This window comes from Cavia porcellus, unplaced genomic scaffold (assembly GCF_034190915.1).
Source record: "Cavia porcellus strain 051 isolate PalLab524CR breed Dunkin Hartley unplaced genomic scaffold, mCavPor4.1 scaffold_21, whole genome shotgun sequence".
Lineage (NCBI taxonomy): Eukaryota > Metazoa > Chordata > Mammalia > Rodentia > Caviidae > Cavia > Cavia porcellus.
Genome location: NW_026947504.1, coordinates 27065992 through 27138080, shown reverse-complemented (window position 1 = coordinate 27138080; position 72089 = coordinate 27065992). Strand labels below are relative to the sequence as shown.

At 39.4% G+C, this 72089-nt stretch overlaps 1 pseudogene; it reads left to right on the top strand.

Moving 5' to 3' along the window:
* Positions 1-21540: 21540 nt before the first annotated feature.
* LOC100721278 (fatty acid desaturase 2-like protein FADS2B) lies at positions 21541-47068 on the top strand (annotated as a pseudogene).
* The last annotated feature ends 25021 nt before the right edge of the window (positions 47069-72089 follow it).

The window sequence follows — 72089 nt, the reverse complement described above, 5'->3', positions numbered from 1 at the left end:
TCTACTGGGCCACAGAAGAAGAGTGAATTTGGGTTCCTGGTCTGCACTCCTGAAACAGAGTGTCACATGGTGTGAATTCTAAAACACAAGCTTGCAGCATCCCTAGAGGAAGTAATATGCTAAGGAAGAAATGAATGAGGAGGACAATGGAGGTGTAAGCTCTGATAGATGAGAAACAAAAGCTGGAAACACATTTGTGTCTCAGGGATCCATCCATGCTAGAACACAAACACTCCTAAAGTTTTCTATTTGTGCAGCTGGCAGATTCTGTTTTTAATCTTAAATTTGTGGGCAATCAATTTCATTTTCTTTCAACCGTTCAGATGGTGTATCACCATCCAATTCAAGGAGTCATTCTTGATAACATACAGCAGCTTTCAAAGACAGAGGTTGAATTGTGAAAATGTCCATACTCCCAAAACTGTTATACAGATTTAATTCAATCCCAAACAAAATACCATTAACATACCTCACAGATCTAGAGGAAAACACTGCTAAAATTCATTTGGAAACAGAAGAAACCTAGAATAGCAAAGACAATTCTGAACAACAAAGGCAAGGCAGGAGGCATCTCAATTCCTGACTTGAAACTATACTACCAAGCCACAGTGATAAAATCAGCCTGGTACTGGAAAAGAAATAGACCTGAGGATCAATGGAACAGATTGCGAGATGCAAGCACAACTACAAAGACACTCAGCCACCTGATATTTGACAAAGGTGCTAAACATGTTCACTGGAAGAAGGATAGCCTGTTTAATAAATGGTGTTGGAAAAATTTCCACATGCTAAAGACTGAAACTAGACCCATGCATATCACCATGCACAAAACTAAAGTCTAAATGGAACAATGACCTACATATTAAAACAGAAATAGTGGAGTTCTGGTAAAGATGGCAGATAGATAACAGCAGGCTACAGAAGCTCCTTGAGATAGTTAGCTTAGATTTTAAAATAACACAGTGTAGGGAGTCCCAAATAGAGGGAGATGAATTCTTTTGACCAAAGGTGAGAAGAACCAATCAAACATACAGTCCCAGTGCTACTATTGGAACAGCTAAAGGCTCAGTGCTTCCACTGCAGCATCCATACTTGCGTGGCCATGACTTACCAAGCAGCCTGAAATCCCACTGATTTGACTCACTGGAAACACAGTCACACTGAGGTTGTGGGTCGGCAAGCCACACAGAGGTGAGTTGGTGGGGAATCTGCATTGACTTGCGGTGAGTGCTGGGAATAAAACCATTCCACAGGAAAAGGGGCTCCAACAGACAACATTCTGGAACTGAGCAGGACTGGCAAATACAAGGAGCAGCAGTGACTTCAGTCAGCTGCTCCCTTCCCAAACAGGATTGGTGGGGTGTGCTTGACCTGGGTCATGCCCCTGGCTGAGACCCAATAGGTTATTCCAAAACAATTCCCTATACCCAGCAGTGCACACTAATGCAGTGAAGGCCTCAGTAGGTTGACTAACCCGGAGGGGAGGGGCCAACATACGCTGCCCCTGTTTGCACCTTAATAGCACACTGCAGTGGGCAGGACCACCTAGCCAGCATGCTTCAGAAGAAATATAACCAACAAAGAAGGAAACTGAAGCATTCTATATATACACCTGTATGGAAAAAATAAAAAATATGAAAAGAGGAAGCAACAAGAAAAAGTCCCCAGCCCCCAACCCTGAAATCATTGATCCAGGAAAGGTAAATACAAAGGAGATTGAGGACAGCAAACATACAATATCAGACATGGCACCAGGGGATATAAAGAGATACCTTCAGGACCTCATAGACAAGTTCAGAAGTGAAATATTTAAGCAAGTAAAGCAAGATATAAATAGATTAATAAAAGAAATGTTAAGTATCTCTCAAGAAGACACAGATGAAAGAATAGAGGAACTCAAAAAAAGGGGAGAATTGTTTGATGAAGAATATAAAGAAAACATAGAATACATGAAGCAGATTCAAAGAGATTACCAGGAAATTAAAAACTCCATCGAAAGCTGGCAAAACTGCTTGAAAGAAACTAAGGATACATTATCCAAACTGGAGGACAAGTTTGCAGTGTGGGATCATGAAAGGAAAAATTTCTTAAAAATAACAAAGAAACAAGCAGTAACAATACAAAGGCTAGAAGACAACAAGAGGATCGATAACTTAAGAATAAAGAATGTGAATGAAGAAGCAGGGGTACAAACAAAGGAACTACAAAGGCTATTCACAGAAATAATTAAGGAAAACTTCTCAAATGTAGGAAAAGGAAATGATATTCAGATGTATAAGTCATACAGAACTTCAGCCACCTACAAACAAAACAGAACTATACCCAGGCATATAATAATCGAGATCCCAGAAATCCAATATAAGAACAGAATATTAAAAGCTATCAGAGACAAGAAACAGATTTCTCACAAGAGAAAGCCCATCAGAATTATGGCAGACTTCTCAACACAACCATCAAATTGAGAAGAGCCTGGAGCGAAGTACTCCAAGCCCTGAAAGAAAATAACCTCCAGCCCAGATTGATGTACCCTGAAAAACTGTCTCTAGAAATTAATGGAGAAACAAGATGCTTCCAAGACAAAGAGGAACTGGGGGAATTCATGATGACTAATCCAACTCTACAGACTATACTTCCCGACATTCTAAAGAAAGAGAAAAGTACCAGCATTCCAGGAATGGTGGCAGAGAGGCCTCAATAAATGGAGCAGAAAGCAAAATGAAGAAGACAGACAACTAATGATGGAAAAAGAGCACAACAGAAATAAGGCAGAGAAGGTTAACTATAAACTCTAATATAGATGGCCTTGATACACTAAATTTTAAAGAAAGAGAGAATCACAGGCAGAGTATATCAGGAGGTAGGGTCCACTGAGATGGTCTATATAGGAAATATAACTAACCTGAAAAAGGATATATGGACCAAAAATCAAATGTGTGAAAACAATTCTCTATAGGACAGGGAACCAGAGAGTAATAGGGGCAACCAGACCAGTATTTGAGGATAGGTGGGAAAGACAGGCTTTAATAGGTAAAGGAATACAATCAGAGATCAAGTCCAGTAGGGAGAAGGTTTGGAACCACTTAGGTAAATAGCAGGTTGCTCCCCACCAACAATTTAAAACCCAGGGTATTTGTGAGACCCAAAAATGCACAGTATACCCTGGGGGAGTGAAAGGGGAGGGATGGTCTTAAAAAAGACAGCAGAAGATATTGTTAATAGTGCATCAGGAATTAAAATCCATATTTCTCACACTGCTCTGCTTAATAGAACTTATTCTGTCCCAGTTTATCTACATCTGAGGGCACAGACAGCTATCCCAAAAATATCAACATATAGTACAGTAATCATCTTTAATTTCTTATTAACTTAATCTGGAGCTCTGTATAACTTATAATGTTATATCTTGATTGATCTTAGTTAAATCTGGTTTGATTGCTATCAACTGTTTTGTTTTGTTGTTATCAACAGATTTTATTCAAAACTGTTATAATTGATAGTATCAAGTGTGAGAGTATAGACAACTACACTGAAAATGACAAGATTCACTATGATACCCATTCTGGTTTAATTATTACCTGTTTTTATAGTTTTACACTATCTATAAAGTTGTGTTTCTATAAATACTGTTATATACTGATACATTCAATTACATTATATCTGATGATATAGCCAATTCCATTGAAGATAACAAGAGACAACACAGTAGTCATGGTAGAACTCTTTGTAGAGCTGTTTTATATATCTTTCTCATTTTATGTGTTTATAGGAATATGTTTTGTTCTGTCCTGCTTTGTTTTGTTTCTCCTTCTAATATAGAAAGGATAGAAATACATGTTAAGATTCATGCATATGTAGAACCTATAAACACTTTATGAGAACTGATCTTGACACATGACAAAATGAACAAATACTTTCAAGGATAAAAGACACTACAAGTACCCAGTGCTGATCCTGGAGTGTCATGATGTGAAATCCAGCAATACTATTATTCTTTGTCCAAAGTGATTTTAGTCAGCTTTTGTTTGTTTAATCTCAACATAAATGAAGATATGGATAACTGCATGTATGTTTAAGTATATAGGATTGATAACCATATTACTAAGTTTTTGTTGGATCATTGAACAGAACTTTTTGCAATCTCAATGTTTGAATGTCTACTTTGTATGCTTTACTTTTGTAACTTGAACAACTATTTCTAAAATGACAGTATCTATCAACTAGTGATTTCTTGCTTTTTTAAAATTATGTATTATTTCTACCCTTTTTCCTATTTTGTTTTTTTTTCTCTTTAAATAAAATTAAAACAAAAAAGACAGAAGTTGAGACATTTGAGTCAAGAAGGAAAGAGATCACTTCCAGCTCAGTGCTGCATCCCAGTACAGGAGGCAGGTGAGTTAGTTAGAAATATCATAGGCAGTCAGACAGGGATGGGCCCTGGAGGGAGCCAGTGCAGAGGAGCAGATACCTTGCAACCTTGGAGGAGACAGACACCTCTACTGAGGGCATGATCTCAAGACAAAAGGCAAAATAAATGCAACTACACTCTGAGTATAAACATCAGGGATTGATATTCTACATAGGTATGGATCACCCTGAATAAACCCCCTACATGACTCATTTGCCCATTTGTCCCCAATTTGATCAGTTTTACCTGAACAATTAATCTTATTGGTTAATCATAGTTATGTCCCACTGCATGCCCACCTGCCCTTCAGGTACCCATCTTTTTCTCATCTGGACCCATTTCACCTCATGGTTTTGCTCTATAAAATTCCTTAGAAAAGATAGGGTCTTTGGCAACCCATTCAGGACCCTTCTATCTCTCTCTTGCTTAGACAGAAGCTTTCTTTTTTTCAATTGATATATTCTGCTCTTAATCTCTGTTGTTCCTAAAATTCATTCTTTGATTTCAGAGAACACAAACTTCTACCACACATCTAGTAGGTTGGGAGTTTCATTCCCCTATATCAGGACCTGGGCCTTAGAGCCTTGAGAAGCAGGAGTAAGCCCTCAAGTAAGGAAAGGGGACTATTTTGGTTTTCAAGCAAGACCTGCTGCAGTCAGCTGAAAGTTTTATTGCCAGATTAATAGGTTATAAATTAGCCCATATGCAGTGAAACATCTCTTAAAGTTTTTAATAAAGTTACCCCACTGAAAATCATCCTGCTGGGAAAATAAATGAGTATGAAAGTCACATCTGATGAAGTTTCCTCTTTGATACCCTCTTTTACACTTCTCTTCCTCTTGCATTGTCTTGTAGGGAAATTCCCTGGCAAATCCTCTGGCCTGCAGTTTTCTATATTGATTTACCTTTCACACATTTTTTTTAGGTTGTAAATTTTAAAAAATATGTTTCACTGCAGCATGCAAAGACAGGCCATTTCTTTTTGTCCCCATCACAACACTAATGAGTCTCAAAACAAACACGTTAAGTGAAAGACATTAGATCAAAAAAGTCTGGTTTCACATATATAAGATTGTAGAAAATTAACCAAAAGCACATTGCCAGTTGCCTGGGGGAAGGGGACAGGGCCACAAGGAGTTTGATTAGAATGGAGACATATGGGACACTGAAGGCAAGAGGACATTCACTGTCCGAATGGAGCTGACAGCTTCCAGGGTGTATTCAAAACCCAGCAAACTGCACATTTAAACTCTGTCTGTCATTGCATTGTGCATCACATTGTGATACATGTATAACCCAAAAATCATGAGGGTTTTTTTCCAAGGGAAAGAAAGCATAAATTAAGCATATGGCTCAGCCTTAAAACATTAACAAATAAACAAACAAAAGACTGCACAATTAAAAATATCAACATAGCTTGTTTTGTTTGTTCATTTTGGTTTTTTTAGTTATTTGAAGTCTACAGCAATATTTGTTTCCTTGCCCAGGGAATTGAACCCAGGGCCTTTACACTGAACTGCATTTCCAACCTTTTTCAAAAAATGCTTGAAACAGGGCTTCCCTAAGTCGCTAAATTGCCAAGGCTGGGCTTAAATTTATGATTTCCTGCTTCAGCCTTGCAGGGCACCAGATCAGAAGCTCTTTAAAACACCTTTGTGGTTTCTTAGCCCCGCCCCTTCCAGCTTCCTCGACTACCCCAACTCCCCTTATTTCTAAATTCCCCAACAGCTCCGCTGTACACCTTGTGTTATTCTAGTCCAGTGAGATCCAGAGCCGAACCTGAACACTGGTGAGAATGCCACAAATCAGACATTTCTCATGCACCCCTGGCCCTTGTGTGGGTTCGGAAGCCCCTCAGGTGCCAGGAAGGAAGGACAGAAAGTGCTTTGTCTTCATTCTGTGCAGGGCACCTGATTCCTGTGGGTCGCTCTGCAGTACGAAACTATTTTTAGCAGTTTGTCTTCATTGTTTACTCAATGTTTCAGCCATTTGACTAAATGCACTTTTTTCTCTTTATAAGATTGTGAATATCCCTATTTCCCATTTATCTGATATGTGACATAGGATACTCACTCCCATCCTTTCTTGTCACCAGCTTTCTTTGGTGAGGCAAGGTGACAAACCCAGAGGCTCTTCCTACTCTTATATTTGTTTGTTTTCTTTACCTTATGTAAAAATGCCAAACATGGGGCTATAAACAGGAAAAAAGAAGACTTATATTCTATAAACTGGGCCCATTTTTACGGCCCAGCTCTTCAACAAGCCTAAAGGAGCTTGATCACTAACTCAATGTGGTCAGAACAGACTTGGAGTGAAAGAAATTGTTTTTACCCAGAAATGCCTCCAAAGTCCCCACAGACCTGCTAGCCCCTGGAGGAGACATAGTTTGTTGCATGTGCTAGGCACTCACTCTGTCAAGACATGAGGTATCCTGGGCAAGGGCGCAGCTGGGGCTGCACACAGGATGCTGTCACACTGGGGCAAATGATGATTTATGGCATGGGCCTGGGTGATATTAGTCTTAGGCAACAGACTTCAACCACGGTGTCACAGCCTTCACCCACTTGCACCTGACTGCTGACTCGTAACTTTCCCCAGATGCCCAGCGACAGCCCCAGTGCACCAGAGCCCATAGTGATAGTGTTGAGTCCTCCCTCATGGGATGTCTTCCTGTGTCATCTGAACTTCCTATGACTGGGAAAGGATTTTGATATGATTAAGTATATAGTGCACAACATGTATGTTAACCCCACTGAAAACAAGGTTTTAAAATGTGCTAAATTTCCAAATAGCCAGTAAGTAGACTTTAATATATATTACGAAAAAGATTTAAATATCTCTCTACTCTCAAGGCATATGAATCAGCACAGTAGATTCCACTCATCACAGTGAATAGCTGCCTAGATTTCACCAAAGCAGCAGCTTACTGCATCCAGTTTTGTGGCCCTTGGTTCCCTAGGTTATGCATCTATTTTTCTGCAATATTAAGGGACTTTTGGAAGAAAAGCTTGCAAAGCTCCTCCCACATTCACGGCTTTTCAGCTGCCTGACTCCTGGCACCATATCTTTGAATCTGCTCTATCCCCTAGAAGAAATAGTACTAACACTTCTCGCAACACATTTGTGAAAACTAAGTAAAATGATATACATAAACAGGAGAGATGAAAGGCAAATGTCTCTCTGTTCTTCCTTTCTATAAATGGCATGTCCAAAACAAAAGTTAAAGTTCACTCCCTAACTTGAAATTAGATCCCCTGTCCCTGGTCATTCATTCCCTCATCCACTCACTTAATGAATATTTGTCAAAGACTGGATCTGGAGGTCAGACTTGACAGAGTAGAGAACAACACGGGCAAAGGGCCCTGGCCTCCAGATGTCTGGAGCTCCCAACACTTTATAAACAGGCAGGCAGGTAGGCAGCGAGTCAACACCAAATCTGAGCTCCCTTTATACTCCAGCCAGTATTCTCCATGGTGCTGTAGATTAGAAGAATGGTGATACTCCTCTCTCTGTGACACAGGCTAAGCAGTTAAAATAGCTCCCATAGAGAACCTGGGAAATCTTGCACCCATGATAAAATCAGAATCATCACCACAAGAATAGATTTCAATGTTAAAACCCTATTTCCACCACTTTTACCTCACAGTAACTTTTAGAGGTAGGAGAAATTGGTTCCCAGACCCACTGACAGAAAAATAAATGAAGATTAGGGACCATGCATTCCATAGGAAGGCAGCATGCTTTTCAGAACAGAGGCTGGAAGGTTTCTTCAGACACTACGGCCAGAGCATTCTTACTCCCAAAGATCTTTCTTCACTGGTTAGAGTCTGACCTTGAAGATCTAAAAGCTGCAAAGACTAGCAACTGAGCTTGCTTTAATACAAGCTTTCAGATAATGACTTTGATTTTAACCCAAAGGAGCAATGCATTGGTTTGAATGCGCACTGTGAGATTAAGTATGACCTTCAGGATTCGTTCCTGACATCGCAGAGCTAGAGACCAGTCCCTTAGCAGACAGGAAACCTGGAAACAAGGAGCAAAAGTGCTTACCCTGAGGTGCTAAAAACCAATCCTTGTTAATGGGAGGAAAAGGAACAACGAATCTACTTCTACTGTCTGTGCTTCCACTGGATAATTTTTCTCTGCTTCATTCACTGAGACATGTTTGCCCCATTTTCTTGTCACTTGAATTGCCTATCTTCCACTTGCTTTAGAAAAACCTGATTTCTGTAAAAGTTCTCTACCTGAGAGCTGGTACTGCTCAGTCCATAGTTGGTGGCATCAAACACTGCGCTGGCTCAGAAGTACACTCTGGGGAGGTAGTGGAGGAGGAGAGTCAACCTATGCTGCTGGTGGTCATGGTGGAAAGCAGAGGTCTCTTCACTGTATGCATGTAAGGAAATGAACACTGTTCAAAGGACATCTGTACTCCTGTGCTCATTGCAGCAATATTGCCGAAAGACCAGAAATGGAGCCAACCCGGGTGTGAACAAAGACAATGTTTAAATATACACAATGTCAGTGTGATTCAGCCATTGTAAAGAACCGATTAGTGTTCTATGTGCTATTTGTGGCTGCACAGACCAGCCCAGAGGAACCTCGCTAGTCAAACATGCATGACAGAGAAAGATAAACACTGCAAGTTCTCGCTGAGAAACAGATGCCAAAAGAGTTGATCTCACAGAAATCAAGAGTTGAATGATGGAAAGGGAGGGTGAGTGAGGATGGTGCCAGAGTGCAGTTGGAATGGAGAAATAATTTCTAATGTTCTGTCACACAGCAGGAAGAACACAGTTGACAAAAATTAATGTATATTTTAATACAGCCAACAGAAAGAATATTGAGTGCTTTCAAGACAAAAGAACAAGTAGAGGGTATGAATATATCAGTTACCCAGGCCAGATCATCACACATTTACAAATGTATTAAAATAATTTACTTCCCATAAATATGTGTGATGATGGTATCAGTTAAAATAATAGTGCCATTACATAACACGCATAGAGAACTTGTAGGTAAGCAATGTACTGAGGGAAAATCTATGGGGTGTTAGTATGTCTAGCCTCACTCATGTTTTTTAAATGAGACACAGGAGGGTTAAGTCACTTTTGCAAGTTCATGGCAGCAGAAATGCCAGTTCTCAATTCTGAATCCTAGTTGTCTAGCTCTCTACTAAGACATTAAATACACAGAGATGGGGGTTGAGTTTCCTTTAAATTGTTTTAGCAGCTTTCCATATAGATAAAAGAAAATTTTATGTGTCTTACATCCAGCACTAAAATCAGGAGATAAGCTCTTGGCAAACCTTTGATCTAGCACATAAAGTAAGAACAAGAAGATCTTGGTTGGCAGACCTGCCAAGGGTCTGGCTAGACCTCGCTGACAGTCGTGGGTATCAGCAGTTGGAGAGTCACTCTTGTCTGGCCCAGAAATATAGCTTAGCTTCTCCTGAGTAAATGACATGGAAGTGACCCCTCCTCGAATGACCTGGTTTGTTATGAAGCTGCAAGACCCAGTGGTTTATAAAAATGGGGACACAGCTGCCAATGACTGAGTAATTCTTCCTTACAAAGACCACAGCTTTTCTAAAAGCTCTTCATGGGGTTTAAAAGCTCAGAATTTTACCCTTTAAAGAAACTCTGGGTGAAACGCATCTTTTCATGATCCTTGTAATTCTGAAGATTGCATCTGATGTGAGGCATGGACTTAATTTTCCCCAAGAAGGAGTTAAAATATTGTGAGGAAGCCAGGAGGAATTGGCATTCTGTGAGTCTGAGACCGACCCCCCCCCCTTTAAGCAAGATTTGCACACAGCCAGCTCACACCCACATGGCCCTGCCCACTCCGAAAAGGAGCTCTAATGAGGCCCATGGGGACTGACGCTTTTTCTAAGAAAACCCCATCATCAGTGTTTGTGAGTCTTCCAGATATCCTGGAGCGAGAACAAGGACCTGAGGAATGTGAAGTCTTTGCCTAACCCTGCCCCACCCTATGCCCTACACCCTTCCCACCAATGGATAGGATCAGATGGGTCTAATATGGCACAAAGACATCTCAAACTCACTGGAAGTGCCAGACTCTTCCCCTGGACCAGCCTCTTATTTTCCCTCAGCAACCTCTGCAGGACCATTCTCAAACCTCCCAGATAGTGAAAGCCTGGAGAGGTCCCAATCTGATGCCTGTAAGTAGCAAATACTGAATGTGAAAATTATGAAATCACAATTCGGAAATCATCAAAAGTACAGAGCGTTCCTGTAAATACTACTGCACTTATGTTGAGTGATAGTTCTGCTTAATCTTTCTTTTAAAGGTGGCAAAATAAGCCAGATGAAGTAATATAGCTAATAAATTATAGAGCTGAGATATGGACTGTGGACTTGTCACATTTTATCTTTCCTTTGTTAGTTCCCTTCAAAAAAAAAAAAACTTTGCTAAGCTTTATAGCATATACTAATTTGTAGAAAACATTAGAAATGTACAATACATTTTTAAAGATACAATGTTGAATAATACAATCCAGTAAGAACTAATGCCAACATTTTGGCATCAAATATCACTAAACACATACAAATTATTGACTAATTCTTCCTTTGTTATACTGAAATCATGAGTCCATGTCATCAAAAATTCTATAATAACTTATTTTCAGTATCTATATTATACTCTATTTTTAATTAATGCAATGCTGCCTTCTCATCACTAAACATTTAGACCACATCTGATTTTTAACATTTATAAGTGGTACAGAAATACATCCCTTTTTACACTAACCTGTGGTTGAATTATTAAAAATTCATTTCAGATACATTCTGCAAGAATGTGTTTTTATTATTATTCAAGGCTACATTTAAAAAAAAAAAGATTTTAAAGTAAGACCTTTCTTCACCATCTCAACCACCATACTGCAACCTCTTCTGCCTCATCTGTAGACCACCGTATCCATTACTGTCATCACCTGCTGCACCCCAGGTGTGGGGAGAGGATGGAAAGAGTTTGGCATTGGAGTCCCAGCACCTGCTTTCTTCAACTGGGGCAGTTATCCGAGGCTTCCACCCTGTTTTCTCACCGAGAAAATGGGGCACTAACAGTACCTTCCTCAAAAGATTGATGGAAAGATTAAAGAGATAAAGCATGTGGCATGAGAGCCCACCTATGTTGAGTAAATAAATGTCAGCTGCTCTCACCTTTAGGTGTCCTGATGGATTTAGAAAGCTCTCAAAAGGACAAACGAAAAGAAAGTCTGAGTGCTTTATGTTGATTGGAGTTTTTGTTTTGGCTTCATTTTTGCCTATTTTTTTTCTTCCTTGGTTGCTGGATTTTTGTAAAATAAATCTCTATTTCAAAATTTGAAAGAATTTAAAATATCTTAGTGGGAAGGACAGCTGCTAAAATGACATTTGCCAAGTCCACCGTGGAGGTTTTGAAAGCTTTTGCTCACCCATGCAATTCACAAATCTGAAGGTTTCCATTCCCAGCCACATCCCATAAGAGAAACCTGAGCCACCTGAATGGGGCAGGTCCCTCCTCCCTTGGGGCGGGCCCTGATGCCCAGCCCCAGCACGATTGGCCCAGCTCCTTGCTCAGGGATCTTTTTTTTTTTTTTTTAACTTCATTTAAAGAAAGACTAAACAGAACAGAAAATGGGTAGAAAAAATACATATGTTCAGAGAAAAAATAAAAAGTAAGAAATCACTAGTTAAGGTTTACATACTGTTCTTTTACAAATAGTTGTTCAAGATACAAAAGTAGAACATATAAAGCGGAAATCCAAACAGCGAGACTGCAAACAGTTCTGTTCAACTATCCAACAAAAACTTAGTAATGTGGTTGTCAATCCTATACACTTAAACATACATGCAGTTATCCATATCTTATTTTATGTTGGGATTAAACAAACTAAAGCAGGCTAGTCATTCTGAACAAAGAATGATAGTTTTGCTGGATTTCACATCATGATACTCTGGGATCAGCACTGGGTACTGTAGTGTCTTTTTGAAAAATTTTATTTAAAGAAAGACTAAACAAAACAAAATGGGTAGAAATAATACATACTTTCAAAGAAAAAAATAAACAATAAGAAAACATTAATTGATTATTACAGACTGTCCTCTTACAAATAGTTATTCAAGATACTAAAGTGGAGCATATAAGGGTGGGGATTCAAACAGTGAGACTGCAACCAGTTCTGTTCAACTATCCAACAAAAATCTTAGAAATATAGTTATCAATCCTATAGGTTTAAACATATATGCACTTATCCACATCTTCAATTATGCTGAGATTGAACAAACCCAAGCAGTTTAATACCACTCTGAACAAAGAATAATACTACTGCTGGGTGTCAGATTAATGACACTCAAGGATCAGCACTGGGTATTTTAGTGTCTCTTTTTCTTCAGAGTATCTGTTCATTTCATCATGTGTCATAAGATCAGTTCTCATAAACTGTTTATAGGTTATACACATCCATGAGTCTTAACATGTATTTCTATCCTTTCTATATTAGAGGGAGAAACAAAATAAAGCAAGACAAAACAAAACATATTCCTATAAACACATTCTCTAGAATGCCCTGCAGTATTCTCTGTCTTTCATATTCCTATAAGAAAGACATATAAGACTGTTGTACAAGGAGTTCTACCATAGTTCCTGTGCTGTCTCTTGTTATCTTCAATAGAATTGGCTATATCAGACATAGGATAATTGAATATATCAGTACATAACAGTATTAATAAAAACACAACTTTGTATATAGTATAAAACATCAAAATCAGACAGTTATCAAACCAAAATGTGTATCGTAGAGTCTTGTCATCTTCAGTGTAGTTGCCTATACTCTCAGACTTGATAGCATCAATCATAATCAGTTTTGAATAAAATCTGTCAATACCATTCAACAATCAAACAAACTAGATTTAACTAAGATCAGTCATGATAAAACAGTATGTCATACAGACCTCCAGATTAAGATAATAGGAAATTAAAGATGATTCCTGTGCTATATCCTGATGTTTTGGGGATATCCTGATGTCTGTGCCCTCAAATCTAATGCAAATAGACAAACTGGGGCAGAATATAACCTATCAAACAACTCTGACTGTGCAGCCTGGGGTGAGTGTACCCACACCATCCCAAGCCCCTGGGAGGGAGTTTAAGATATCTCAGGTAACAGCAATTTGGGGAGGGCAGCAGAACCCCAGTCAGCATGCTTTGGGAAGACCCTAAGCAATACAGAGAGGGCTAGAGACCTCCAGGACACTCCAGTCTGAAAGAAACCAGAAACATGACAAGAGATAGAAATTAAAAAATCTTCAGCTGCCAAACGTGAGACAATAAGCCCAGGAGAAGTAAACACAGAAGAGAATCAGCATAGTAACCATCCAATACTAGACACAGCATCAGCCAAAATAAACAAATACATTCATGACCTCATAGACGAATTTAAAACTGTACCTGTGATCCAAGTGAGGCAAGATATAAAGAGATTAATTAAAGAAATGATAAGCCCCACCCAAGAGAACACAGATGGAAGAATGGAGGAAATCAGAAAAGAAAGAGAAACTTCTGAAGAAGAATTTAAACATAACCTAGAATACATGAAACAGATCCAAAGAGATTACCAGGAAACTAAAAACTCCATTGAACACTGGGAAAATGCCTTGACAGAAACTAAAGTTAGCTTTTTGAAACTTGAAGAGAGATTTATGATATATGATCGTGAAAGAAAAAAATCTCTTAAAAATAACGAGGAACCAGAAAGAAACAATTCAAAGGCTAGAAGATGACAAAAGGATACATAACTTAAGAATAAAGCATGTGAGTGAGGAAGCAGGAGCAATCAAAAATGAAATACAAAGAATATTCACAGATATATTAAAGCAAAATTTCCCAAGTATGAGAAAAAGAAATCATATACAGATAAATGAGGCATACAGAACACCACTTACCTACAACCAAAACAGATCTACACCCAGACATATAATTATCAAGATTCCAGAAATTCACGAAAAGAACAGTATACTAAAAGCAGCCAGGGAAAAGAAGCAGATAACCTACAATGAGAAAATTATCAAAATAACAACTGACTTATCAACACAAACTCTCAAATTGAGAAGGGAATGGGGGGAAATATTGCAAGTCCTGAAAAAAAATAAATTGTAACCAAGACTCATAGACCCAGAAAAACTCTCTCTCAGTGTTAATGGAGAAATAAGATGCTTCGAAGACAAGGAGGAACTGTGGGAGTTCATGGCCACCAACCCAACCCTACAGAGAGTGTTGAACGACATTCCAGAGAGAGAGAGAAAGGGACACCAGGATTCCAGCAACAGTGGCAGAGAGGCTTCAATGAACGGGGCAGACAGTGGAATGAGGGAGTAAGGTGGACAAATTATAGCAGCAACGTGGAGTAGCAGACATGAGGCAGACATGGTAAGCTATAATCTTTAGTATAGATAGCTTTGGTACACTGTAAAAAAAAAGGCAGAGGTCATTGTTAACAGTGTATCATGATTTAAAAGGCACAGTAGTCTTATCGCCCTGTTTAGATTGAATTTAATTTGTTCCGGTCTGTCCACTCATATCAGATTTGAGGGCACAGACATCTGACCCAAAAATAGCAGGTTATACCATGGTAACTAGCCTTAATTTCCTATTAACTTAAACTGAAACCCTGTATTACTTACATTGTCTTACTGATCTTATTTGAATCTTATTTGTTAGACTGCAGTTTTGCCTTGACTGATTTTATTTGAATTTGGTATGCTTGATAATATCAACACTAAAAGTAGAGGCAACTACTCTGAAATGACAAGATGTAAAAGATATCCATACCGGTTCTGATTATTAACAGCTCTCAAGTCCTACAATGTTTTCAAAGTTGTGTTTTTATAAAAATAGCTATGTAATACTATGCTTAACTATATTAAGCCTAATGATGTGGACGAGTCTATTGAAAATAACAAGAGAAAGCATAGTAACTACAGCATATCACCTAATATTGTGGTCTTATATGTCTTTTTCATTGCATGTTTTTCTAGGAATTTGTTTTGCTGTCTTGTTATGATTTGTTTTTCCCTATAATACAAAGAGGATAGATATACATGTAGAAATTCACACATGGCAACAATTTTTTAAAGTATTTATGGGAATAGATTATATAATGCAAGATGTAATGAACAGATACTATGAAGAAGAAGAGACACTAAGAAACCCAATGCTAATTCTGTAGCATTATGATCTAGCAATACTGTTATTCACTGATCAGAGTGATATTAGTCTAGTCTTTTAAGTTCAATTTCAGCATATGTAAAGATAAGGATAGTTACTACGAAGAGAATGAGAGACACTATGGTGCCATTATTGTCTTCCCCAATGTCAAATCTTGAAGATCTAAAAAGCCTTCATAATCCTGTAATGAGTTGATTAGTTCTATAATATGCAGTATAAGGGCTGGGGATTTAGCTCAGCGGCATAAGCGCCTGCCTTGCAAGCAGGCAGTCGTGAGTTCAATCCCTGGTACCGATAAAAACGAAAAAGACAAAAAAAAAATATATGCAGTATGTATTTAATGTGTGTGAAGATGGGGACAACTATTTGGAAGAAATTAGAAACAATTAGATAAACAGTGAAGATCTCCAGTGGACTTGCTTTGAAATCTGTATTTCTTTAAATTGTTTTTTTAACTGTTTTGTTCTGTTTTGATATGTTTAATCTTACCCTCTTTAAGATAAAAAACAAGTGTGTAGGACTGATAAGCATATTACTAAGTTTTTGTTAGATCATTGAGCAGAACTGTTGGCAGCGTCACTATTTGAATGTCACTTTACATACTTTAACTTTGTAACCTGAACAACTATTTCTAAGATGACAGTATGTAACTTAACAACTGGTGATTTCTTACCATTTATTTTTCTGTAATTCTGTATTATTTCTACCCTTTTTATCTCCATGTATCTTTTTTCTGTTTCTTTCTCTTTAAATAAAAAAAAAAGAATATTATAAATGCTCTAAAACATTTGTTGTCTCATGCCTGGGAATTTTATTTTCCATATTCTATGGATGAAAAGACAGAGTGTTAGGGGAATTAAACAACGCAAAGGCAGGAAATTGATATACCACACACCATAAATTTAAGCCTGGCCTTTTAAAAATATTTCTTGCACTTGTTGATTTTATACACTGATATACAGCTCTAGCTGCTGGTTTAGAAGCGTAAGAGCAAAGAGGTCCTTTTGCTCAACACAGTCTGCAAATGGTACACGCTGATAATAAAAAAATTTGCAGATATTAGAAAAAATTTTAAATACAGATTTTTGATCCCATTACCATCTTTCCCCTCAATTCTCATTTTTTCCCCAATTTGTTATGCTTCTCCTCTGCCTCTGTTGTGTTTTCATGCCAACTTCTGGTCTTGATTCCACACTCTGATGAAGTCTTTCTGAAAATTTCATGTCACACCTCACTCCTGTCAAATCCAATTTAAAATATAGTAAAGCCAAACATTTCCTTAGGAAAATGAGACTGAGCCTGGAGCCAAGAGAGAGAGCATCATGTGTGTCAGGAAGATACACACCATGCAGAAGCCCAGGCTCCAAAAGGGAAAAACAGCAAGGTGCAGCATATTTCAGTAGGAAACACCAAAATGTGACAAATGCAACATGGAAAAAAAGACTACAGACTCCTATTGAGTCTTTCTCCTAATTCCCTCAACTTACAGAAAACATGGACAAGGGTTCTCTAAGTCAAAGAATGCACTGGCACGGATGTGGACCTTAAGCCATGATGAAGATAACTAACAGTCTCATTCCTTTAGAAGTAGCCTAGATGATAAATCTTTAATTTTCTAATACTTTTTATTTCCATGAAGTCAGGGAAAGACTATGTGTATGTGTCCAGCTGTAGCTGAGGAGAAAGAATTGGTTAATACCAAAGAAACTGTTGTAGTCAGGAATTGCAAGGAGAACATTACATAAAGGACACAAAATTTGTATTATTTTATGATGGTCATTAAGACTAAACTACAAGAAAATACAGAAAATCTGTGCATAAAACTAAAGACCTAGAAAATCCAGCCAAGGTCCTAGATCCCACAGCGATGTTCTGCATGATTCTAGTTGAAGACCTAGAGCTCATGACAATGCTCCCATGAGTCCAGGTGGAGGTCTAGAGCCCATGACAAGGACTTACACAAGTCTGTTTAATGGATCTGCACTGGGAAGGCCCAAAGTCCAGTAGTGAAAGCTAGAAGGTCTATGCCAGTGGGGTGAAGAAGCTATGACCTTAGTGTTGAAGGTTCTGCAGTAGAGCCAAGAAGTGATGCTCAAAATAAGGAAAAGGGCTGCCCTGAAAAGTACCACAGCCATTCTCAGTGACAAAGAAGTCCCAAGCTCCTCTGATAATAACAATCAAGTACATATCAGGAAGCCAGCGTGACAAGCTTCTTCTGGAGATTAAACAGCTCATATCTTCCCCTCTGGAGCCAGAAAGCAATGCTCAAAGTAAGGACCAGAGCTCCCCAAAGTAAATCACAGCCATTCTCAACAATATGGTCCCAAGCTCCTCTAACAAGAATGGCCAGATTCATACGAGGCAAACAAGCACCGATGAGCTGCTCAGGAGACCCAAGGGCTCCAAACACAATACTTAGGAAAACCCACAATGCCATACTCTTCCTCTCCGTGTCTCCTTTTATGCTGGCAACTTTCCCCAGGTGGACCATCTACACTCAGCACCATGTTGATTTAATTCAGCTGGTGTTAAATTGACACCCAGTTTTAATCCATAACAGAAACTATGGGAACCTTAGGATATATAGGCATTCTCTCTAGGTTTCATATATATCCAGAAGGAAAATCATAACCTTGGTAAGGCAAATATGAAAATAAAAACAAAGAAGTTCAGAGAAAATATTTGCTAAGAGGAAAGAGTTAACACTAGGTGTGGTGGCACAAGCCTGTAACTCCAGCACTTAGACAGGAGATTGGTGCATGTTTGAGGCCAGCCTGGGCAACAAAGTGCATTAAAGCCCAACCTGAACCATGTAGTGAGACCCTGACTCTAAGACAAAAAATAAGGAAAAAAAAAAAAGAGAGATGAGTCAAGAGGAACAGGATGAGCCCCAGGAGAGTCCTGACAGGTAGCACACTCCAGGAATAATCAGAGAATGAGGAGCCTGAGTTTGGACTCCTTTATGTGAATCAGCACAGGTCATTGGCGTGCTCTCAGCCTCAGTGCCGTGGTCTGCAGAGCAGGAAGCCCAACACCACGTGCCCTCAGACGCTAACTGAAATGAATGCCTGGACAGCCCCAGCATCCCAGCAGATGTGGGCAAAAGTTCATTAGATGGCAGCTGGCTCTGACTCTTATCACCAGAAATACCATTATTTCCTGTTTGTTCAGCATCAGCTTGCAGTCTTGATGATATTTGGTGCTGTTCATTTGGGAAAAGGTCTACAGTGGAGAGCCTGATACTCTAGGGTGACAGAAGGCACATCAAGTCAGAGGAGAGGACCTGAGGTCAAGTGGTCACTCTTGATTTCAAGAGATGTTTCTAGGTTATGCATGGGCTACCACATGGGGACCAAATTACAGTCTCAGGGTCAGCACTGTGCCAAGGCTGCAGCTGTCCAGATGCAGTGCCTCTCTCTCATGTACAGAGGGTGTCTTTCCTGGACCCTGTACAAGATGAATGATAAAAAAGTGATCCACCCCATGGGTCCTTGTCCATTCTCTCATGCAGTCAGTTGTTCCAAAGCCTTTGTTAGGTAGGGGAACAGCCTACTGGTTAAAAGCATAGGGACTGGGAACAGATGGTTATGCTTTGTACCTGGGCTCTATGTGTACTGGGGAAGTCTTATGGAATTTGCTCTTGGATTCTCAGAGGGGTTTTACTCTAGAAAATAGGTGCAGCATATTGCCCCTTAGTTTTGATCTCAAAGTCAGTGGGAATAAAATAAAGCACTCCTTACAGTGCTTGGTACTGATTAAATCCTCGGGCAGTGGTAGTTTTCTGTTTCACCCATAATAACTATTTCACTTTTCTGGGATAGAGTTTAGTGTTCTTCAGGGAACTTACTAAGAAAAATAAATCTAAACTGCTCATTGTGGTAATCCTAATCCTATGGGTGACTGAACCAGGAGGATCACAAGATTGAGCCCAGCCTGAGAAGTTTAATAAGTTGGTGAAAGCCTGCCTCAAAAAATAAAAATTAAAAGAGAGAGAGTGAGTGCTGGGTATATAGTTCAGTGGAAAGTTCCCGAGTTCAAAAATAAAATATAAAATGAAATTAAAAGGGCTGAGGTGGTAGTTCAGTGCAAAGGCCCTGAATTCATTCCAAGGAAGGAAGGAAGAAAAGAAGAAAGGAAGAGAGGAAAGAGGGAAGAAAGAAAAACAGAAGGGAGAGAGGGGTGGGAGAAAGAATCTATGAAACAAAATCAGCATATATAATTCTATTTGTTATATGTTATCATGTTACTGGACATCTGAGTTTTCTGGCCTTTAAAGCTGCATAATTATAAAATAATGTTATGCTACTAATAACTAGACTCTGCCACCAAGTTTTTTCACTGATATGCGCTCACCCATGAAAAGCCAGAAAGCCTGCATGGTCCAACAAAAAGAATTGATTTTAAAGATTAATATATTTACAACATGATAAGCTTTTTTGCAATGATGAAAATAAAGATGACAGAGCATTTTTAATTTTTTTGTATTTTAAAGATACTAAAATCCAACAAAACAGACAAAGCCACTCAAAACAATGCATTAAAATTGGTACAGAACATCAAAGCAAGATACTAGGAAAGCAACAGTAGCTACCATAGTATATCTTCACAATAGTTGTCCATTCAATCAGGTGTAGCAACATCAAACCAATCAAAATAGAATGTCAAATAAAGCAAAACAAAATTTATCAGAACAAAGCAAAACAGTGAAAAATAATATTGGCCTTCAAAGACAAGATAGAAGGAAATCACCCATATTTGCTATATTGCATACAGTCGTCCTGCTAAGAGATGCTCAGACCGCTGGCTCTAGGCCTGCAAAATCAACCAAACAATACAAGTATTTAGTTGCTATCAACTCAGCCTGTGCTCTGAAGCTGCTGGTTGCTAGGGAGGGGGCACAGAATCTGATTCTCGGCCCATGCGCCAGTAGGCTCACGTAGGCCACTGACTTTTCTATCCCTGGAACCCACGCAGCTTGCATGGCTTACCAGAAAGGCTGGCTAGTTGATTTCTGGTGGCTTCTCCCAGTCCCAGCATGGGACATTTTATGACTTGCACACTGTGTCTGTGTATACAGAGCTCAACATAGGCTCCTATAAGATAAGAACGAGTTCCAGGTTTCGTGAGAAGCATCAGTGAGGCTGCAGGATGGACAGGTGGAGGCAGTGTGGTCAGGAGGAAGAGGGAGGTATGCTGTCCCATGTGCCTGCTGGTCACTCTTCACCTCTGCTCTCCACTCCTTGCAGGGACACTGAGAAGCACGAGTACTTTCTCATGAATGTGCAGGGTTAACTTGTTGGGTTACAGAAGCTTGGGAGAAATGAGGCAGACTGTTTCAGCTGTCTTGGGAAGTCCTGCACAGCAGAGGCAAAGTAGGGTGCAAGTCCCAAAAAGAGACAGTGTTGCACAAGGTTTGGGATGAGCACAAAAAACAGGTGAGGCTGAGTCAGGAGATGTCAGGCGAGGCTAGAGGGGGGATAGATGAGACTCAGGTCATCAGTAAGTGTCCAAGAAGCATGGCTGGCCATTTCCTAGCTTCACACAACATGGTGCAACAATACATGCTCTGTTAATGGGGGCTATGGTAGCATGATGAGAAGACTAAGGGAAAGGGTAGGGAAAGAAGACCCTAGGAAGAAGCAGACAAAAGACCTGTGGTGCTGAGCTGAGTTTCCATTTTACCCTGGGGCATAGCAGTCTTCCTTCCAGGACACAGAAGAGAGAGTAGGATTTTGAGTTCAGGCAGACAGCAATGGCTCACAAAGAGGGACTGCTTATTGAAGGGCAGCTTGGGAACTGAGTTAAGAATGAAATCAGGAGAAGCAGGTTGCCATGAAGAAAGCCCAGTGCAGGGTCCAGTGAGCACACTAAGGCACAGGGAGAGAACTAATGGCAGAACAGCCAGGATGGCAAGGGCGTATAGAAGCCAGGGTTCAGAGCTGATGAGTCACCGAGTATGTGAGCAGTGAGTCCCATCTCAAAACAAAAAAGGGCTGGAATGTGGCACAGTGGTTGAGCGCCCCTGAGTTTGGTCTCTAGCTAAAAAGAAAAACTAGAGAAGCGAGTCTAACTTTACAGATCTGACTTGAGCAACCAAGTGTTGAAATACATTATAAGATAAGAAGAGAAGGGGAGCACATGGGAGAGGCCTGGAGGAGACCGACGGGAGGGGTGGGGGCTCAGCAAACAGATCACGGTGTTTCCACCCAAGGGAAACTTCCAGGTGATAAACGCTCTCAGGAGAACGCCCTGCAGTGCAAAGCAAACATGCGCTATTCTTGCGGAAGAAAGGGAATCTGATATTAGATGATCGAAATATTAAAACAGAAGCACTAAATCTCTTGGAAGAGAAGACAGGTAGAATTCAAGACACAGGTGTAGGCGAAGATTTTACAAACAAGCCTCCAGCCACATAGGAAATATCACAAAATATCAACAACTCTGATCCCATCATATTGAAAAGCTTTTGCACAGCAAAAGAAATCATCAACAGAGTGAAAAGACAATATCTTGTATATTTATCTAGAATACATATATTCTAATATATATATATAAGAACACCTCCAAACTGAAAGATCCAACCCAAAAATGGGCTGAAATGACTCCTCTTGGAGAAAAAAGTAGAAATGGCCTTGCTGTGACTTTGAATGAGCCCATTCTGGGGTGCTTGTGGCCCCTCGAGCACAGAGTTTCCCAACAAAATGTCTGCTGATACCTGGGTCAAACTTGTCCTCTTGGCTGTCTCTGCAGGCCCTGACCTGTCTACAGCACTTAAGTTGCAAAAAGCAGGACTTTTCCTAGACCATCTGGCTTCTCACACTTACCTCTCACTGGGGATTCTACTGCCCAGGAGTGAGGTCCATCACTTTATCTTCTGCTAAATAACCACAAAATGAGCAGCATTTCCAAAGGACTGGTGAAATCAAGGTAATCATCACCTTTTCCCTTTGTTGATTACTACTGCGGAAAAAAACCAGCTTCTAGATGAACTCTAAGACACCTTTATTGGTAAGTTAAGGCACAAGCAGGATGATTTCAAAGGGAGTCCAAGGCTGACATGGTGACTGTGGGAGCTGGGAAAGTAGCAAAAGTATCTGAGCACGGAGAGGATGGGGATGGAGAAAGACAATGGTGCTCACACCTGCACCTTCTGAATGAGTGCTGTGGCCAGCCAGCTCCTGGTCACAGAGTTCCTGGCTCTGCCTGCTCACTGCCACTCTTCCTTACTTCCCAGGCACACATCTTACCCCCTGTGGTGGTCCAGGCACTGTGACAGAGGTACACAATCCCAGCATTCAATGAGCCTCAGCTCTCAGCTCTCTAAAGAGACAAGATAATGACAACATGATTTTTTAAAGCTCTGGGAAGGAAGTGTCCTAGGGACCAGGTGTCAATAATAATGAACAGCTTTCCGGAGTGAGTCAGGGGGAGGCTGTACTCAGCATGGTCTTGAGGATCAGGATGGACTTTCACGTGCAGAAAGTGGAAAAACACAGACAAAGCAAAGGGAGCTGCACATGGAGAGCCTCAAATCCATAAAGAGGCAGAGAATGTTTACTGAATGAGGAGGTTGTGGTGCAGGAGGTTGGGGAGAAAGATGTGGAGAGATCAGAGACAGAGGTGTAGCGCTTCACATGATTTAAACCCAAGGTGAGAGACATGGTTATCATCTTCCCAGAACCTACTGGTTTTAGCTTCATCTCCAAACAAGATACGATCATGCCTTTCAGAACAAGAAATACATATCAAAGCTTCAGTGGACTTCCAGTTTCATTCATGTGAATTTAGAGCCACATAGCCCTGACTTCAAATCCCGGCTGCACTACTGACTGTGGCATTTTGAAGCAAAATGTATCTATCCTCTAAGACTTGATAGCTGTACAATGGAAGCAATAGAACCTTGCAGAATTCAGGCGACAGCTAGGGGTTGGTCCACAGAAAGCCTGGCATGTAGGATCTGTTCTGTAAATGCTGGCTCTTCCCTGTTCTCTTCATTTTAACACCCCCTTTCTCCCAATGGGAATGTACTTGCTCAAGAATGTTGGTAACAGAACCCGTTTCACGAACTTTCAAGAACTCACTTTTTTGGGTTCTACTAGAAAATCTTGACTATGTAAGGCTCACTAAACTCTTTGTTATGTACTGTTAATTCAATGACAAATTTCCACACTGTTTTGGGAAACTCTGTAGCTCTTCAGCATCATTGGTCACAGCGCTGACCTGTGAATTTTCCTGGGGTGGGACAGACTGGAAGGCTATTATTACCAGCACACTCCAAGGTGAAATTTCACTAGAGCACAGTGTTCTGCCTCCTGTTCTCAATGCGTCAGGATGTTTTCTTCCCTAAACTGCTCTGAAACAGCAAGCACAGCATGACACTTCTAGTATGGTTCATTGTGACATACAGTGATCACTTTTCTACTCACTGAATCATTCTTTCCTTAATTGGAACTAAGATTTAGGTTTGTACGTTTAAAAAGCATCTTTGACACTTCTATGGCATATAACTTCCCACGAGCATGGGAAGCAGTTGTAGAAACAATGGTCAGTAAAGCCAGACAGGTTCTAGCAGACTCTTTTTATACCATGGCATCTCCAGACCCTCAGTGAAGTGAGACCAGGGCTGAGAGAGGGCTCTCTGGCTCCTGTATTCACTAAATAAGCTCCTTCCACAGAAGACTGTTTAGAGTTCCTCGATATATCCAAAGTTGCTTCGGGATGCAACAGTGTAGATTTCATTGTATTTCCTAGCATAATCCAGCGGTCACCCTGCATCAGACATTAGAGGATAGGAAGAAAGTCACTGAATTGCTATATGAAAGAGATAATAGGCAGCCCTCATCCTGAGAAGTATGCATGTAAGAAAGAAAGGAAATAAGTATTGCAAATTTTATATTACAACAAATATGTCAACATCACTGTAATTAATTCATTCAATCCTCATAATAGCTCTGGAAATAGAGTAGCAAACCTGAGCCCCGTTTAGAGAAATCATGGGGCCCAGGTGGTAGCAGAAAAGCTGGCCTTCTGGTATCAGGAAGACTGAATTCCAGGTCTACTTTCTGCATTTTGGACTGTGTAGTGTTACCACTCCAGAAGCTTTTGTGCCTTCTATGTGCTCAAATTGCAATTGCATTTTCATTTTTAACTCCTCTCACCCCAAATTCATAATAACAGGAAGTTCAGAATCTCTCACTTGTAGAATCCTTCTTCCCCAAACCTGTGTAAATACTAAATTGGAAAGACTATGTCTTTTTTTCTTAAATTTTATTTAAAATGAAAAAGAGAAAAAAACAAACAAACAAACAAAAAAACCAAAGTGGTGTAAGGGTACAAGTAATATAGAACTACAAAAAAAAAAAAAAAAACAGTAAGAAATTACCAGTTAATAGATTACACATTATCATCTTAGAGATAGTTGCTCAAGTCACAGTATCAAAGCATACAAAGCAGACATTCAAACACTGAGACTGCAAAAAGTTGTGTTCAATGATCCAACCAAAAATATTAATATGGTCATCTATTTAACATCCCTAAACACACTTGCAGTTGTATCCTTTAGAGCACTTTTTTCCCCTCTCTTTTTTACAACAAAATTTACACATTTTGGGTCTTATTACTCCTTAGTTCTTATTACTTTTTTTTTGGAAGAGAATAGTCAAATATGGCAAAACAAAGCTGTCAGTCAAAACCAAGGAAAGACATAGTACATGATGTAAAAACAGAGTACAAGGTTATCAACAATGGTTATCATAATGCCTCTTGCTTCCTTAAAAAGAATTGTCTATCTCATTAGGTATTATAAACTTGAACAAAACAGTAGAGAACAAGACCAATAAAACCTAAACATTGTAAACATTATAGGATTTCCAAAGGAGATAACAGTCAAACCAGAATGGGCATCTTAGTGAATCTTATTGCCTTCTAAGTAGTTGCCTATAGCCTCAAACTTGATACTATCATGCAGAACAGAACAGAGTCTAATCAGTCAAAACAAGATAGTGGGACTATTACAGGACTTCAAAACAAGTTAATAGGAAATCAAAAAATTTACTATAATATATCCTGCTAATTTTTTAATTTTTCCCCTTAATTAAAAAATCATGAAAAATAACTAATTTTTTTTAATGAATAAGGGAGAGATTGAGATATAAGAGGACATAACAATATAACAATACAGGTCAAAGCATGACGGTTTCAGCAACCTGGTGCTTCACCCCCAAATAACCCGACTTAATAGTAGTTACCATAGTGTCCGTCTTTTTGCTTGAAATATTTGAATATAACTTCATATACTATAGCTTCAAATATTTCCATATCAAGAAGCCCTGAATAAAGCCATTCCAATTAATAAGTGAAAACTTTATAAGGCTTCAAGGCCACATAATGGGGAATCATGATTACCACATACTTTTATATATTTGAATCATTACTTACATTAGGGAAACTATTCGGTATTCACACATGAGAGATTGATTTATTTCACTTATGAGAATGGTCTCAAGCTGTGCCCATTTATTGAAAAATATCTCAATGTGATCGTTCTTCATAGCTGAGTAATACTCCATTGTATAGAAATACAACGATTTTTTATCCATTCGACAGTTGATGGACACTTGGGTTGTTTCCAAGATCTGGCGATTACAAATTGTGCTGCTATAAACATAGGTGCACATATATCACTGTGGTATGATGCTTTCAGTTCTTCTGGGAATATGCCTAGAAGTGGAATAGCTAGAACAAATGGGACTTCCAATCCCAGCTTTTTGAGAAATCTCCAGACTGACCTCCACAAAGGTTGTAGCAGTCTACACTCCCAGCAATAGTGTAGGAGAGTTCCTTTTTCCCCACAGCCTCTCCAGCATTTGTTGTTGTTGGTTTTCTTGATCCTGGCCATTCTTTCAGGAGTGAGATGAAATCTCAGTGTGGTTTTAATTTGCATTTCCCTAATGACCAATGATGATGAACATTTTTTCATGTATTTATTTGCCATTTGTATTTCTTCATCTGAGAAGTGCGTATTCATCTCAGATGCCCATTTTTGCATTGGATCTTTGAATTTTGAGGGTCTGAGTTCTTTTAATTCTTTATATGTCTTAGACAAGAGTCCCTCGTCTGAGAGGGAGTTCACTAAGATCTTTTCCCAGTTTGTGAGTTTTCTTTTCACTATGCTGGAGATTTCTTTTGACATGCAGAAACTTTTTAATAAGAAGTAGTCCCAGTTAATTGATTCTGGGAAGTATTTCCCGTGCGGTTTGAGGCCAGTTCATGAATTCTCTACCTACCTCTATGTCTTCAAGGTTTCTACCCAATCTGTCTTCCAATAGATTTAGTGTTTCTGTTTTAATATTCAGATCTTTGACCCATTTAGATTTTAATTTAGTACATTGTGATAGGCATGGGTCTAGCTTTAGTATTCGGCAAATGGAGAGCCAGTTTTTCCAGCACCATTTATTAAAGAGACTGTCGTTCTTTCAGTGAACCTGCTTGGCTCCTTTATCAAAGATAAGGTGGCTGAGTGTGTTTGTAGTTGTGGTTGTGTAATCTAATCTATTCCATTGATCTTCGTCTCTGTTTTGATTCAAGTACCATGTTGATTTTACTACAGTTGCTTTGTAGTATAACTTCAAGTCAGGGATTGTGATGCCTCCTGCCTTGCCTTTGCTGCTTAGAATTGCCTTTGCTATTCTAGGTCTCTTCTGGTTCCACATGAATTTTAGGAGTGATTTCTCTAGATTTATAAGGTATGTTGATGGTATTTTTATTGGGATTGCATTGAATTTGTGAAACAGTTTTGGGAGAATGGCCATTTTCACAATGTTTGTTCTTCCTATCCATGAGCAAGGGATGTCTTTCCATTTTCTGAGATCATCTTCAATTTCTTTTTTCAGTGTATCATAATTTTCCCTGTATAGGTCTTTCACTTCTTTTGTAAGAGTAATTCTTAATATTTCATTTTTTTGCTTGCTAGTGTGAAGAGTGTGGTTTCTCTTATTTCCCTCTCTGTGATTTTGTTGTTAGTGTATAGGAATGCTTTTTATTTCTGAGTATTGATTTTGTATCCAGCTACATTACTGAATTTATTTATTATATCTAAGAGTCTTTCAATGGAGTTTAGGAAGTCTTCTATGTAGAGTATCATGTCATCTGCAAACAATGATAATTTAACTTCTTCTTTTCCTATCTTTACCCCTTTCATTTCTCTCTTGTCTAATTGTTCTGGCTAGTACTTCCAGTACTATATTAAATAGGAGCGGTGATAAAGGACATCCTTGTCTTGTGCCTGATTTTAAAGTAAAGGCTTTCAATTTTGGGCCATTTAGTATGATACTGGCTGTTAGTTTGTCATAAATGGCCTTTATTATATTGAGGTAAAGAGCATCTATTCCAATTTTCTGTAAAGTTCTTATCATGAATGAATGTTGGACCTTATCAAAGGCTTTTTCTGCATCTATAGAAATGATCATGTGATTCTTACTTTTGGTTTTATTGATATGGTGGATTACATTTATTGATTTACGTACGTTGAACCATCCCTGCATGCCTGGGATGAATCCCACTTGGTCATGGTGTATAATCTTCTTGATGATTGGCTGCATCCTATTTGCCAATATTTTACTGAGGATTTTTGCATCTGTGTTCATTAGGGAGATCAGTGTATGGTTCTCTTTTTTAGTTGGGTCTTTCTCAGGTTTTGGTGCTAGAGTAATATTTGCCTCCAGGAATGATTTAGGAAGGATTGCTTCTCTTTCAATTTCATTGAAGAGTTTGAGGAGTGTTGGCATTAGGTCTTCTTTGTATTTCTTGTAGAATTCTGTAGTGAATCCTTCTGGGCCTGGGCTCTTCTTTGTAGGTAAGGAGTTAATTACATTTTCAATTTAATTAACAGAGATTGGGTTATTCAGCAGTTTTACATCCTCTTGATCTGTCTTTGGCACTTCATATGTTTCTAACAATCTGTCTATTTCTTCTGTTATCAAACCTTTGAGAATAGAGATTTTTGAAATAGGTGTTGATGATCTTCTGTATTTCTGTAGAGTCTGTAGTGATTTCACCTTTTTCATTTCTTATTGCATGAATTTGAGCTTTTTCTTCCCTTTTTTAAATAAGGTTGGCTAGGGGCTTATCGATTTTATTTATTCTTTCAAAGAACCAACTCTTTGATTCGTTGATTCTTTGGATTGTTTTCTTAGTCTCTATTGCATTGATTTCTGCTCTGATTTTTATAATTTCCTCTCTTCTTTTTGCTTTGGGCTTGACTTGCTCTTCTTTTTCTAGCTGTTTCAGGTGTAGCATCAGGTTATTTATTTGTATTTGTTCTGTTTTCCTGATGTGTGAACTCAGTGCAATAAATTTTCCTCTGAGGACGGCTTTCATTGCATCCCACAGATTCCGGTAAGCTGTATCTGAATTTTCATTTTCTTTTAGGTATTGTTTAATTTCTTCTTTAATTTCTTCCGTGACCCACTGATTACTCAAGAGTGTGTTATTCAGTTTCCATGTGTTTGTGGGATTTTTGCAGTATCTTTTATCATTAATTTCTAATTTCAGAGTGCTGTGATCCAATAACATGCAAGGGATTATTTCAACTATTTTGCATTTGTTTAAATATGTTTTGTGAGTTAATATATGGTCTATTTTAGAGAATGACCCATGTACTGCTGAGAAGAATGTGTATTCTGATGTTGTTGGGTGGAACATTCTCTATATGTCTATCAGGTCCATTTGTTCGCATGTGTCATTCAGCTCTATTATTTCTTTGATCATTTTCCTTCTGGTTGATCTTGGTCCCTTGGTGTCAATGGCGTGTTAAGGTCTCCTGTTTCAATTGTGTTACTGATAATGTTTTCATTTCTGTTAAACTGTTTTATATAACTGGGTGCTCTGGAGTTTGGTCCATATATATTTAAGATAGTTATCTCTTCCTCTTGGAGTTTTCCCCTAACGAGTATGTAGTGACCTTCTTTGTCCTTTATGGTCATTGTTGGTTTAAAGTTCACATTGTCTGCAAACAGAATGGCTACTCCTGCTTTTTTTTTTTTTTTTTTTTTTTTTTGGATTCCTGCTGCATGAAGTATTGTTTTCCGTCCTTTGACTTTCAGTCTGTGAGTATGCTTCTGGGTTAGGTGGGTTTCCTGTTAACAGCATACGGTTGGATTTTGTTTCTTGATCCATTCTGCTAGTCTGTTTCTTTTGATTGGTGCATTGAGACCATTTACATTAATGGTTATAACTGTTAAGTGATGATTTATTGTTAACATGTGATCTCTCTGCTGTTGCATCTTTATCTTTCTGTTCTGCTTAATTATCTGCTTTGCTTAGTGGTTTTTTCCTTTGTGTATCTAAACTGTCAATATTTTTTGCAGGGTTGGCTTGATGTTCATGAAGTTCTTCAGGTGTTCTTTGTCATGGAAGTATCATATTTCACCATCAATTTTGAATGATAGTTTGCAGGGTACATCAGTCTAGGTTGGAAATCATTTTGCTTTAGGATCTGGAAGACTTCATTCCATTCTCTTCTTGACTTTATTGTTTGTGCTGAGAAGTCTGCTGTGATTCGGATAGGTTTTCCTTTATAAGTGATCTATCTTTTCTCTCTGACAGCTTTTAATAATCTATTCTTGTGTTGGATTTCTGGGATGGTGATTATTATATGTCTGGGTGTAGTTTTATTTTTGTTATGACTATTTGGAGTTCTATAGGCTTCACTGATACTGATGTCGGTTTCTGATCTCATGCTTTCAGCTATTAGTTCGCTAAATACCCTCTTGACATCCTTTATGTTGTCCCTTTCTTTTTCATTAATCCCTGTCAATCTTATGTTATTTTTCTTTGCATCATCCTGCAGTTGTTGAATTGTTATTTCCTGATTCCTTGTTATTTTTAAAAGATCTTTTCTTTCCTGTTCACTAGCTGCAATCCTGTCTTCAAGGTCTGAAATGCTATCTTCACTTTCATTGAGGCAGTTTTTACAGCTTTCAGTGGAGTTTTTTATTTCCTGTATATCTCTGTGCATCTGCTTTATGTATTTTGTTTGTTCCTTATATTGTTCATCTAAGGATTCTATCTTTTTGTTTAGTTCCTCCAATTTTTTAACTGTTTTCTTTAGATATATTCAGAATCTCTTTCTTTTATCATTTCTTCTTTTACCTGTGGAGATTATTTCGAGTTTGAATTCCTTTAAAGCTTCCTGGAGTTGCTTGTTCATTTCAGTATCTATTATGTCCAATATTTGAGGTGAATGGCATATATTTTCTTCTATATACATCGCTCCTAGGGTTTCTTGAGATGGGCTGGAGGTTTGAGGTTGTAATTTGGTCTTTCGTTTTGTCATTTTCCTATATTTCTGTGTTTCAAGTGTTATTTGAAAGCTTCCTCAGGGTCTGTTGCAAATACACTTCTATGTTCGCAGCTTCTGGGTCTCTGGCACCCAGTTCCCCCAGGCCGCTGGGCCTCTAGAACCAGTGGCCCTCTTCTGCCTGTTTAGAATTCCATAGTTCCAGATAAGCTGGGCTCCAGGGACACTGTGTGCCCGCCTGCTTGCTGGAAGCTCCACAGTTCTCCAAGCGCAGCTGGAATGGGGAGGCGGATGTAGATGCCTCAAACCCACTTATCCACTTCCTTGCACCCGGAAGCCTGGAGGGTTCAGAACAGTCTGGGCTTGTGGAAGAGTGCACTGGGCACTTCCGCAGGCCATGGGGTCTCTGGAACTGGTGATCCTCACCTGCTTGCTGAGATATCCACAGTCCTCCAGACACACGGGGAGGTGGATCGGAAAGACTATGTCTTATTTCTAACAGGATACAGGACAACCACTGTTTCTCATAGCCATATGAAACAGCTATCTGACACTGGTATCTTGATGGCATGATGAGAGTCCTTCAGGGACAGGCTTAGCCAATCGTATATATACAACCCAGGCCTCTGATACTGCACTCCCATGATCCCTCATGTCTTTGTCTTAAGCCATTGTCACCAAAGCTATCCAGCCTCCTCTGGAAATAACTACTTTATGAGATCTAATTCTTCTGGACTTTGACCAAATACTCAACCCAAGATGTGATTTGCATAGCTGATCTTGGTGGCTGCATATGTTAGGGGGTGTAAGCAGCTGCCAAACAAAACCCATGCTGGTCTTTACAGATTCCTCGTGGCCACTAAACCAAAACAAACACCTCTTTCTTTTGGTGTTCAGTAAGCTAAACAGTGATGTCAGTGTCTAGGGTAGCCTGGCTGCATTGGTCAGGTCTAGAGAGACAGAACATTTGGGAATTAGAAGCATCCACCTGGACTCAGAAACAAGTCCTCTGTAGGAGAGGCTATACTGGTTCTCCAGTGAGTACAGGAAGAGTTATGAAAGCCTGTCTGTGTGTAATCTGTCTCCCCTGAACTTATAAATGAGTGATATGATTAATGGGATGTATTTAGGGTCATGCACCTGAATCTGGATGTTGTGAAGCTGTACCTGAAGCCACTGCTTATTGGAGAACTTTCCCCAGGACAGCCCAGCCAGGAGAGAAACAAAAATGTGAGGTCTCAGGCCCCAGTGTGTGGAAGCCTGGACACAAGGTACGGTGAAAGGCAAGTTTATTACTTTTTATGAACACAACATCTGTCTTACTTGGGCGAGCTCACAGAATACAAGGAGGACTTCTCTCCTCCTTGCAAGCAGCGTATTCCAAGACTTTCGGTAAACAGGTGGAATTATGGCTAGTACTGAAGCCTACATGCAAACAATGTGATGCTGTGCTTTGATAGAATCCACTCACTTATGGTAGTTCTCATTTATCCACAGTTTTGTTCCCATAGTTTCAGTTCGGGAGTAATATCAGAGTAGTGTGCACAGCAGCGATGCATAGACACAAGGATGATTCCTGTCCTGGACTGGGCAAAACAAGATGGTAGGGGGAGAATTCTTCAACTTAACTAGCACAGTGCCCAATTCACAGCTGATCAGGTATTTCTGAAAATTTTCTATCTAGTATTTTTGGACTACAATTAACTGAGGGTAACTGAAATTGTGGCAAGTGAAACCCTGGGCCCCAGGACCTAACCCACTGTAAATGAGTGGATTCTGCACCTTTTAATGCCATATTTAGATCTTTAGGAGTCTTGAACCTCTGTGAAACTAAGGCATAGAATTTTCTGGCCCCAGGTTCCACAGGAAACCTACATCTCTGAACTCCCACTTCATGCGGGGCAGCACATATACATTTTTTTCAGTGATTGCAGAAATTACATGTTTGTCGCCTACACCTGTGTTCCCTGTAAAACTAAGTTTCATGAGAGCAGGAAACACATCTGTCTTGTGTTCCTTGAGGGCCAGTATGGGGCATGTAAAAGGAAACCCATAAATTTCTGCAGAGTGAAAGATATAATTAAATTATATCCTAACTGGGATTCTTTTTACACTTGGAGACCTTATCATTCTTGGAGAACAAATCACTCTCTGAAGCTCCTAGAGCTGGTTTACCAAAGAAACGCAGTTCTCCATTACCTCTCTCCAGCCCCAAGTTTTTCAGTATTCCTGAGGACCGGTGACAGTCTTCCTTCACTATGTGGCTGCATGAAATACTGTCTTCCACAGGACAGGGTCTCAGTCAGACTGAAAATTCACTCAACTTGTTTTATATAAGCCTTAAAGCACTTTTACTGCATGGTGAATAATCCCATTTTTATGATTTATTTTTTAAGACAAGTTCTCTTAGCTTCTCTGAAGCAATTTGTGCTAAGTGCTGACCCACATATTACTGTGAAATAGAGCAAGGACTTTCTTCACCCTGTAGAAATGAGGAATCAGACTCCCCAAGGCAGTGGAAGGAGCAGGACTAACTCTGTCCAGGGCTGAGGCCAACACCTTTACTCTGTAGCCCTGGGCTCACCCACACAGCTGTGGATCAGTGCATTGCTCTGTCTAGGAACCTGGATCCCAGGGGTGGATGACTGGAAATCATCCTCCAGCCCTGCCTCACTAAAAACTGTGCAGTTTAGACCAATTCCTACATTTCTCTGTGTCTCAGTTTCTCTCCGTGTAAAACAACTACAATAGCACCAATCTGTAAGTTACTGAGAGGGTGATAAGAAAGAAAGAAGCAATAAAATCATTTTGAATATTTATAATGTACTAAATGCTCAATAAAATGTATACATTATCATGAACCCAACAGTGGTGGTAGTAATTTAAAGCCTCCAGATATGTCCCCTTCATTTGGGAAAAGTGGCCCTAGGCTAAAAGGGAAAAATGCTGCAAGGGTCAATCAATTTTTCTAAAAGTGTTCTGCAGGAAACACCTACTAAAGCTGGAGTGCTGCGTGAGCACCTTTACTTAATACAGCATCGGTCTCCGAAAATAAACATCTACCACAAGTTTTCTTTCATACCTCTCGCATTCAGGCTGCTGTCCAGGGAAACCTGGGTGTGAGTGTGAATCAGTATCAGGAGGTGTGGGCGGAGGTCTGGCATCTGTCACTGCCCCGCCCATTAAAGCCAGTCTCCCTGCTGGAATCCAGTGATCTTTCATTACTGTGCAATCAATGGGCTGGAAAAGTGGGCCAGGCTGCAAGCAACTCTAGAGATGACTGATTAACATCAGAGTCATTCAAATCATCTCTAGCCACCAGAATTCCCAGGAGTAGAGAGAGCAGCTAATCCAAACTCTTGGTGACCAGTGGCTTCGGTCGAAATTGCATCAGCAGAAACTTACATGTGAAGTTTGGCTCCTACCGTTATTTTCATAACTCCTTTTTAGTCCCAGTTTCTCCCTTTTCTTCGAGCTGTACAACCTTGGTCTTTCATTTTGTTTGGATTCTTTTGTTTTGTTTCATTTCATTTTTTCGTAGCCTGATCAGCGATAATGTCAGCTACACTTGTCATTTTTTGCAGTCCACTGAGAAGCTCTCAATGAAGCCGATCCTTAGAGCTACTCTAAGGGCACTATATTGCTTTGTGCTCACCAGTCTCTGAAATGGTCCCCTGGATGCGTTCAACAGTGAAAAGCTAGCAAGACAGTGTGCACCAGTAACCATAGTAACACAGATCCATTAAAATCCCCGACCCTACATAACCAGAGCTCAGTTGGCGCCTAGATCATACTGATGGTCTGAAAGGCAGTTGTTGAACTTAGGCATCTCTCAAATCATCCTTCTCCCACCAAACCACTGCTCCTCCTTGAGCTCCTGAGCAGTTAAAGGAGAATTCACAAATTCCTACTGGTCTTTCTCAACAAAACAAAACAAAACAATCACCACCTGTGTTCAAATATTTCATTTGTTTTTAGTTGTTTTTTTAAATTCTGGACAGATAAATCTGTTCGTCCTCATGAAATGATATTGATTAAATCTGATTACTATGTTAAGATAAATTACTCCTGGTTTCACTGTGTCCCGCCCAGCACTGTTCCCTTTACAGCTGCAGCTGGTGGAAGGCTTTCAGGAACTCAGCAGGATGCTGGAGGCTATGCACATGTTTGACACCCCACTGCAGTTCTTCTTTCTCCACCTCACCCAGATCTTGATTTTAGAAGTCCTGGCCTGGCTCCTCATATGTCGCTTTGGCAATGGCTGGACTATTATCATCTTGGTTTCCTTTCTTGTCACAATTTCACAGGTAAATAACTACCCTAAACCAGGTTATGGCCCCAGGGAAAGGCTGGCTGACGTTTCTTTACTCTTTAGAGTTGGCAGCAGCCAGACACCTGCATATAGACAAGGCCAGCCCTTTATCACCAGGTACTAACCTTATCTGGGCTCTAGGTCTTTCATCTCTGAAATAAAGATAATGGTGAATATGGAATTATTCTGAAGAAGACTACACATACCTAGCACATGGGTGCAGGGTTTCACTAATAGCAGTTTCTTCCCTTTACTCTGGTTTATTTCTAAAATTTCAAGAACTAACATCCTGTCCTCAACTGTATACTGTCCATTTTTTTAACCTTTCAAGATTTACTGGAAGTTCTTCAAGGGCAGAGAAGTCTACGTTTTAGTACATGAGAATAGAAGCACACGTGTTCCTTTGTAAATGACAGATGGTAACTGACGCTTAGTGGGGCACTGGGTCAACACTTGGTAAGTAAAGTAGGGCTCTCACTGTGGCTTCCTATAAGCACGAAGCTGAAGATGGATCTGAAGGAGCCTCACATGCACTCAGGGAATGTGAAGGGAGCTGCCCATGAACAGAGATGTCACTCAGCTGAGCGCCCTGTGAAACAGAAGGGGGTGACTGTGACAGGCTGGAAAAGCATATGCTGTTGTTGGAACAGAATGGGGCATTTTGTTCTCATCAGAACAATTGGGGAAGGTTCTGTAGAGAATTCAAACAAATGTATTTCTACATTCCAGAATTTTTATGTTAATTTTTCCTTGACAAAACAATTTGCTTTATTCTTTGGAAAGCAACTTTTAAATTGAAAAGGGAAAGAAAAACCACATGCCTTTGATGCTGAGCATGAGCTGGGCACCTTGCACTGTAAACTGCATGACAGCCCCAGGAGTCAACGCTATTCCCTGCATAAATCAAACAAGTAACTCAGGGTTTGGCCTTCTGAGCGCTCGCCAGTCGTGTAGCTAGAATTGGTGGAGATGCTAAAGTTGCATGACTCCAAAGTCCAAAGGTTTTTCAGTTCACACTGGAGGATCCAGGGAGAGGGCAGGAGCACATTCCGGGCTGGGAGAGCCACGTGACCAGAGGGAGGGAGGCAGGAGAGGTGGGATGTGCCTTGAAGGACTCTCCTTCAGGCTCGGGGTATCCTGGAGAGCTGGGGCTGGGTCTCCTTGACTTCCTGTTTCTCAGCAACTTTGTCTCCTCTAGGTTCAGTCCAGATTTATGTAGCATGACCCAGGACACCTTTCTGCGTTTAAGAAGTCCAAGTGGAACCATCTAATGCACAAGTTTCTCATGTGCCACATGAAGGTACAGGATGCTGGGAACAGGGACATGCTAGCTGTCACTCACCGAGGCAGGAGTGTCCAATCAGTGAACCAAGTTTACAACACCCCATAGATAAATACAAAGGCACTAAGGATGGGGAGTGTGTATACCAGTATGTAAAAAGACATCACTAAGTACATGCTAAATCAGAATTTTAAATTTAATGAGGAAAATGTTTATTCCTATTTAAAAACCTTCCATTTTTCATCGCTCTGATAGACATCTGGTGCAAGTCCTGGCACCCCAATGCCCTAAGGAACTACCTCATGGAAAAACAGTGTGCACCTTATTTTAAGCGTGAAGAGGTGTGCTGTAAAAACACAAGTGGGAACATTGGAGAAGAAATGTGCCTTCTGGCTGGGAAGTCCAGTTAGCAAGATCAGGTTTAGAATGACAGGGCTAAACAAAGAAACAGATGCAGGAGAACAGATAAAAGTCAGGAGAAGCAACAGTCAGGAGAGGCCAGAGGTGTCTAAGTGAGAGGCAATTGAAAGCCCCAGACTTCTGGAAGAAGCAGGTAGAGATGGTGGCAGCTGTTTTGAACCTTTTCTCATGAGCCCTAAGAGGCAGGTGACTATCTGTAGCTCCCAGAAGGGCTCCTGGCATGCGCTAGGCCCTCATACAGTGTGGTCTGACTGCATGTCTGGGTGAAGGAAGGAATGAGCTAGGTGAGGTTCAGGGTTCACGAACAGTTTTGAGGGCTGACTCTGTGTGGTCTCAGGCCAAACTGTGCTTTACCACTGCCTGTGTTATCATCGATGGCAGTGGGAGTCAAGCAAAGTATCTACACTTCTGTGGCTTTCTAGGGTTCATGACAGTGCACTTAAGCAAATCTTTCTGTTCAAGGACAGATTCATAGGCGGGCACTGTACTATCTCAGAGTTCCTTCCTTCTTCCTCAACGCAGTGGGCCTGTCTATTATTAAGAACAGATACAGAGAACAATTGGTTATTTGGTTTCTGGGTCTCAAGCAGCTCAGAAGTGGCTCACTAATGAGAGGGTGAGGAGAAGGCAAGAGCCTGGACAGCAACCAAGTGAGCCAAAACTACAAACCACAAATGACAGAGAGGGAGAATGGCCTGAACTGCCACGAGCCCAAAGCCTGCTAAGTGCCACTTTGGGGACCATCTCTTCAGCCTCCTGTGATTTCACAGGGGGGACATCACAGCACATCTCTGTTTCAGCGGCAATGGATCTTTAAAGGGGTTAACTACTGAAGCTAGTGCCTGCAAACTGCTGAGCAGAGAGCTCACAGCTCTGCATCAAACAGGCAGGCTCCATCCTGGATACGACTGGGACTGGGAGGCACTTGAAATGTTCAAACACCGATCCTCAGCTCCATGACCAATGTTCTCATTCAGTCACGCTCTGTTGGAGTCTGGGCTCAGCTTATGAGAAAGAAAGCTGGAAGTCCAAGATAACCACAGCCAGGGATGAGCCCTTCCATGGGAACCCAGCCACTCACCAGCTGGGCCACTTTGAGTAGGATCCTCAGGGTGTCTGAACCCCAGCTTTAGGTGTCAGATGAGGGTTAGTGAGCAGTGGCTGCCACCTGTGGGGTTGGTGCTAGGGGTACATATAAGTAACCCTACATGTCACATGTAACACAATGCCTGGAAACACTTAGCAGTTATCAGCCATAGCGAATATTGTGCATAGCCTTTTCCTCACCAAAAGAAGGGTCAAAAATCATTACAGAAAATGTTTAACTGTGGTTGTGTTAAGGAGATGGAATCAGAGCATAAATCGCAGCATCCCTGACTTGCAAGACTTAGTCAGCTATTCTTGCTGTCATCTTTTCATTGAGCAGAGAGAGCTTAAGGTAGATTAAATGGCACAGTATCGGCTTTAGATTCCTGTTGGAGATAGGTCTGCCCCTCAAAACAGTTAAATGAATAATAAACTGGAACTTCACATGACAAGTTCCTTTGACTCACACTATCCGTGTAGACACACTTGCTCACCCTCTCTGCCCACCCATGCTGGACAGATGAGGGGGTTCTGGGCTCGGGAATATTCCCTCAGGGGAAAGCAGAGGCAGTCTCCTGTGCTGAGGAGTCTCTGGAAAGAAGTCATCTGCCCTACATGTCCTTGGCTGTTCATCTGGCGCCAGTGTGTGGTGTATTTCCAGTTAGCCCCACCTCAGTGCTTTCTCTCCCATGAGCCTAAATATGAACATGACTCTTTCTCTAAAACAGTTTTGCTCTAGCTGAAATCAGTCTAAATAACTGCTGTGATCAAAACCAGAAAGTGTGAGATGTCTCCTAAAGCGAAGCCAGAGTCCTCTGATATTTAGCAGTTGGAGCCCATGACTCACAAGCAAAATGAATACGGGCTTGGGCTGTGTGCAGAGGAGAAAACCACTCGTAGTGGTGAGGAAGCAGGACAGGAGGGGCTGACAAAGTGAGAAGCGGCAGCATCATGACTTTCACGGGCAGGCAGCACAGCTTAAAATTTCGAACCCTGACTTAATACCAATCCTTCCCCTTATCCCAGGAAAGGCACAGATACCAGTGAGTGTCTTTGAGATTTTCAGTTGCTAGCTATAAAAAGATAAGTAAATTCTAGTCAATGCAGTGTAGGTATGATGAAAAAGCACGGCTGAAACAAAACATTTTGGACATTTGAAAATCCAAAATTCTAATTGCTCCAGAATCCCCCAGGTTTGGAGAATCAACATGAAGTCCCAAGTGGAAAATTCCACACTGTGAGCCTTTGTTTCATGCAAAAGAATTATTTAAAATACGTAAAATTAACTTCCTCTATGTGGATAGGGTGCCTGTGAACCATAAATCAATTCCATATTTAGACTCAGGGTTTAACTCCATGACATCTCATTTTATTATGCAAATATTTTAAAATCCAAAGATGCTTGAAATTCAAAACTGTTGTAGTCCCAAGCCTCAGCTAAAAGATACTTAAACTAAACTAAACTCAAAATAAATTCCCTGTGGCAAAGTTTTCAACCGCCATCTCCATCCTGCAATTTTGAAATTTTGAAAACAATATAAATTAAGTGGTGCTATTGGGATAATGAAGCAAAGTGTCTGAGATTAAGGCCTCTCTAAAATGTTTGGTGGCAGATGTCAGGCAGCAGCGAGCATGTAGCTTCTTGCAATCTTGGTAGCCTCACACGTGAGGAACCATGCATATCATAAAACTCAGGGTGGCCCAAACAACAGGGGTTCAAGTTCAGCTTGACTTTGGTCCAAAGTCCATGCTCTTCCTTTGGCCTGAGAACAGGTGATCATCATTGCTGCACAGAGCGTGAGTGGTCAGGCAGCCTTCACAGATGATGGGAGAGGTATTGGGACAGTTGGCCTCAAGGGAGGAATGGAAACCAATGAGTTCAATCTGAGGACTGAGATACTGTGAGGCATCCAATAGGAAATTATTTGGAAAGTGGCTTCCCATTCAGGCAAGTGACCAGGAGATTAGAGCTAGAGATTCTACTGGAAGAATGTTCAGTCATCTTAGAGATGAGAGGAGAATTCTGTTCCATATGACCAGGGGTGGGTGGAGGATGGTTGACTGTATGGACTATGAAAAGGCAGTACTAACATGTCCAACCTTAGAACATACTTATTCCCTCCCACCACAGAGACATTGCACCCAGGGCAGCATCCTTCAGCAGAAACAAAACACTAGCCACGTTGGTATAATGGGTTATTTTAAGTTTTCTACCAATCATAAAAGCTATCACTATTATCTTCCACACATTCAAAATATTATTATTTCCAAATGCAACTGACCTAAAAATTAATCACAGCATGTTTTTATTTCCCTTTTCATACTGAATTTTCAACATCTATTATGTAGTTCACACTTACAGCCTATTCAACTAGTCACAGGCACATAGTGGCTACTACCTTAGCCAGTGCAGGCCCAGGACATGTATAAGTTATTGAAGGATGACAAATATGCAATAAAGAAATGACTGTTTCTGCTTATTTTTTCTGTAAATGATTAGCATACCTGAGGATAAAGCAGACATCTCAGAAGACCAACATCTTACATTAGCATGTCACATCTCCCTGAGCCACCCATGAAGATAAATACTGTAACAGTGCATTGCCTAGAGATGGAATTAAGCTTCAAGGAAGTGGGTAAGTTGCTCAAACTACACTTCAGCATTGCTGCATGTAGCCTATGAAAGTTAACTTGATATACTCCAAACCACTTCCTCCATTGAAACCTTCAGACTTTCAGTGAGAGAGACAAAAAACAATCACAAACTAATCAGAGGTGATCCAAGATTAGCATCAGCTAAAATAGTTTATGCTCACTTATTTTATAGGAGAACATTGATGCTGGGGCTTGCAATGATCTTAGCTAAGCTCTCCCCCACCAGGAGATCACTCCACACTCAGATTCATTATTCTTTGAAATAGTCATTGCAGTAGGATACCTGGGGCTGCTTTTCCCAGAACTAATTAAAATCTTGGAGCTGAAGCATCTATTTAAAACAGAAATAATATTCTCTGATCCCCCTACCACTAAAATGCTTTAAAATGATGATCAAACAAGAGAAGAATGGAAAAGTAGTTCTTTCCAGCCAGTTTTCATATTTTCATTATCAGGAGTTGTTTTAGCCTGAAGCTCTGTTGCTATATCCAAGGATTATTTCTTCATAAACTATGGGAGCTCTTGTCCAATGAGTCACTGTCTGAGCTAGAGGGGGACAGGGGCAAGAAACTCAAGTATCTTGACTTTTGAGGAGACATACAAAAAGCTCTGACAGTGATGAGTATTTGGGGTGTAAATTCTTTTAGCTAATCATCCCTCTCTTCCATTTAGGGTCTGTCTGCACACTAGTGGAATTACCATCACTTCCAATATCATGTAAAAACAAACATCTACCCCTAAAGATCCACATATCAATGGAGGCCCAGTGTTTGTGATTGAAGAATCCCAACCTGTCAAGGTTTGCTTTACCATCCCAGACACCTGATGCAAGTTACTGGGGGTGATGCCTGGAACGGCTTCCTTTCTTACCTAGAAAGATAAAGATGAGAGTTTTGGCTTCACACCGTGTGAGAGCACTGCCTTTTTTCTTTATGTCCAGGAAACAAACTCTGAATCATGACTCTATGACCCTAAAGGTCATCTAGTCAACCTCCTGGAGCAGGTGTCACTCTGATTGCACAGCCCCAATGACAGGTGAATCCCTGTTCAGTGCTTATAACCACCCCTGAAGCAACATAAGTAAATGTTAGAAAACAGAACCAGGTGACCAAGGGTGACATGACTCTCCAAAACCTAACTAGGTTATAGATAGATGCTCATAAAGACAAGGTAATCAGTACATTCAGTAAGCACTAAAACCCAAACATCTAAACACCTAGCTATCTCAACTAATGCTAGTCCCATTAGGAAAGACAGTGCTGTTATTTTTAGTTTATATTCATTTATACATGAGGAGGAAAAAAGAGGAAAGATGGGACAGCTCTAATATGTTTCCTACAGGGAACATGCAGATCTCAGGGGTCAGATATGCAGGGAAATGATAGTGTCTTCCATAAAAACTTGATTGTTAAGAAATATTTTTGTCAATTATTGCCTAAACCTATTTGGTACATCAGCAAAAATCTGTGCAACTATGGGAAAATAAATTTTCCCAACTTTGGGAGACTTGTCCTCTTGTCCCCTGTGAAACAGGAAACAGTGTCTTCTGCTTACATAGAGTGTTCAAGTTGTTGACTGTGATTCCAAATCAGTTGCTTTTGACAAGGGCTGCATAAACACGTTGGCTTGTCCTGATTTCTGTGGATTTGTGTGTCCACCCCAGAATTGTAAGATGTCAATGTCACTAATGCCCCCCTAATGGAGGAGCCTGACTCTCTCCAGCCATGCCTTCTAGATGCTGTTCCTCAATGCACATACTGCATCGTCAGGGAGCCACCCTCCAGCTTCTGCAGCTGCCCTGGGGACACATCCCTAAGACCTCAGAGTCTTACCTGCCATAGTTCTAAATCATGTTGCAAGATACCACTGAAACTTACTTAAGCTCTGAAAGTCAGTGGGTTCACTTCAAAAGCATTTTTGATGAGTCCTGCACTTTTCTTTTCTCCCCTCTTTCCTGACAACCTTTCTAGTGCTTTCCTCAAACCCTGATTTCTTAACAAGCACTGATTAAATCTTCTACATTCTGTGCTCCTATCCAGCATGATTTGAAATCCTCCTTTGGGGTTACACTTAATCATGCCATCCAGGTTTGTTAAATCCCAAGCACTTTCCATCAGTCTGTTTTTCTGGTTTCTTACTACTGATGTACTTGGAGTTTGAGGAGCAGCTGAAAATGGCTATTACTTTATCACCATATGGCTTTTTGTGACAGTAAGAGAAAGAAGAGCCCCCATACTGTCCACATAGAAGAAAAGCATGTATACATAGGAAGGAAGATACCAAGCAGGAAAAACAGGAGTCAAACACTCCCTATAGTATAAAACAGAGTAAATATAGAAAAATATAGATTGGGTATGAATCACCATGTATTCCTTTGTTGGATAAGCATTCACCACCACCATGAGGTAGAGATGCAGCCATCACTTCTATGTCCCCTTGCAAAGAATTTACTGTCTGTGTGCCCTGATCATATTAAACAAGTAAAATCCTAAGAAATGAACCCTCCTTAGTTAAGGAAAACATGATTATATTAGTATGCAATCAAAGTGTCTATGTAATATGTGTAAGTGTTCTGTGATGCTATCACCATGTGTTAGGCAGTCACTGTGTCAGAGCCATAAAGGGGAGAAAAGAGGAAAGATAGATCAGGTTGGAGTTGCCATGTCAGTATCTTACTCACATGACCGCTTCTAAGTAGTTACTTTCTTGTAGCTGGGACTAAATCCCCTGCATGCACAACTTAAAGCAAGAGGCATTTGTTTCATTCACAGCTTGAGTGGGTTCAGTCCATGGTTGATGGCTCCCAGGCAGAAACTGCATGGTGGGAAATACAAGGTGGAAAAGCTGCTCACTTCAGAGCAGCAAGGAAGCAGAGAGAGAAGGAAGGAGCCTGGGGTAGATAGCACACCTTCCGGGCCACACCTCATGACCACTCCAACCAGTCCTCACCTCGTAACAGCACAGATCAAACAGCACAGTAGATTGATCAATAGATCAATCTACTCATGAGCAGAGTGCCTCCAGGATCCACTAATCCCCAAGAGTGCCACCTCCAAACATGAGACTTTGGGGGTACATTTTAAATCCAAACCAGGGGAGCACGAATTGAATGAAACAGAGGAGCCTGTAATTCAGGTCTAATCCTGCTCCTACCACTGAAGCAGAGCTAGGAAACCCATCAGATTCCATTCCACTAAACAGGAGGAGGACAGACCTCAAAAGTGATTCCCATAAGAAGTTTTTAAAAGTGCTGAAAATCCTCATAGTAAAATGGTAAAATCCATCTGTGCGAGGATTGCTTGTATTTAATTAAAGAGAAAAGATGCCAAAATATTTACTCCCATTTCAGTTCTGGTTCCTCAGATTTCACAGCCAAGGGACAGATGGTTGTATCTGTACAGATTACATCTGTGTGCTCATGTGCGTGTGTGTGCATGCACACACACACACACACACACACACACACACACACACACTGTGATAAGCAGAGGTATTGTTTCTTACTTTTTTATTTTTGTTCCAAGAAGAAAATTAAATTCATTGACTATGACAAGCAGCATCTGTACTTCTACCTCGGTGAGTCTCCCAGATCACTTTCTATATTGTTTGATTTCCCTAATGCATGCAATTGTCAAGCCAGAACGCACGATTACACTCCTGATGCAGAGAACAGTTCATCTTAACTGTCACTGAGAAAGCCAGCATGTCTTCACTCAGACCCACCTGTGCAAAAAAAAAAAAAAAAAAAAAAAAAAAAAAAAAAATCTGAACAGGAGCAATGGAAAAGCAGACAGACATTTTTAACAGGCATCTCCTCCCTCCAGGCTTCAGAGAAGGAAGGAAGCAAGGAAGGAAGCAAGGAAGGAAGCAAGGAAGGAAGGAAGGAAGGAAGGAAGGAAGGAAAGAAGGAAGGAAGGGGAGAGAGGGAGGGAGGGGAAAGAGGGAGGCAGGTACCCATGAGGGTGGGGAGGCACAATGCCAGGCGAGAGGACCTATATCTGGGACTCGCATTTTGTAAAGGCTAAACAGGATCAAGAGAAAAGAATACTGGCATTGTGTAGAGAGGGAAAAGAGGTGAAGCACTGAAGCATTTATAGTGTGCTAAGTAGCAGCAACCAGAGTTGAAAGTCACTTTTCAAGCTTCTGTGTGGAGGAAAACTTGCTGTTTTCCACACCCTGCATAGAGATCTAGAATACATGAGATCTGCACATAAATATGTATCACTACATGTCCGTATGTTGAGCCAGATTGGGAGCAAAGAAGCTTCACTGAGCAATTCTGGTAACAGTGAAAGAATATCTTAATCAAAGAGGTTTGGCCCTCCTGTACCAAGATCAAACTCATAACAGCTCACAAAGGAATGTTCAAGGAATTCCTAAATCTGCTCATGCTTGCCCATTTGGGAAGTGAACCAAAATCAGGGAAGGAATCAAACAGTGTGTGTAGGCCAGTGATTCTCAACCGCGAACAGTTTTCTCTACTGAGGACATTTGACAGTGTCTAGACATGCACTGACAGAGAGTGGTCCTTGTATCCTTTGGGTAGAATGTAGAGATGTTGCTGGGTGTTTTATGCTGTGCAGGAGAGCCCATAACAAGGAACTGTCTTGGCTCAAGACCCAGCAGGGCTGAGGCTGGCAAACCCCTGCAGGTGATGTGCATTGCCCACATGTGGACCACTGGTGACCACCTGTAACATGCCAGGGAGCATGGCCACTGTGTGGTTTCAAATGCACCACCCCTCACTCTGCCTCTTCCACAGCTGGATTCATTTTCCCATTCTACACTCTCATCTTCTGATCCTTCTCTGGCAAAACCCAACAGAGGGATGGGAAATTGGTGCTTCGTTTTGAAAGGAAGTGAACTACATCCTACCTGAATATGCAGTTGCACAACAAAGCACTTATTGTTCTGAACTTTTGTGAAAAACTGTGTCTCTGCCTCCTCTCTGTGGTCACACAATCTGCCCTTACCATGTGAGGGATAAGCAGGGCGTGGATTCCCTGCAGAATGCCCACCTCACAGGCCCCACTGCTCCAAGAGCTGTTTCATCATGTCCTTTTTCTTTAAGTGCCAGTGTAGCACCTTGGGGCTAAGTAAGGTATAATTCACAAAGTCCCAGAGAAACAGAGCTGGAAAACTGTTAAGGGCATGAAGCCAGATTTTATTCAAATTTCTGCAACACGGGAGAGATACTTCAGTATGAACTGAGATTAGCTGTCTGAAAAGTGGGAGACAGGCTTTGAAATTCTAGGGCATGCTAAAGACTAAAACTGAAAGATACCAAAAGATGGGGTTGGGGTGGAGGCATTGGCCAATATGATTAGGTTAAGCCAACATCTGCTAATTAGCCCTTATGGATGGCAGGCTCAGACCCTCCTAGAGAGGCTGGAGACAGGGCCCATTCTTCCTGAGGATAGCATTTCAAAGGAAGGACTCCCAGAATTCTGGCTGTTGGAAAATAAATCTCAAAGGGAGACAGAAAGACTTTACAATTGTGTATTTTTTAAAGGACTTAGCTAAGAAAAAGGGGATCAGCCACCTATACTCAAGTTGAGGCTGGAACAAATGACAAATTCTTTGAAAAGCATAGAGCTTGAAAGGGAATATGAAAGGGATTTGGGTCTTCCCAGAGACATGACCTTGAGCACAGAATCTGTGCTAGAGTTGGTTCAAGTTTCTAAATGATGCGTTGAGAGTTTGCAGTCTTCATAGGCCAAGTTCAAGGCTCAGTCCGAAAGAGAGCTCAAAAGACCCTAGCTAGAGCTAGGTTAAAGAGGTGCTCTCAGTCCAAAGCCAAAGAACCTTTGTGTTCTCTTTGTGTTCCTGATGACATTAAAAAAGACACAGATCTTCAGTGCTTCCCTAGCTGTTGTGAAGGAACTTGAACCTAGTGCCCACTTCCTTCTTTGCTCAGGTGGGTGTGTGTGTGTGTGTGAAAGAGACAGACAGTTGCTGATTGGCATTGGGGTCCCCTTCTGCTCATTCTGGTACTTTGCTATTGTTCTTCTTCAGTTGTACTCCCCTTGCTCATACCTGGGTATTTCAATGGACAGTCCCTGTAAGTGATGTACCTTCAAAAGGTCTGGGTGGTGAGTATTGACTCATGGTAGAAACTAAATCAGGTGGAGAAGGGGGTGTAAATATCTTGGTGCTCACCTGAGGTGGCTTACTGGATTAGCAGGACATAAGACTGAGCCACACACAAAGGGACTCCAGCCCAGCAAAGAGGAAATGAAATGCTCAGGGCATCTAACTTTCAAGTGCTTTTTCTTTCAGGACATTGCACTTGTCAGCAGCTTTTACATTTGACATTTCATCACTTTTGGCCCTTTTTATGAAATTTTTGGAACCAAGTTGCTCACATATATGGTCAAGTAATAATATGCTTTTACTTCCATTACTTAGATAGTCCTCTTAGCTTCCTTATCAGGGCTGTGTGTGATGAGCCAAGGAGTATGACACCATGGCCAGTACCTGGAGCTGAGGTATTTAAGGAATGCAAATAATAATAATAATAATAATAATAATAATAATAATAATAGCTGAAGTAACTGGATAAGACAAGATAATTGCAAAAAGAATTTACCCAATCTCATTTTTGTAACTTGCTTTATTCCCAAAAGCAGCATAACTCTATGTTTTTATTTGGACAGACACCAAACCCCCACAAATAGTCATGATACGACAGTTTTGAAAGGTTGCTTTAGAATTAGAGATCTTTTTTGGGCCCCCAAATCAAAATGAATTCAAGCCTTCATTTTTTTCTAAGTGGCCCTCTTCATCTTTCCGATTTTTCATTCCTTGTTTTGTGGATTAGTGTTTTGAACACTCAGTAATGATAAGGATAATGACAGCTATTCCATATCAGATTCTGTTAAAGCCTTTACAGGTATTATCTCATTTGATATAAACCAGTCCAACAGTCCACAATAGAGATAGTATCATCTTCATGTTATTGCTAAAGGAATTGAAGATTAGAGATGTAATCACCTAGCTAGCATGATAGAACAATAAGGATTAAGGCAGGTGCCAAGATAGAACTTGAACCCAGCTCTGTCTGATGGCATGACACAGATTGTCAACCACTTTGCATGTGTTCTTGGAGAACCTGATGGCTTTTCCAGCCTTTCATTAGAGCTATAGAAATCTTCGCAGGCGCTGCTCCTATGAATTAGGAAACAAGGCAAACCCAGTGGCTGTGTGTCAACTCTCAACTGAAAGGCATTTGAAGAAGTACAGGAAAGACCTCCTAGTCACTGAAATCATGGAACTTCTTTTGTTACTCCAATTTTTGGCCAGTACTGCCCACGGTTATGCAAGCCCAGCGAATGCAGCTGTAACTCCCTCCAGAATCATTCCTCCTGGCTTTTGTTGCCCAAAAGGATTCTCAAAAGTCCACAGATTACATGTCACTCGTATACCAATGAAGATGAGCAAAGAGGAGAACCAAGATTGGCTGAGCACCCAAGTAAGTATGGAAATCCTCAGAGGAAGCCCTTCAACTCAGGCTGACTTAGTAACTGGTCACCTCACACAAGAATAACTCAGCTTTCTAGAATGCTCTCCAGGGCCTGTAAACACTGTTTGGTATGAACACTTTTGCTGTATGAACCATGCACATTTTCACTTTACAAGTTGATAAAATTGAGGTGTGGAAAGGTCCAGTAACTTATACAAGGTCACATAACTAACCAGTGACATAAGCAGGCTTATACCCAGGTGGTTTGGTTATAGAGACTTTCCTCTAAACTAAGATCCAGTTGTCTACAATCCAGGAGCCAAATCTGGCCCACTGCTTGTTTGTATAAGTAAAGTTTTATTGGGACATGGGCATGTTCATTCAGTTACATATTATCTGTGTACTCACATGGTACAGTAGGAAAACAGAACACCTCTAAATTAAAATATTAAAATATTTACTATCTGGCAATTACAGAAAAGACTTGATCCCTCCTCTAATCTCCCATACTACTTAACCTTTTGAGGGAATCTGAGATCTTAAATTACAGAATTAACTTTATGCTTATAAGAATCCCATTTCATTACATAAATAGGGCATTGCAGTGAGGAACCATTCTCACCAAACATGCCACTAATGATTAACAAAGCTATCATCTACACACACAGCCTACCACCTACGGCCCGGTTTTCATCCTGTTCCTCTGATCATGTACCCAAAGCTCAAGGACTCCCTATAGGACACAGTGGGATGCTTCGCTCATATTTTCATCACAAACCACTTCTTTTATCATTTAGTTTTCATTTATCATTAACTTAATCTTTGTTAGGATGATTTCTTTTCAAATATTTGTTGCCTTTTTCTATTTCTTTTTCTGTGATTTGCTTGTTAGTGCCCATATTGTTCTGAGTATTTACACATTTTTTTGTTTCATTCTTTGCGTAAAGACATGAACATATTGTCTGCAATATGTGTTGTAAACACTTTCCTAGTTGGTTTTCTGCCTTGTAATTTTATTATGGAAGGGATTTATTAATATTTCACTTTGTCTTGTTTGCAAAATTCCTGAAATGCTTACGATAGTGAATCACTTAGTGTTCTTTTTCCATTTACCTTATCTTGCAATGATGCTGGCGTGAAGTTATACTAAGAAATTTACTTAAAAGAACATGGCGGATAGATAGCAGCAGCCTCTGAGGCTCTCTGAGAAACCGCACTTGAAATCCAGGAATGGTGCTGGGCAGGAAGTCCCAGGCAAGGTGGGATATTCTTTGCTGACCCAGGAACGAACTAAATTAAGAGAAACCATCTGGAAATGCAATCCTGGTGATATAGCAGACACAGATAAGGTCTCAGCACAGAAGCCAGACCTGCACCACTGGAAACTGTGATTTGAATTACCTGCAGCTGCTGTTGTGTCCCAGTCAGCACATCGGGGAGAGAGGCGCAAAAGTTCGGAGAGTGGAAAGCGTTGAAAAGAGTTCCAAGCAGGACTGGCCAGGTGCCCTGCATCAACCCACAGTGAGTGAGCCAACCGTGACCCTTCCATAGAGAAGGAGGCTTCAGCGGAGGACATACTCAGACCGGGCAGACTACCGGGAACGAGAAGCTGCAGTGACTTCAGTCACATATCCCCCTCTCAAGCGGGATTGGTGGGGAGTGCCTGGCCTGTGAGACGCTGCTGGCTGAGACCCAATAGGCTAGCTCAACTCAGGTCCCAGTGCCTAGAGGTGCACCCTAGTGGCAAAGCCTGCAGTAGGCTGACCTGGAGGGGTGGGCCCACCATAGGCTACCCAGGTCTGTGTCTCCCTGGTGCCACTGCGGTGGGCGGGAATACCTAGCCGGCACAATTCAAACAGACTGTGGCCAACAGGGAAGGAAGCTGGGCCTCCTATACATGCTTAAATATAAGGAACAAAGAATATGGGAAGAGGGAGCAACAAGAAAGGGTCCTTGGCCCCCAATCCTGAGAAACATGCAATAGTAGACACGGCACCAATAAACATAAAGCGCTATCTCCAGAGCCTCATAGACGAGTTCAGGAATGAAGTTATTAATGACCTGAAGCAAGATATAAGCAGAATAGGTAGAGAAATGGAATGGAAGAACAAAAAAAAAGGGGGAGAATTGTTTCATGGAGAAGATAGAAAAAACATAGAATACGTAAAGCAGGTTCAAAGAGATTACCAGGAAACTAAAAAATTCTATCGAAAACTGGCATAACAGCTTGAAAGAAACTAAGAACAGATTATCTGAACTGGAGGGAAGAATTGTAATATGGGAGGATAAAATGATAAACTTCTTAAAAATAACAAAAAAACAAACAGCAACAATACAAAAACTAGAAGATGACAAGAGGATCTATAACTTAAGAATTAAGAACATAAGAGAAGAAGTGGGGACACAAACAAATGGACTACAAAAGCTATTCACAGAAATAATCCAAGAGAATTTCCCTAATTTGTCAAATGGTAAAGATACTCAGACATATGAGGCATACAGGACTCCAGCAACCTACAACCCAAACAGAGCTACACCCAGGCATATAATAATAAAAATTCCAGAAATCCAATATAAGAACAGAATATTAAAAGCTGTCAGAGACAAGAAACAGATCACTTACAAGGGAACACCCATCAGAATCACAGCAGACTTCTTGGCACAAACCATCAAATCACAAAGAGCATGAGGGGAAATAATTCAAGCTTTGAAAGATAATAACCTCCAGCCAAGATTGATATGTCCTGCACAACTTTCCCTAGAAATTGATGGAAAAACAAGGTGCTTCCAAGATAAAGAGGAACTAGGGGAATTTGCAACCACTAATTCAACTCCACAGAGAATACTGCAGGGTAGTCTAAAAAAGGAAAATACCAAGATGCCAGAAATAGTGGCAGAGAGGCCACAATGAATGGAGCAGAAAATGAAATGGAGAAGACAAACTGACAACAAATGACAGAAAAAGAGCTCAACAGAAATGAGGCAGAGAAGATCAGAAGGTAGGAACAGCAATTTTGGAGAAAACAAGACATCATAATAGGTAGTGCTGATTTAGTATCATCTTGTTTAGAAGTCCCATCAAATGTGTATTTTTCCATCTCCATTGGTCTTAAAAGGTTGTATCTTATTGGATTTTATTATATATGATAATATAAGCAAAAACTTTTATAGACAAGGAGTTCATATAGAAACCATTGTTCATTTTCTGTCAATTAGTTCTAAATACCCTGTAATAATGTCATCCTCTTGAATGGTTTTATAATGTCTTGATATGTTTGGTGCTACAGTATAAGAAGTTATACTCAAAGATTTCAAGGAAAGAGACACTATGGTACCTGTTTCTATGTCAGAATATCTTGTGGTGAAGCACTATTTTGCTTAAATGGTTATGATTTGACCTGCGCTGTTCTGTTGTTATGCCCTCTTTCATCTCAATCCCCCCCTTTTTTTTTTTATTTACTTTTTTCTTTTTATTTTTTAATTAAGGGAAAAATAAAAAAATAACAGGATACAGTATAGTAACCTACTTTGATTTCCTATTAACTTGATTTGAAATCCTGTATTGCCTCACTGTCTTGTTTTGACTGATTTTCCTCTATTCTGCTTTGCTTGATAGTACCAAGTTCGAAAGTATAGGCATAACTGTGAAGACAATAAGAATCATTATGACGCCCATTCTGGTTGACTATTATTTTCTTTTAAAATCCTGTAATGTCTCCAATGCTTTGGTTTTATTCTTTACTGTTTAGTTCAATTTTATTATAATTGTCAATTCTTCTTAAAATAGCAAGAGGAAGTATGGTAACCATTGTTGATCACCTTATATTTTGTTTTTGCATTATCTATTATGTCCATCCTTTTGATTTGACTCTGTTCTGACATGTTGCATTTGGTTTTACTCTCTTCAAAAAAAGTAGGAAGAACTGTAGGAGTAATAAAACCCAAATGTGTAATTGTCATTGTACAAAAGAAAAGAAAAGAAAAGAAAGTGCTCTAAAGGTTATAACTGCATATATATTTAAGTGTGTAAGATAAATAACCATATTACTGAGTGTTTTTTGGATCATTGAACAAAACTGTTTGCAATCTCACTGTTTGAAAGTCCACTTTATATGCTTCAAATTTGTAACTTGAACAACTATTTCTAAGATGAGAATACGTAATCTATTAACTAGTGATTTCTTACTGTTTATTTTTTAAATTTTGTATTACTTGTAACCTTTTTCTGTTTTTTTTTCCTTATTCTCCTTAAATAAAAGAAAATTTACTTAAAATGATATAATGCTGTATTATGTTTGTAGGTAGTATAGGAAGTTAGAAAAATCCCTCTACCTACCCGCCAGAGTCCTGGTCATTCAAATAATCTCCATTTCATTTATAATAACTAAAAGGAATAAAAAAACTCTGTAGACTTTTAAAAGTTATAGAAAATTCAAAATGAAGGGAAGCCACTGCCCAGTTCACAGTGGGTACTGGCAAATCTTGCCCATCTTTGGTGAAAGACGAGCCCAGAGAACTAAAAATACCTGTGCACTGAGACCTGTGTGATTGTGGAACAAACGGACAGACCAAGGATTCCCTTCTCCCAACTTTTTCTTTCTTTTTTTTTTTAATTTTATTTAAGGAGAAAAGAAAAAAAAAGCAGAGAAAGGGTACAAGTTATACAGATTTACAGAAAAAAAATGAACAGTAGGAAATCACTAGTTAATGGATTACATATTGTCATCTTAGAAATAATTGTTCAAGTCACAAAATTAAAGCTTGTAAAGTGGACATTCCAACAATGATACTGCAAACAGTTCTATTCAATGATCCAATAAAACTCTGTGATATCATTTTCTATCTTATACACTTAAATATACATGCAGTTATATAGTTTACAGCACTTTCTTTTCCTCTCTTTTGTACAATGACTATTACACATTTTGGGTTTCATTGCTCCCACGGTTCTTATTACTTTTTTGAAAGAGAGTAAAACCAAATGTGACATAACAGAACAGAATCGGTCAAGTCAAAAGGGTGGACATAATAGATAATGTAAAAACATAATACAAGGTGATCAACAATGGTTACCATAATGCCTCCCGCTATCTCTAATAGAATTGCCTATATCATTAGTTATAATACAACTGAACAAAACAGTAAAGAATAAAACCGACAAATCCAAAACATTGGAGACACTGTAGGTCTTCAAAACTAGATAAAAGTCAGCGAGAATGGGCGTTATAATGAATCTCATTATCTTCACAGCTGATGCCTAAACTTTCGAACCTGATACTATCCAGCAAAACAGAATAGGGGAACATCAGTTAAAAACCAGATGGTGAGAGTAATACAGGGCTTTAAATCGAGGTAATGGAAAGTCAAAGTGGGTTACTATAATATATCCTGCTATTTTTTTCCTTTAATTAAAAGGATAAAAATAAAAAAGTAAATAATGGAGTGGAGATTTTTTTCATTAGGAAATGAAGTTTGTGTCTAGAAGGTCTAAGGATGCCTTTGGCAATGAGACAAGTTGCAGTGTATTTCCACGCTCAGAAGTCCCATGGAGAAATGAAACTCCATATCCAAAATACTTGTGTTCTAGGGGCATAGGTGTGGAGTTTCCCATTAGTGCTGCTTCAGATTGCCCTTAGCAGTTTATGTGACACTTATGAGTGTAAACTCTTGAAAGAATAAATCCCCAGAGCTTGGATTCCTTTGTTGCAAGTTTAGTGCAGAGACTGAAAGCTACCTGAGCACTTTGGAAGGAGCTGCTCTGTAAAGACACTGGAGGCACACATTTTATTTTCAGGTTGCTATTGTGATATGCAGTTTGAAAATGCTGGAGATGAAACCTGCTTTGGGTGAGACACCTTTAGAATTCTTGTGATTGACCCACAGAAGATTTCAAACAGAAGGGTAACTCACTGTGCTGAAAAAGTCTGCAGTAGGAATGGAGGTCTGCTTGCTCCTAGAATATGGGTTTCCTCATTCCCCATAGAAAGAATGAATGGAAGCTATTGCCCAACTCATAATAGGTGATGGAAAACTTTGCTCATCTTTGACAAAAGAGTAGCCCAGAGAACTAAATGTATCTGTGCACTGAGATCTTTGTGCTTGTGGAGTGAATGGAGAGGCTGAGGTTTCCTTTCTCCCAACTTTTTCCCTGGGAAATGCAGTTTGCTGCTAGAGGCATATGAACGGGTCAACGGCTTCATTACTTCTATGGGGAATGAGGAAACCCAGGTTCTAGGAGAAAGCAGTCTTCCAATCCTACTGCAGGCTCTTTCAGCACAGTGAGCTACGCTTCTCTTTGAAGTCTGCTGCCAGAAAATCACAAGAACTGAAAAGGCATTTTACCCAAAGTGGTTCAATTAGTCCATCCTTCCCCCATTCACTTCCTCAGCTCTCCCATGTTTACTCTGTGCTTCTGAGTCAGCCCCAAAAACTATTAATCTAATGCTGCCCACTGACTAAGGTACAGAGAAGGCTAAAGATCTGTCCTTGGGATTTCAAAGACCACAATATCAGATAGGAGTTTCCTGTTTGTTGTGGAAGAAGAAGCAAGTGGCATGGCATTCAGTCATCAAGCCAATGACATGGAGGATGAACATGATGTTTCTATCACATGCTCTTAGAGGCTCACTGCACAGCAAACACAGATATCCACATGGCTCAATATTATCCTAAAGCCTAAGGGCACCCTAAACTTAAAGGAGGAGAAATGATAGAAAGTGAAGGTCCACAAAAGGTTTGCGGCTCTCCCTCTATACAGAAGCAAACTTAAATGTAGAAGTCAATTTTTTCATTTATTTGTTTGTAAATGATCCATCAGTTTTTTATTTCTTTTGTGCATTGAGGTTAAAAATACAGATATGAGAATATGCCATTTAAATTGTTTTTAAACACAGTGTTTGGTAGTACTATGTATGTTGACATTTTTGTGTCACCATCAATATCACCCACCTTTTTGTATTTTCATCTTTTTTTAATTTAAAGAGAAAAAAAGAAAGGAAATAAAAAAAACAAAGCAGTAAAAGGGTACAAATAACACAGAATTTCAAGGAAAAAAAATACAGTAAGATATCACTAGTTAATAGGTTACATATTGTCATCTTTGAAATAGTTGTCCAAATTATAAAATTAAAGCATGTAAACTGAACATTCATACAATGAGATTGCACACAATGCCAATCAATGATCCAACAAAAGTTCAGTAATATGGATTTCCATCCTACACACTCAAACATACATGCAGTTATATCCCTTAGACCATCTTCCTTTCCTTTCTTCTTAATAACAATTACACTTTTTGGGTTTGTTTATTCCCACAATTCTTATTATTTTTTGGAGAGAATAAAACCTAACATGGCTAAACAAAACAGAGTCCGTTAGAACAAAAGGATGGGCATAGTACATGATGTAAAAATAGAATATTATGTAATTTAATAGGTTACCATTGGGCCTCTTGCTATTTTTTTTTAAAAAGTTGCCTATATCGTCAGGTATAATAGAATTGATCAAAACAGTACAGAACAAGACCAATAAAACCTACACTGCAGACCTTACAGGACTTCAAAAAAAGATAACAGTCAAACCATAATGGGCATCCTAGTATATCTTATTGCCTTCAAAGCGGTTGCCTATACGCTCAAACTTGATACTATCAAACAAAACAGAATATAGAATAATCACACAGAACAAGATGGAGAGAGCAATACTGGGGTTCAAATCAGGTTAACAGGAAAACAAAAAAGTTACTATAATATGTCCCGCTATTAATTTAGTTTTCCCTTAATTGAAAAAAAAATGTAAGAAAAAATAGACTAATTTTTTAAAAAGGATGGGATTAAGGTAAAAGAGGACATTGTATTAGAACAACACAGGTCAGAACCGAAGTATTTAAGCATCATTGTGTTTCATCCCCAGATAATCTAACATAATAGTAGTCACCATAGTGCCTCCTTCCTTGAATTATTTGAGTATAACCTCATATACTACAGCATCAAGCATATCAAGCTAGTCTGAAGCTATTCAGGAGAAGGAAGAAATTACAGGGTATTTAGAACCAGTTAAAAAACTAACAATGGTTTCTATATTATCTCTATATTATCTCTTTGCCTATAAAAAATTTTGTTTATACTATCTCATATATTAAATATAGTAAGATACCACATGTTAAAACCAGTGGAAACAGATGTACAACAGCTTGATGGGACTTCAAAACAAGATATTAAATCAGCACTAGCTTTTATGATGTATTGTTTTCTTCAGAATAGCTACTCGTACTATTACCGATACTAAAATCGAACAATCCAGGTTAAAACGATTGCAATTAATGAGTGATAACATTATATGGATTAAAACCAATATGATTGGGAATCATGTTTACCACATAATTTTATCTATTTTTATCATTTCTTACACTAGGGAAACTATTCGGTATTTACACATGTGAGTTTGTTTTATTTCACTTATGAGTATGGTCTCAAGGTGCATCCATTTATTTATAAATATCTCAGTGTGATCATTCTTTATAGCTGAGTAGTACTCCATTGTACAAAAATACCACAACTTTTTTATCCATTCCACAGCTGATGGACACTTAGGTTGTTTCCAAGATCTGGCTATTAAAAATTTGCTGCTATAAACATAGGTGCACATATATCACTGTGGTATGATGCTTTCAGTACTTCTGGGAATACGCCTACAAGTGGAATAGCTGGGTCAAATGGGGCTTCCAGTCCCAGCTTTTTGAGAAATCTCCAGACTGACCTCCACAATGGTTGTACTAGTCTACACTCCCACCAACAGTGTAGGAGAGTTCCTTTTTCCCCACAGCCTCTCCAGCATTTGTTGTTGTTGGTTTTCTTGATCCTGGCCATTCTTTCAAGAGTGAGATGAAATCTCAGTGTGGTTTTAATTTACATTTCTCTAATGACCAGTGATGGTGAGCATTTTTTCATGTATTTATTTGCCATTTGAATTTCTTCATCTGAAAATTGTTTATTCATCTCATATGCCCATGTTTGGATTGGGTCTTTGAATTTTGGGAGTCTGATTTTTTTTATTATTTATATGTTTTAGACAGAAGTCCTTTGTCTAAGGGGCAGTTCACTAAGATTTTTTTCCCAGTTTGTGGGTTTTCTTTTCACTATGTTGGAGATTTCTTTTGATGTGCAGAAACTTTTTAATAAGAGGCGATACCAGTCACTGACTCTGGGAAGTATTTCCCGTGCGGTTTGAGTCCTGTTCATGAATTCTTTACCTACTCCTATGTCTTCAAGGTTTTTACCCAATTTGTCTTCCTATAGATTTAGTGTTTCTGTTTTAATAGTAAGATCTTTGATCCATTTAGACTTTATTTTACTACATAGTGATAGGCATGGGTCTAGTTTTAGTTTTCGGCATATGGAGAGCCAGTTTTTCAAACACCATTTATTAAAGAGACTGTCGTTCTTCCAGTGAACATGTTTGGCCCCTTTATCAAAGATAAGGTGGTTGAGTGTGTTTGTAGTTGTGGTTGTATCTTCTAATCTATTCCACTGCTGCTCGGCTCTGTTTTGGTTCCAGTACCATGTTGATTTTACTACAGTTGCCTTGTAGTATAACTTCAAGTCAGGGATTGTGATACCTCCTGCCTTGTCTTTGCTCCTTAGAACTGTCCTTGCTATTCTAGGTCTCTTCTCGCTCCAGATGAATTTTAGGAGTCATTTCTCAAGTTCTATGAGGTATGTTGATGGAATTTTTATCAGGATTGCATTGAATCTGTATAAAAATTTTGGGAGAATGGCCATTTTTACAATATTTATTCTTCCTATCCATGAGCAAGGGATGTTTTTCCATTTTCTGAGATCATCTTCATTTTTCAGAGTATTATAATTTTCCCTGAATAGATCCTCCACTTTTTTTTGTTATAATACAACTGAACAAAACAGTAAAGAACAAAACCGACAAAACCAAAACATTGGAGACATTGTAGGTCTTCAAGAGTAGATAAAAATGATCGAGAATGGGCATCACAATGAATCTCACTGTCTTCACAGCTGTTGCCTAAACTTTTGAACCTGGTACTATCAAGCAAAACAGAATAGGGGACATCAGTCAAAACAAGATGGTGAGAGCAATACAGGGCTTCAAATCAAGATAATGGAAAGTCAAAGTGGGTTACTATAATATATCCTACTATTTTTATTTATTTTCCCCTTAATTAAAAGAATAAAAATAAAAAAGTAAATAATGGAGTGGAGATTGAGATAGAAGAGGGCATAACAGCAAAACAGCGCAGATCAAAACATAACCATTTAAGCAGAATAGTGTTTCACCACAAGATAATCCTGACATAAAAGTAGTTACCATATTGTCTCTTTCCTTGAAATCCTTGAGTACAACTTCGTATACTGTAGCACTAAATATATCAAAACAATGTAAAACCATTTAAGAGAATGAAAACATTACAGGGTATTTAGAATCAACTAACAGAAAATGAACAATGGTTTCTGTATAATCTCCTTATCTTTAAAAGTTTTTGCTTATACTATCATACATAATAAAATCCAATAAGATACAACCTGTTTAGACCAATGGAGACAGAAGAACAAAAACTTGATGAGACTTCAAAACAAGATGATACTAAATCAGTATTACCTATTAAGACATCATTTTCTCCAAAATCGCTGTTCCTATCATCCAATCTTCTCTGCCTCGTTTCTGTTGAGCTCTTTTTCTGTCATTATTTGTCAGTTTGTCTTCTTCATTTTGTTCTCTGCTCCACTCATTGTGGCCTCCCCACCACTATTTCTGGATTCTTTGTATTTTTCTTTTTTAAAATATCCTGCAATACTGTCTGTAGAGTTGAATTGGTGGTTGCAAATTCCCCCAGTTCCTCTTTATCCTGGAAGCACCTCGTTTTTCCATCAATTTCCAGGGACAGTTGTGCAGGATGTATCAATCTTGGCTGGAGATTATTATCTTTCAAAGCTTGAATTATTTCCCCCCACGCTCTTCGTGATTTGATGGTTTGTGCAAAGAAATCTGCTGTAATTCTGATGGGTGTTCCCTTGTAAGTGGTCTGTTTCTTGTCTCTGACAGCTTTTAATATTCTGTTCTTGTATTGAATTTCTGGAATTTTTATTATTATATGCCTGGGTGTTGCTCTGTTTGGGTTGTAGGTGGCTGGGGTCCTGTATGCCTCATACATCTGAGTATCTTTACCTTTTGCTAAATTAGGAAAATTCTCCTGATTATTTTGCTAAATTAGGAAAATTCTCCTGGATTATTTCTGTGAGTAGCTTTTGTAGTTCATTTGTTTGTGTCCCTACTTCTTCTTTTATGTTCTTCATTCTTAAGTTATGGATCCTCTTGTCATCTTCTATTCTTTGTATTATTGCTATTTGTTTCTTTGTTACTTTCAAGAAGTTTTTCATTTCATTCTCCCATACTACAAATCTGCCCTCCAGTTCAGATAGTCTGTCCTTAGTTTCTTTCAAGCTGTTATGCCAGTTTTCGACAGAGTTTTTAATTTCCTGGTAGTCCCTTTGAACCTGCTTCACGTATTCTATGCTTTCTCTATTTTCTCCATCAAACAATTCTCCCCTCTTTTTCTGTTCTTCCATTCCACCATCTGTTTTTTCTTGGGTGGTGCTTAGCATTTCTCTAAATATTCTGCTTACTTCTAGCTTCAGGTCATTAATAACTTCATTCCTGAACTGATCTATGAAGCTCTCTAGATGGCGCTTTATGTCTATTGGTGCCATGTCTGCTATTGCCTGTTTCTCAGGATTGGGGGCCCAGGAGCCTTTCTTGTTGCTGCCTCTTCCCATATTCTTTGTTCCTTATATATGCAAGCTTATATAGGTGGCCCAGCTTCCCTCCCTGTCTGCCACAGCCTGATAGAATTGTGCCAGCTAGGTGTTCCCACCCACCGCAGCACACGAGGAAATTGTAGACCAGGCAGCCTACGTGGGGCCCGCCCCTCCAGGCCACCCTCAGGCTCTGGGATCTGGGTTGTGCTAGCCTACTGGGTCACATAGGCTAGGCACTTCTCACCAATCCCGATTGAGAGGGGAATACATGGCTGAAGTCACTGCAGCGCCCCACTCCCGCAAGTCTGCCCAGTCCCAGAATGTCCTCCGCTGGAGTCAAACTGTGGTAGAGTGTCAGTTTCTCTCACTCACCTCACCACGAGTCAATGCACGGCTCCCCGCCCGTTCTGTTTTCAACTCCGTTTGCCGATTCCCTTTCTCAGAGCTTTCGTGCGTCTCTCCCTAGCAAGCCGATGTAGATGCAGCCGCCACGCGACAGGAAACCCAAATCGAGGCTTCCAATGGCGCAGGCTCCAGCCTCCACACTGAGGCCCCTCTGTTCCTGTTATAGCACCAGGACTGCATTCCAAGTTGGTTTCTCTCAGCCCAGTTCGTTCCTGGGTCAGCAGAGCATATCTCCACCTGCTTATGACTCCTTAATCCGCACCATTCCTGAATTCTGAGCCGAGTCTTTCAGAGAGCCTCCGTAGCTGCTGTTATCTGTCCGCCATGTTCTCCCAGAAACTCTCATGAATTCTATTTCTTCTTTTGCCTAAGACATCATTTCTGATTTGATTTCATCTATAGCCTTATGGATTTCTTTACCTCACTGCTCTCTTTACAGAAATTTAAGGGGAGTGCCATCTGATGTCTTCTATGTCAATGTCCCTTGTACTTGTTTTGGGTGGGCTAGAGGTCTGAGACTGCATTTTATTTTTTCATTTTTTTTCATTTCACCTGTTGGCTCATATTTCAGCCTCTTCAATCTCACTGGTTTCTCCTACACCTTGTGTGCACTGTTATCAGGTTCCTACTATGTGTTTGCCTTTCCTCTACCCACCAAATGCAGTGTATGGCAAGGACCAGCTGCCTGAATTCAGTGGTGTGGTTTCAGCCCACTGCAATTACCTGGAAAGCACACTAGCCGGCACAGCCAAAGTTCTTCACTGGAGGGCAGGATGGTCGCAGGACCACTGCAGACTTTTGGATGGAAGGCATGGCCACAGGTGCGGTCACAGGCCTGTCCTGGCCCCTTCAATGGAAAGCAGGATCAGTGGCTGTGTTTCAAGCCCACCATGGTTACCTGGGAGGAGGGCACAGTCACCAGTATGGTCACAGGTCCACTGAGGTCCCTTCAATGGAGGATAGGATGAAACAAAATGAATCCTAGAACTCTGACACAAGTAAATGATATCACAGGGAAAAGAACACATCACTTACTCTCCTCTTACATCTCGGTTTCTGAGCACTGTACTACTCTATACTACTATAGCACTATACAGTAAGCACACAGCAGCACGGCTATGGCAATGTCTGACAAACACATGAACTACTTCCAAGATTTATTTGCAACTACAAATGGTCACATGTGACATCAATTCCTATCTGCTAACATTAATAATCTGAGTGTTTGTTGGTCTGGGACTTAATGTAGTAGTTTGGCAGAAATATCTGGTTTTACTCCAGAAGTCACTTTTTTTTTTCTTTCATCTTATTATATTGGTTACCCTGGCTGTATATGTGGGGATCTTTTAAGTAAAATATCATGTTATCAGTGAATAATAATTTAACTTCTTTCTTTTCTATCCATACTCCTTTTATTTCTTTCTTTTATCTAATTGCTCTGGTTAGTATTTCCAGAACTATACTGAACAGGAGTGCTGATGGTGTTCACCCTTGTTTTGTTCTTCATTTTAGAGTAAAAACTTTCAGTTTTCTACCATTTAGAATGATGTTGGTTTGTCATAGATGACTTTTATTAGATAGTACACAAAAAAATTCAGAAAGAGCCAGTGAAGAAAAGAATCCCAAGAATTTCAGTATGATGAGTCTACCATGCAAAGCAACAATTAAATAGATGAGATAGAAAAGATACCAATAACAAGAGAATAATATAGTGATGTTGATATGTCAGTACTTGTCAGTTTTAACAATCAGTGTGAATGTCCCAATGAACCAATCAAAAGAAATATAATGGCAGAACGGAGCAAGAGACAAGATCCAACAATATGCTGCATAAAAGAAGCACATTTAAGCAAAAAAGAAATTCACAGACTGAACTCAAAGGACAGGAAACAATACTCCATGCAATAGGAACCTGGGAAAAAACAGGAATGACCATTATATTTATGAGTAAAGTGGATTTCAAGCCAAGACTAACCACAAGAGACAAGGTCTCTTGTTATTTGTTAAAGGAACACTCCAAGAAAGAGACAATAATCATGAATATATACACACCAAAAGTTGACACAGCCAATTACATAAAACAAACACTAGAGGCCCCAGCACTACAGGGATGCATTCTTGCTAGGTACACGGAGGATTTAAACTCTACCCAACCCAGCAACTTAGCACAATCAATCAGAGGAATGCCCAGCCAGCCTCACTGGTCACAGAGGTACCAAACTCTACCCAACCCAGAGCCACCCATCAGGGAGCTACAACTGGTCTTGAAGAATTTGAGTCTACTCATCAGAGCACAAGCTCCTAGCTCCATAGTTCAGTTAGTCATACAACAGGTCCCAGAGGTTCCAAACTCTGCCAGCCAAGAGCAAGGCCCTGGCACCATATGCTTGGGACATGCTCTAGCTACCTACATGCTCCAGAGGCTCTGATCTCCTCCCAGCCAGAGACAAAGTCCAGGCAGTGCAACACTTGGAGTCATGCTCCGTCTAGTCACCTGGGTTCTGGAGGTTCTAAACTCCACTCAGCCAGGTTTAAGGCCTCAGCACTGCACTTCAGAGGTGTGTCCTTGCTAACTGCACAGAGGATCTTAACTCTGCTCAGCCCAGCAACCCAGTGCAATACATCAGGGGAACACATGCCAGCCTCACTGGTCACAGAGATACTGAGCCCAGCCCAGTCCAGCCCCAGAGTCACCCATCAGGGAGCTATGAGGGGTCTTGGAGAATTAGAGCTCCACCCATAAGAGCACAAGGCCCTAGCTCCATAGTTCAGCGGTGCAGCCCAGTTAGTCACATGGTGGGTCCCAGAGATTCCAAACTCCATCCAACCGGAAGCAAGGCCCCAGCACTCTGGGACAGATTCTGGCTAGCTGCATGCTTCAGATGATCTGAACTCCGCCCACCAGAGGCAAGGTCCAGGTGGTGCCAAACTCAGGGTTGTGTTCCACCTGGCTGCCTGAGTCCCAGAGGTTTTGAATTCCACCCAGCCTGGCACTAGGCTCTGGTGACACACTGAGGATGCACCCCTACTAGCCAGCAGGGTGTCAAAGGTTCTCATCTCTGCTCAAAACAGGTGCTAGGCCCCAGCAACACACTCCTGGAGCTAGCAGCAAGAGGAGCCCAGCTTCCTAGAGAATCTAGCCACAGTACATCAGGGGAACACCCAGCCAGCCTCATAGCCCACAAAGCACAAAGATCCAGCACCATAGGTTGGGGGTGTACCACAGCTAGCCATGGGGATATAAGAGACTGAAACTCTGCCCATTGCAGTGATCCATAAGGAGGGTGTCTCACCAGCCACAAGGGTCCCAAAGGAAAATGATGAAATGAACAATCTAAGGGGTAGTCTCAGTCCTCCAGCCCACTGAGAACAAAACCAAGAGACACTGAAATGGAGAACATTGCAAACTGTACAACTGAACTCTCTGAAATGCTGGCAAAAGTAAGAAACAACTCTAGGAAGCTATAGCGGAAACCAAGTCACAATCAATCTTTCAGATAAAAAATTAAATGACAAATATGAAAGAAATGCAGCATGTATCTAAAGAAGATCTAAATAAGAAAATGACGGAAACCTTGAATGGACAATATAAGACAGAATTGGAGTGAATGAAAGAGAATCAAAGGATATTCAAGAAATTAAAAATTCCATTGAAAGCTAGGAAACCTGCCCAAATGAAACTGAAGATAGACTCTCAGACCTTGAAGACAGGAATTCAAGATTATGACCACAAAAGAAAAGATCTCTTAAAAATAACAAAGAACCAGGAAACAATTCAACAGCTACAAGATGATGCAAAGAAAAACAATATAACATTGATAGGTGGCAATGAAAAAGCAGGGGCCAACACAATGAGCTGCAAAGACTACTTGCAGAAATAATAACAGAAAATTTTCCAAACCTGGGAAGACAATATGATATGCAGTTGAGTGAGGCATACAGAACCCCAATTAACCATAATCAAAATACATACATAATAATTAGGATATTGGAAATTCAACACAAGAACAGAATACTAAAAGCTTTCAGAAAAAAGAAACAGATCATCTGTGAAGTAAAGCCTATCAGAATCATGGCAGACTTCTCAACTTCAAGTCAAGAAGAGCTTAAAGTACTTCAGGTCCTAAAAGAAAAAAGCTTTCAACCCAGATTGATGTACCCTGTAAAACTATCTTTGAAAATAGAAGAAATAAGATACTTCCATGACAAAGAAAAACTGAAGAAATTCATCGCCACCAAACAAACACTACAAACAGTACTGAAAGACACTATAGAAAGAGACAAAGATAGCTACAGTCCCAAGAACAACAACAAAGGGGAACCACTAAGCAGGGCAAACAACTAAACAGAAAAAGTAGAAAACCAACAGACAATAACATGATAGTGATAAGTCAGTACATATCAATTATATCTATCAATGTAAATGGTCTCTACTCACCAATAAAAAGAAACAGGCTGGCAGAGTGGATTAAGAAACAAAAATCCAACAATATGATGTGCACAAGAAATACATTTAATTCAAAAGGAAATTCACAGACTAAAAGTCAAAGGATAGAAAACAATACTTCATACAACAGGAACTCCGAAAAAAGCAGGGGTAGCTATTTTGTTTGCAGACAATGTGAACTTCTAACCAAGAATGATCAAAAGAAATAAAGAAGGTTACCACATATTCATTAGGGGAAAACGTCAAGAGGAAGAGATTACAATCATAAATATATATGCATCAAATATGGGAGCACCCAACTATGTAAGACAAATTTTAATAAACATGAAAAACCAAATAAACAGTAATACATTATAATAGAGGACCTTAACACCCCATTGTCAGACAGATCAGCCAAACAAAAATCAGCAAGAAATAACAGAACTAAATCAAACTTGTGAAAAGATGGACCTCCTAGAATGTATAGAGTGTTCTACCCAACCACATCAGAATACACATTCTACTTAGCTGCACACAGGTCATTCTCTAAAATAGAACATACACTAACTCACAGAACAAGCTTAAGCAAATGCAAGGGAACTGAAATAATTCCATGCATATTATCTGCCCCTTAGCACAATAAAATTGGAAATTAATGACAAAAAAAACCCCACAAGAATACCATAAACATATGGAAACTAAGTAACACTCTCCTAAACAACCAGTGGATCAAAAGAGAAATTTAGGAAGAAATTAAGCAATATGTACAATGTAATGAAAATGCAAACACAAATTACTAGAATCTATGGGACACAATGAAAGCAGTCCTCAGAGGAAAATTTATAGCACTAAACTTCCACATTAAGAAAATGGAAAGAGAACACATAACCTAATTCTGCCTAACTCATTCCTGGAAGCAAGTATTATCCTAACACCAAAATGAGATAAAGCCCTAACCAAAAAAGAAAATTTCAGGCCAATCTCCCTAATGAACATAAATGCAAAAATCCTCAAAAAAATACTGGCAAATAGAATGCAACAACTCATCAGGAAGATTATACACCATGATCAAGAGGGATGCATCCCAGGAATGCAGGAATGGTTCAACATACACAAATCAATAAATGTAATACACCATACCAACAGAGCCAAGGACAAGAACCACATGATCTTCTCAATAGATACAGAAAAATCTTTTGACGAAATTCAACACTCATGAATGATAAAAAAAAACCCTACAGAAAATTGGAATACATGGTATCTATCTCAATTTAATAAAAGTCAGATATGATAAACCAATAGCCATCATCTTGCTAAATGGACAAAAACTGAAAACTTTCGATCTAAAATCAGGAATAAGACAAGGATGTCCATTATCACTACTCCTATTTAATATAGTTATAGAAACAGCCAGGAACAATTAGACAAGAAAGAGAAATAAAAGGAATAAGTATAAGAAAGGAAGAAGTTAAATTATCAGTATTGCAGATGATATGATATTATACATGGAAGACTCCCCTGGAAGTCTAGACATAATAACCAAATTTAGTAACGTAATTGGATACAAAGTCAACACTCAAAAGTCAATAGCATTCCTCTACCTTTCACTGTAGCATCCAAAAATTAAAATACTTAGGAATCAATCTAACAAATGAAGTAAAAGATCTATCTATACAGTGAAAACTACATTATGCTGAAAAAGGAAATTGAAGAGGATTTCAGAAAATGGAAAGATATTCCCTGTTCATGGATAGTAACAACAAACATTTTGAAATGACCATTTTCTCAAAACTGTTGTACAGATTCAATGCAATTCCAATCAAAATACCATTTGCATGCCTCACAGATCTAGAGAAATTATCCCTAAAATTCATCTGGAACCAGAATAGACGAGACCCAGAATAGCAAAGGCAATTCTGGGCAACAAAGTAAGGCAGGAGGCATCACAGTCCCTGACTTGAAATTATAGAACAAAGCTGCTGCAATAAAATCAGCATGATATTGGAATAAAAACAGACCTGAAGATCAATGGAGTGGATTAAAAGATACAGCTACAACTACCAACACACTAAGTCACCTCATCTTTGACCAAAGGGTCAAACACTTACACTGGAAGAAAGGTAGCCTTTTTAATAAGTGATGCTGGAAAAAAATAGCTCGCCATATGCTGAAAACTAAAACTAGATCCATGTATATCACCATGCACTAAAGTCAAAGTGGATCAGAGATGTAAATATTAAACCAGAAACACTAAATCTACTGGAATACAAAGTAGATACAATTCTTGATGGCAAAGGAGTAGCCATAGGATTCATGAACAAAAATTAAAGTGCACAGGAAACACTTCCCAGAATCAACAACTGGGATCTCATTTTATTAAAAAGTTTTTGCATATCAAAGGAAATCTCCAATAGAGCAAAAAGAAAATCTACATGTTGGGACTATCTTAGCCAACTCTCCCTCAGACAAAGGACTTCTATCTGGAACTTATAAAGAATTAAAAAAAATTAGGCCCCCAAAATTCAAGGACCCCATCCAAAAATAGGTATCTGAGATCAATACACACTTCTCAAATGGAGAAATACAAGTAAATATATGAAATAGTATTCAACATCAATGATAATTTGGGAAATGCAAATTAAAACAACAGTTAGATTCAATTTCACCCCAGTAAAAATGGCTAAGATCAAGAAGTCAACCAACAAGAAATGCCTGGAGAGGCTATGGAGAAAAAGGAACTCTTCTCCACTGTCGGTGGGAAGTATAGACTGGTGCAGTCACTGAGGAAATCAGTATGGAGATTCCTCAAAAAGCTAGGATTAGAGATTCCATTTGACCCAGCTCTCCTGCTCCTGGGTATTTTCCCAGAAGAACTGAAAACACCATACCACAGTGATTATGTGCACCCATGTTTACAGCAGCACAATCTGTAATAGCCAAATCTTGGAAACAACCAAGTGCCCATCAATCAAAGAATGTATAAAAATGTATTTTTATACAATGGAGTACTACTCAGCTATAAAGAAAGATTGCAGTGAAGCGTTTATAAGTAAATGGATGTGACTTGAGACCATACTCATAAGTGAAATAAATCAAACTCACGTGTAAATACTGTATTGTCTCCCCAGTGTAAGAAACTGAAAAATTATATGTGTTCAAAATGTACAATAGATACTGTGTTAGGGTAAGTAACTACACAAAGAGGAAAAGTAATTGGAATAAAGCAAAGGAGGAAAGAAGAGAAAAGGAAAAACACATAAATTTGTGTATAAATATATACATGATAGCTAAAATACAATTAGCACTAATTGTATTAGTTATTGCAAAAAAGCAGTTAATACTTATATGTTTAGATCAATTTTACTTGTCTACATCTGTTAAGCAATCCTCTTGAACGTAACTATGCAATATTACAACCATTGTCAAATTCCTATCATCTGTACTTACTTTCTCGTTGTTTGTCTGTCTGTATTGCTTGTTTTTCTTTTCTTTGTCTTTTTAATCTTAAAAAAAGGAGAAAAAAGAAAAACCAAATGTAACCCTGATAACAAAATCATAGATCTATGGCACAATCTCTTTTATGAACATAGGTGCAAAAATTTGCAGTAAAATACTGATAATGATGCAAATCATCAGAAAAGTTATATATCCTATGATGGATTAGCTAATTGTCAACTTGTAACACCCAAATGAACTACATCAGCAGTGGTTCTACGTATGGAATGCCCACCTAATAACAACCACCAAAGCTAGGAGAACTTGAGGACAACATGGCATGCTGTTGATTCTCCAGCAGAAGCTTGTCAGCTGTTCTGTCAGAAAAGCTTCGGTAATCACTCTCACTGAGGATGGCTGTGATTCTCTAGGGGAGCTCTGGTCCTTATGTTGAGCACCACTTTCTGGCTCCAGTAATCCCTCAGCCTGGTGGCACAGATCCCACATCCCCCTAGTGCAGACTTTCTAGATGAAATTAAAGAAGGAATTTAACAATATCTGTAATTCAAAGAATAAACAAATACAACTTACCAAACCTTGTGGAACTAAATAAAAGCAATTCCAAGAGGGAAATTTATAGTAGTGAATAATCATATCAGGAAAACAGAATGAGCACAAATGAGCAACATAACGCTGAACCTAAACCATCTAGAAAAATAGAAAGTGAAGTACAAAGCCCATATAAGGGACAAAATTATAAAAACCAGACTAGGAATTAATGCAATTTACACTTAAAAATACAAAGAATTGATTGAACAATTGATTGATAGAATAAATAAAATTAAGAAAACCTACCAAGCTTATTAAAAAGGAGAAAGAAGAAGTTCATTCATGCAATGGGGAAAAAAGGGTAAAGCCTATAGAACTTCAGACGATCATCAATACTTACTTCAAAACTCTTTACTCAACTATAACAGGAAACACAGAAGAAATGAACATATTTCTAGAAATCTATTAATTCAATCCAGAAGATATGAAAACTAAGAATAACCCAATATCAGTAACTAAAATTGAAAATTCAGTTTAAAAATTGCCAACAAGCCCAGGTCCTGATGGATTCACAGCTGAATTCTACAAGAAATTTAGAAAAGGTTTAATGTCAATACTACTCAAACTCTTAAGTGAAATCAAAAGGAAAGCAATTCTCCCTAACCCATCCTAAGAAGCAAATATTAAGCTAAAACAGACAAAGATCTAACCAAAAAAGAGAACTGGCAGGTCAAGCTTCTTAATGAACATAAATGCAAACAACCTAAAGAAAATACTAGCAAAGAGAATGCAGCAAATAAATGATAAGATTATACACTATGACAAAGTAGCATTCATCCCAGGAATGCAGAGATGATTTGCCATACAAAAAATAAGTAAATGTAATGCACCACCATATCCTCAGAGTGAAAGGGAAAAAAACATGATTATTGCAACAGATGCAGAAAGTTTTGATAAAATCCAACACTCATTCATGATTAAAAAAAACCTTACATAATAATTGGAATACATAGTCTTCACCTCAAATGGATAAAAGCCATCTATGACAAAGCAACAGCCAACATTGTGCTAAGTTGACAAAACTGAAAACTTTCAATCTAAAATAAGGAACAAGACAAGAATGTCCACATTGCCACTCCTATTCAGTACATTTCTAGAAACATTGGCCAGAGTAATTAGACAACAGAAAAAAATAAAAAGAATAATGATTTAGAAAGAAAGAAGTTAAATAATCATTATTTGGAGATGACAATGATACTCTACAAACAGAACCTCAAAAACTCCAAAATATTTTATAACCAAATTCAGCAGTGTAGCTGGATACAAAGTCAACACTCAAAAATAAATGACATTACTATCACAAACAAATTGAAGAGAAATAAGGAAAATCACATCCTTCAAAATAACATCCAAAAAATGAAAAGTAAAAAATTTATACATTGAAAATTACAATACTTTGAAAAAAGAAATTGAAGAAGAATTCAGAAAATGATAAGATATTCCTTGCTCATGGATAGGAAGAACCAACATGTGTGAGAATGGTCATACTCCCAAAGTTGTTGTGCAGATTTAACACAATCTTGATCAAAATACCACTAACATACCTCACAGATCAAGAGAAAACATGCATAAAATTCATTTTGAAACAGAAGAGACCTAGAATAGCAAAGGCAAGCCTGGGCAACTAAAGCAAGGTGGAGACATTACAATCCCCAACTTGAAATTATACTACAAAGTTGTTATAATACAATCAGCATGGTACTGGCAAAAAAAAAAAAAGGGCACCTGATGACTAGTAGGATAGAATAGGAGATACAGGCATACACAACTACAAACATACTCAGGCACCTTATCTTTGACAAAGGGGCCAAACATGTTCACTGGAAGAAAGATAGCCTCTTAGTTTATAAGTCGAGCTGGAAATTTTTGCTATCTACATGCTGAAGACAAACTAGACATAAGCCTATCATCATGTACTAAATTAAAGTAAAAATGGATCAAAGATCTAGATATTAAAACAGAAACACTAAACCTCCTGGAAGACAAATTAGGTATAAATCTCAACGACACAGAAGTAGGAAAAGAGTTTATGAACAAAAACCAAACTGCCTGGGAAGTACTTCAATCAACTGGGATCTTGTCTTATTAAAAATTTTTTTGCATTTCAAAAGAAATCACCAACAGAGTGAAAATAAAACCCACAGTTCAGGAAATGATTTTTGCCAACTGTCCCTCAGACAAAGGACTTTTATTTAGAACATACAAAGAACTGAAAAAAATCAGGCCCCCAAACTTAAGACCCAATCCAAAAATGAGCATCTGAGATGAATAGACAATTCTCAGATGAAGAAATACAAATAGCAAATAGAGATATGAAAAAACATTCACCATTGGTCACTTGAGAAATGCAAATTAAAACAACACTGAGATATCATCTCACCTCAGAAAGAATGGCTAACATCAAGATATTAACCAATAACAAATGCTGGCAGGGCTGTGGGGAAAAGGAACCCTTTTTCATTGTTGGTGTGTGTGTAGACTGTATTAACCACAGTGGAAATCAACATGGAGATTCCTCAAAAAAAACTAGGATTAGAGGTTCCATTCAAGCCAGCTATTCCTCTCCTGGATATTTTTCCGTAAGAATGGAAAATACCATACCATAGTGATATAAGTGCACCCGTCTTTACAAGTGCACAATTTGTAACAGCCAGATCTTGGATACAAACTCAAATGCCCATCAACTGAGACATGGATAAAAAAAAGATGTAGTATTTTTATACAATGGAATGCTACTCAGCCATAAAGAACAGTAAACTCATGGCTTTTATAGCTAAATAGGTGCAAGTAGAAACCATACTCATAAGTGAAATTAATGAGACTTATATGTGTAAACACTGCATTCTCACTAGTATAAGAAACAGAGTCAATAAGATCCAAAAGTTAAAACAGATATAGTAACAGGAAAGACAGTGCTCAAAGAGAAATTGTATTTTTGATCAGTCTTACATGCCTGTACCTGGTAACCTGAGCAATCATTCTGAAGACAGCTATGTGCAATGCAACAACTACTGTTAAATTCTCATCACCTTGTTTCAAAATTCTATATTGCTTTTGCTTTTTGTTGTCATTTTGTGTTTGTTGTTTGCTTTTTGCTCCTGGTACTGATAAAAAGGAAATAGACAAAAAAAAAAAAAGGGTAAGGGGAAAGATAGAGCGATGAATGAGGTCAAATATACTAGGAACAAGAGTAGAGAGTAAAGAATGATCACCCAAATATTGGGAAACTAGAGGACACAGCAAAGAAAGAAGAGAAAGCAAATGAGTATCGAAGTGAAT